Source organism: Peromyscus californicus, unplaced genomic scaffold, assembly GCF_007827085.1.
Source record: "Peromyscus californicus insignis strain IS unplaced genomic scaffold, ASM782708v3 Scaffold_9__1_contigs__length_137607984, whole genome shotgun sequence".
Classification (NCBI taxonomy): Eukaryota; Metazoa; Chordata; class Mammalia; order Rodentia; family Cricetidae; genus Peromyscus; species Peromyscus californicus.
This window is the reverse complement of record NW_026294617.1, coordinates 105,024,331-105,096,419: the sequence shown is the minus strand read 5'-3', so window position 1 is coordinate 105,096,419 and position 72,089 is coordinate 105,024,331. Positions and strand designations below refer to the sequence as shown.

At 41.4% G+C, this 72,089-nt stretch overlaps 1 protein-coding gene across 1 annotated transcript; it reads left to right on the top strand.

Annotated features, from left to right (window-relative positions):
• Positions 1-38,216: 38,216 nt before the first annotated feature.
• Fam241a (family with sequence similarity 241 member A) lies at positions 38,217-69,457 on the top strand. The gene is made up of 2 exons (XM_052731679.1): positions 38,217-38,372; positions 63,578-69,457. Exons 1-2 carry the CDS (start codon positions 38,217-38,219, stop codon positions 63,821-63,823), a joined length of 402 nt encoding a protein of 133 aa, XP_052587639.1. The 3' UTR covers positions 63,824-69,457.
• The last annotated feature ends 2,632 nt before the right edge of the window (positions 69,458-72,089 follow it).

The window sequence follows — 72,089 nt, the reverse complement described above, 5'->3', positions numbered from 1 at the left end:
CCCACTACGAGGAAAATGGCGCTTCTAGTCCATCTGTCTTGACCTAATGGTAGTAAAGCATTCAAGTCAGACTCCTTCTCCTCCAGAGTTTCCTCTGAGGCTCCAAAGTCTAAGAGCAATTGAAGTTGAAATGCCAGACCCTGAAGCAACACTCTTGTGAGCATACTGACTGTGAAAGTGATTCCACTAGGGTAGCCCACCTTTCCACACCCGAATCGGTCAAATGTTCAGCCTGAGAAAACCTACACAGAGAATCGCTTTGGGAGGATTTCAGGGTCTGGTAGAGAGAACAGGACAGGGGGAGGGAGGAGAAAGCACTTCCCAAACCAGGCCTGCGAGCTCTGAGGCTGAGAGACTCAGAGAGGGACTCAGCCTCCACAGCAAGAAAACTATATTCGCGATGTTGGGAGGGAAGTGGTCTGTCCATGAAAAGCAGTGAGATGGCTCAACTGGGCAGGGTCTGTGGTCTCAATGAAAGTGGGAAAGGGGGTATCTGTCTCTCAGGAGTCAGAGGTGGATCCTGCTATAGAGGGCAGCCTGGAATAGTAAATAAAGGTCAACACAGAAAGATCCAGAGCATTGTGCTGCTGGCAGGTTAGGGCTAGTGTGCTACGATGAAGAAACTCCAGCCCAGGCTCTTCTCCAGAGAGGAGCTCCCAGAACAGCGCAGTTCAGGAGAAAAAGAGGCAACACTGTGGATGAATCATCTCTGACATGCTCTGACCTCTGTTTCCTGTTCTTGACTCTGGGGGTTCCTGTAACTCCTTTATGCTATTTTGTCTGTTTTTTTTTTTCAGTACTGTGAATTATTATTATTGCTGCTCTTCCTGATGATGATGATGATGATGATGATGATGATGATGATGTTTTTATACGGGGTCTAAGTAGTCCGTGCTGGCCTCAAATTTGTGATGCCCCTCCTTCCTCTTCCCAAGCAGCTGTGATTATAATCGTGCAACACCATACATGAATGTGACTCACTTTTAGTCATTTACCAGACTAGATAAGAAAAGGCAACCCAACCGAGCATTCAGTTTGTATGTTGAGATAGTAACATTTGGATTGTTGACTCTACTAAGATTGCTGGCTTTGAAAAAGCCCAGGCAGTGAAGAGAGAAGCCAGATGAAACCCATCAGTTTGTGCTCTTGCTAACAGCATCTGCTACCAGACAAGTGAATGAAGATGGCTTCAGAAGATTCCACCTCAACTTCTTGAATCACCCCTAGCTACAGAGTCTTCTCAAATGAACCCCAGAAAATGAGCCCAGACAAACCACTGAAGCTACACTTAATACATATTCCTACTTAACAGAATCTTTCATCACGACAAAATGCTTATTTTTAAGCTGTTAATTTGGGGGTGATTTCTTACATAGCAAGTATAAATATAAAGCCAGAAGTCTGGCAAACATTGGCTAGTGTGGCTAATTTCTAGAACTCACAAGCTCCGCTCATCTCTTATCTTACAGGTCCAATTTTCCCTTATTTGTCTATTGTAGCTTGAAGTTAGTCCCCCACCAAACTCATATGAGAGTCTAAGCCTCAAGTCCTCAGAATGACATTCTTCGGTAATAAATTCTTTGTGGAGGTGGTCAAGTGAAAACTCAGAGGAAGATTTTTTCACGTGGCTAACCCAGTGACATTTTCATCCAAGCCTGCGTTTAGGTCAGTCTCTAAAACACAGTTGATTTAGTACAGTAAACCAGAATAAAGTGTTTATTCTTAAATAAATAATAGAAAGGTTATGGAAGTTCTCTGTGCCTGGCCCCAAGTTCAACTAGATTATAGTTATTTCAAAGTCATCCAGCTTCCTGATGATTACTTTAACAATGCAGTTTAAGAATTCCTAAGAATCTACATTTGGACATTCTGACCATGCAACAATGATAATAAGGAGAAGAGGTCTTGAATTTGAAGGAGCGGGGAGATGGAAGGAGTTGACGGGGGAGAAGGAGGGAGTGGAAATTACGTAAATGCAGGACTTAAGTATTAAATTATCAAAAATGAAATGAAAATAAAGTACAAAAACATTTCCCAAGATCCTATGTGCCACATGAAAGCTTTTTTTCTGCTCCTGGTAAGTTTCAACTGTGACACTTGCCACCAATCTCGGTGTTAACATGCTGCCCTAGAGTGTGCAGCCCTGGGCTAGGTCCTGGCGTTGCAAAACAAAGAAAGAAAGCCAGCAAGTACAGAGCGGCATATGCTCAGGGACCAGTCTGCCCTCACCGTCCTTCCTTTGCTCAGGAATTAGGAACACTTTCCAATTCATTGCTCCTGATTCTCAGAAAACCCACCAGAGAAGCGTGGGCTACAGTAAGCGTTAGGGAAAGGCTTGCTGGAGATCAGTGAGGGTCTTTTGACTGAGTGGTTTCACGTCTTATCCCAGCATAAACTTAGGGTTAAAACTGGAACTTTACGTAAAATAAAAAAGTGGAAGAGCCTGGACCCAAACCACAGAACCCAGTACACTGGGAATTTGACATTATCAAGTTTATACCCTCTAATGACCGTACACAAAGAACTAAGAGAGCAAAGCCATTAGCAAGAGGGCATGAACAGGTCATTCACTAAATGGATATAAACTACAAACAAAAACATGCATGCTTGCATTTTAATGGTAAAAATGGAAGTCAAAAGGGACCAAAAGCCCATACTCAACTCATTAATTAGCATTTCTTTTAAAATTTTGATAGAACCCCAGGTTGATAGGAGCTGAGGAAAATGGGCCTTTTTGTTCACAGTTAATGAAACGTTGCTTCACTTTTTTAGAAAAATTATATTGGGACTACTATTTCATACCAAAATCAAAACAAATTCTAGAGGTTTTTCTGTTTAATGTGAAAGGGGATTAAAAAAAATGGGAGGATATCTTTGTAAATTAAAATAGCACAAAAAAACCTTTAAGACTCAAAAAATAAAAAACCCACCACAGCAACTTTTTAGAGTGTGAGCTGTGTTAAAGTTCAAAATCATTCTTCATCAAAAGACTGCAGGAGGAGAGCAGATAGGCTGCGATGGAGTGAGGGAAGATAACCAAACCACCGCGCGTAAGCCTGTTTCCTGGTAGTCATCCACCACCTCACAGTCATGCGCACACAAACTCACAGCAGGTGTAACAGCGCTTACAAAACTGCGCATGCCCAAGACAAACCAAACCCCAGCCGGGAAGGGGACCTGGGCACGCAATCCCACCCAAACCATGGAGCTGTTGGAAGCTCTGAGAGGCTGAAGAAGTGATACTTTTCTCTAAGAGTGTAGCCCCCCCCCCCCCCCCCCCCCCCCCCCCCCCCCGGTAAGCCGACCACTCTCCAGAAGAACACTTGGGTAGCACAAACCGGGACTAATATGTACAGTCCAGTTGGGCATCGTCAGTTCCTTTATTTGCTTGTATCGTAAAAATTGTGTATATACTCAAATGGTATAGGAATCATGAGTAATTTATATTTTAAAAATTACAATCCTTAAATGACAACATTCAGTTAAAGATAAATGCAGTGTTTTCTCCTAGCAGTCTTAAGGTGTCAGATTGGTGCGTACACTTCCATCTCACTACTATAAACCATAGAACACCAACTCGATCATCAGTCATCCGTGCTCAGGCTGGTTTATTCGCAGACTCTTAGACTGCTCTGCAGATCCTGGAGAGGAGTGGAGAAGTGAGTCATAAGCTTACCTGTGGAAACTCAGCAACACTTTCGTGTCTCCTAATGTCCTTTTCAATTACAGCCACTGATATCTATGAGCGATCTCTGTCTGCTTCAGTTACGGGTTTGTATACTCCTCTCCTGTATGCCGTCTGCCTGGTTGGACTTGCTCCGTCTCCTAAAGGCAATTCCTGGTGTTGGCCCGGGCTCTCTGATTTCTTCCACCATGCCTTCTAGATACAAGATCTGATTGCAGACTCGATTTCCCTGTAACATTTCTGGGAGAGTCGCCCACTCAGTATCTTTCCCAGCCCTTTTCCAAGTCCTGCCCTTTCACCAGCGGAGTCCCAAAACAGAATTTTCAGAAACCGAACACATTTGTGAAATGAGAGCCCAGATCACCTGAAGAACAGCGCCAGGGCACCTCATGGGGAAGTTTACTTGAAATCTGGATTAGATCCTGTTGGAATCTTCTCTTCATAATTTTCAGTATATTTCCGAGGCCACAGTAGTTGTCAGTCTTATAGGAGGGGAGCCGCAGTGGACATCCATGAGTCAAGCCTGCACCCTGTGAAGGCAAAACAGACCCCATCCAAGGGTAGGGCCATCATCTCAAACCACCTGCTGTACTCAGTTCCAGGAAGGAACTCAGGAATGTGCAATGACAACTTGAACGGATACAGAGCAGTATCCTTCTGCAGACATTCTGTCTGCAGTTTATGGCTCTTGAAGATATCTAGATAATCCTGCTGAGCACTCCAGATAATCCTGTTCAGCCAGTTGTGGTTCTTCACCAGTGGTTTCTAATGTGGTTTTGTGCCCAAAGTCCAGACCAATGGTTTCAAAAAATCACCTTGCCCCATATCCCTTCTACCCAATCCCAAGCATGTAATTCCTGACTTGTGGTTTTTCCCTATAAAAACTCTCTACACCTGGGCTCGTGGACCTTGCCACATTTCCTTCCATCTGTTGTTCGGTGGCCCAGGTTGAACCTGAATAAAAGGACCCTTGTGTGCTTTCATCGGAAACCGGCTCCTTGGTGGTCTCTGGGGGGTTCTTGAAACAGGTACAACAACCCCTGATCTGCCCCTTACTATTTGATCTTGAATACTTTATTTATTTATTAGGCTGGCCTAGAACTAGCTCTCCAGCTCAGGCTACTTCACAATCCTCTTGTCTCTGCCTTCTGAGTGTTAGGATTATAGGCATGAGCCTCCAAGCCTGGCCATGAATACATTACTTCATCCTTCTGAGCCTCATTTACTTTACATGTGAAAGCACATTAAAACATTTCTAAACTTTCTGGAATTTTCCAGGAAAAATCAGCTAAGCCTTATTGAGAAAATACAAGCTGAGAGGGGAAGGATGTAGACTTGCATCAGGCGTCACATTTGACAAGCTTCCACTTCTGTCTTCTCAAATCCCCCAGCAATAGAGGGGGATGGGAAATGGAAGAATTAAAAGGAAATGATATATAAGAAGAGCAGATAAAATTTGATCATGCAAATGTATATATGTTTAAGTATATACAATGAGATTTTCTTCAGCAGTAAAAAACAAACAAACATGAAAACATGATGTTTGCAGGAAAGTCGATGGATCTGGAAATCATCATGTTAAGCAAAATAAGTCAGAAAGACAACTATCACATGCTTTTTTTTCTCTCATATAGGGAGCCAAGATTTAAAATTGAGTGTGTGTTATGTGTGAGGGGTGGACCACAAATGGGAAAGGGGGTCAGGAGAGGGAGAGAAGAGATGGAAGGGAAGGAGAGAACAAAGAGAAGGCAACAGAGTGTGTGGGCGTGAAGCAGAAGTGGGGATGTCTGGAGGAAGGGGAGGAGTCTGCTAGAGGGAGAAAGGGTGTGGGTGTGACTGGAGGGGGGAGGATAAATTAGAACAAAATATAATGATGCATATGTATAAACATGCCATAACTGAAGCCTTATGGGCTTACTTAGAAATTTAATTTTTAAGAATAGAAAAGAATGACAAGAGCCGATGAGATATGCCTATACGAGTTTAGAGGGACAGAAGGTGAACTAGGAATGATTAAGTGGCATGGTGGCATAGCATCAATGTCCATTGAGAAGTACTGGAAAGAAGAATGGCGTCTAGAGGGCCCAGGCCCGGTTATACCCACAGGAGTTCCCATAGTAAGGGGAGGTGAAGCGCAAGTTGAAATCAGGACTAGGACCGTGTCATGAAGCAGCCGGAAGCCCAGGTCCCTTCTCCTCTTCCCTCACCCATCCAAGACCAGAAGTGGACTCAGAGAATCACCAGACTTCTGCAGTCACAGCAGAGGGGAGGGGGAGGGGATAGGATAAAAGTTAGGACGGGGATAGAAGGAAGGCTGGGTGTGCTGAAAGCCCAAACTCCGAAACTCTCTCTTCTACTCAGCCCTCAGAACAGCAACCCGACAGAGCTGTTTTTAACAACTAGAAACATCAGCACAAAGATCTCAGCAAAGCTGGCACGTGACATGATGGACTTATCAAGTACAAAAGAAATACTACTCATGAGAGGTTGTGTGGGGCATGGTGCACACCCACAGAGCCAAAGGTCTCTGCGTAGTCACAGTAATGCAAACCCGGACTGTTGACTTAGCCAGAAATGACCCTGGCTGTGTTCCGAAGTAAGGAAAAGGGAAGTGTTAGAATGTACAATCAATCACCGGCCTTTGTAAGTCTCACCTCTTTAATGTCCATAGGAAACCATCCTAAATGCATTTCCCCGAAATCCCTTGCTTCTACAGCTCTGGAGGGAATTTAAGTTCTGTCCCAACATGCACTTAGGATTTGGAAAACAGAAGTGAGGAAACCGCTTGTGGCTGTGTCTGCTGGCAATCAAGGTGTTGAGTTGGTAAGAATGTTTGTAGGGAGTGGCCTTGCACGTTCCAATGTCTATCACTTCTGCGCTAGGCCTGGGGCTTTGCAGAGCTGAGAGCTTGACCTCTGCACCACACTGCTGAGGTGCCACTGAACCCAACCGTTCCAAAGTGCCTTTGTGCTTGTTCAATTCCTGCCCTCCTGCCCTGCCCCAACCATTCACTAATCTCCTGCTTCCCTGTGTTGAGTCCCTAGAATGGATACAATCCCACGCATCGAACACAGACTGATACCAAAGGAAAACTAACTCTCAGCTGACTTTGAAAAATAGCAGAATGAGCCATTATTTCTAAATCCAGAACAACCAGGGAGCTGAGCCAGCGGAGTGCAGTCAGTCTTACAGGGCAGGCTTAGGATTAGGTGCCAGTGAGTGTGGCTACCAAACCTTTCCTCCGGCAGCCTCAAAGCATAATATGGATCTGACCTCATTCATTTAGTACTGTTTTAAGATTAGTGACAATATACCATGGGGTTGCTTTCAACATAGGCATATACATTGATTCTTCTGTTGGCCATGGCCAACAGAAACAGTATATCGAAGGTGTCACCGGGTGTATGGCCATACATTTTTTCATTGACCTCTAAAAACAGTATAAATACCAGCATGTGTTCACACAGGCAGAATGTTTTCCCGCTTTCCCACGCTGGTCCATGCGCTTCCAGACGTTTTCAGGACACTCTATCTCTGTGATCACTTCGGATTCTGCATCTACTGCATGAGCCTCCATCTGCTGCCGCTGGTCTGAGAAATTCACACCAGGAGCTCAGCGTCTTGTTCTCCCTTTCCTGTCCCCATTTATTCCAAGTCTCACACCCAAAATACTAACGCACATACTTTCCACATAAGCTTTTCAGAGAGACCGCTAGTGCTGAAGTTTTGGGGAAGTAGAGGGTTGACTTTGGAGTAATCGAAACAGCTAAAAGGTGTCGTTTTAAATTCTTGCTCTTAGCGAGCCCTGAGGTCTTTCTCACAACTTGGCCTCTTGTCACACTACTGAGACCTCTAGGTCATCCCTCTCCTGGGCTCTGATCCTCATAGGGGACAGAAGGGACAGATAGGAGCACTTTCACGGTCCTTTACAAAGAAAAGAATCCACACAGACGTGTTGTAATATCCTCGAATGTGCACACTGCTAATGGTCTGTCCGTCCTGAGTGAACTCCCCCTTCTCCAGCCCAGAAGTTAGAGTTCAAGATTCATACTAGCAGACTCTAACTTGACTCAGAACTGAGGAATATAAGAAATGATAATGAGTAGGGCACAGGCAGGGCTGGGCAGATGGTTCCATGGGTAACGTGCTTATCGTGCAAGTTTAAGGACCTGAGTTCAAATCCCCACAACCCTTGTCAAACTGGACACAGTACTGTGCATTTGCAATCCCAGCTTTCTACTGCAAAATAGGGAACAGGAAGGACCCCAGCTTGTGAGCCAGCTAGCCTGGTGTATACAGCAGAGAACAACAAAGAGGCACTGTCTCCAGTGAGGTGGAAGGCAAGGCCTGACAGTGCCGTTGTTCTCTGGCCTACACGTCTACTGTGACATATATACACCCTCACTCACACACGTGAACACATATACACACATGGGGAGGGTACAAAAAAAGCACAGACATCACAAGTCTTGAAGACATGGCTGACCACCTGACCAGAAGAGCAAGGCTGAGCTCCGACTGCCTTCCCCTACCCCGCCCCCTTCTACCTGTGTGATCTGCTGGCTGGGGATGATGTGTATAATGCATTTTAGGGGGTTAATCCACTGCCTTCTCAGATTTCTGGCTCTCTGAATAAAGCAGTTTGAACATTCATTTCCCACCTCTGTTTATCACCTTCCAAAGGAACAGGTATGTATCATGGACCAGATTCCAGTTACACTATGTTTGGGAAGGAAGAAAGATACAATCATATTTTCTTATAGAGAAGCATTGAGGTCACTCCAGACTTCTTATTCAAATCTCTCTGTGGCCCTCCAGCATACAGAGAGCCAGTGGAGACTTCGATGTGAGCACTAGTCGGGGACAGCACATTTTTCAGAACAGAATCGCCATTTGAATATGGACAGACCACCATGGATTTATGTGTTCGAACTCTCGGGCTCCAGCTGGTGGCATTGGGGGTGGGTGCCTCCATGGAGGGAGTGGTAGTGGGTCCATGGGGGTGGACTTTGTGGATTTTACAGCCCAACTCTCCTCTTCTGTCTGCTTTCTGCTTCCTGTTATGCCAGGGCTTGAGCAGACGAGCAGCCTAGCCACTCAGCCTGGAGCGCAGCCTGGAGCAGATTCAGTCAGCCTCCTTCTTGCCCCACACTTCTATAAGGAGGAGCTCCAGAGCCCTCCAGAGGAACAGCTCCTACCCCATGTGCCCCTCAGTGCTCCACCCCAGGAGATGAGACCCAGGTCAGGACCACAGCCTTCTCACGTATCTCCTGGAGGCCAAGTCGGGCACCTCACAGTGTCTTTGAACAAATCAGTCTTCTTGGTGACTTTCCAAGGATAAGGCAAACTCAGAGGTTGGAAAAAACACTGTATCAGGCCAGTGCCAGTCCAGAGTGGCTTTCCAGTTTCCCATAATCCCTAACACTGCCTGAGACTTTAATAACTGCCCGGTATATATTTGTCCTCAGCCTTTTCTTTAAATTCTCAGTTACAAATAATACCAGTTTCTAAGAAATACAGACAAAATTCCAAAGGTAGGAGTGAAGTTTGTTCTCTGGAGAATGAACCATATTATAGGAAAAGGCTTTCGTAATAACTTTTTTTAAGATTTTATTTTAAATTATGTGTATGGGGAAGAGGTATGCACACATAGGCACAGTTGTCTATGGATGTCAGAAGAGGGTGTTGTATCCTGGAGTTACAGGGTAATTGTAAGCTGCCCAACATAAGTGCTGGGAATCAAACTTGGTTGTACACAACATTAGGGCTCACTCTTAACCTATGAGTCATCTCTACAACCCCAGAAACATACCTTAATATAAGAGTAGTGATTTAAAGATCGAAAATATCCTTTAACTTCAATAAGCCTGGGAAAACAGATCTTAATGGGTGACTTTCTAGGGACAGTCTCTCTAATCCTTAGCTTCAAGCTTTCAGTCCGTGAAAGACAATGTGCTATGTAACTTCCCCTCTTCAGTCCTCCCTCCGGTCCTACCGATAGAGAACTGACAGTCTGTACAGTTGTATGGCAAGCTGGGGCATCCTGCTCTATACACACAGATACATTTTGGTCTTATCCCTTTCGTACAGACTTTAGTTTTCATAGTGGCCTTGCTGACTGTGGTGGATAACCTCAGTTGTCAGGTTGATTAGATATGGAACCAGGTGAGAGACACATTGCTGGGTAGGTCTGTGAGAATGTTTCCTGGGAGGATTGCAGGAGGGGGTGAGACTCCCCCAGAGTGGGAACCACCTTCTGGCAGTGGCCCAGACGTAAACAGGTCTGAGGGAAAGCACTGTTGCTCTTTGCCTGCTTGCCTTTCTACCTTGCTGGTGAGTGCATCAGCTCTGTTGTTGGTGCCGCAACTACCATCCTTCACGGGCAGAGGAATCTAGTTTTTCAGCACCAACTAGAGACCAGCGTCACTCCAGGAATCCTCCAGGCCTTCGGCACCATATTGGGACTGCTAAGGCATGGTACCTGTGTGGACTGAGCAGATACCAGGGTCTCAGACAGCCACTGCTGGACTACCCAGCCCATATTGTGCCAGCTAATCAGTAAATTTCCTTTGCAATATATATTCGTTTGTTCAGTTCTGTTCTGTAGAGAGCCCTGATTAACACATGCCTAAAGATCAATGCAACCTGACTTAACACATCTTCTAAAAGCCCCTGCCCCTGTCTATGTGTGTTTAGGTTACTATAACAAAATACCAAACACAGGGTAACTCTTAGACAGCAGAAGGTTGTCTCACGGTCCTGGGGAAGTCTGTGATCAAAACGCTGACAGATGTAGTAACCTGCAAGGGACTGCTTCCTGTTTCACCCACTACTGTTGTCTCACTGTATCCTCAAACGGAGATCAGGTGACGGAGGTCTCGGGGATCTTTGGAAAGATATTAATCCCATTCATGAAGCCACTACCATCAAGATTGATTGTGGTTACCTCCTAAAGGCCCTGCTTCTGAATACACATCTTTATGGGACCTTCTTGAACTTTCATATTTTTAGCAGTTATGTTTAGATCTTTTATCTATTTTGAGTTCATTTTGTCCCACTTCATTCTTTTGAGAAGAAATAAAATGCATGCTAGTGGTTTATAGGTAACTTGAAGGCAGCTAGGAAATACTGGTTCGCTCTCACTGTTTCTAATCCCAGTGTGTAAATATTCACCCCTGGACAAATTTAAGAGGCTGATGACTTCACAACCAGCTGAATATTTGCCCACAAACTTTAGAATGCCTAAAGAGCCAGCTTGATCACACTGTTATGAATGTCCTGAATGCCCATGAATGAATTGATAGTAAGTCTTCAACAGAAGTATATTATAAAATTAAAAAACTTAGAAACTACATTGGAGGGATTAATTTGCAGATTAACAATAAGGAAGTTGCTGATGCTTCCCATAAAAGTAAAAGAGAGATATAGTTTTAAAAATCTAACTCAGTGGACTATAAAACTACATAAATAGAAAGCCCTTCAAAAGATGAAGGTTAAAAGAATATCAATCATTATCAGAGCAGAAAATAAGACACTATTATAACAGCAGAAAGCCTTACCCAGAACCCAGCAAGCCAGGCAAAGGAGCTGTGTTGATGCTGGGGAAGTTCCTCCCATGTGGACCGATGCCCTGGCTCTTCCCATTCCCTTCCAGAAGCAACACACCTGTGGTCTCCTCAGCCTGTGAACTGTACACTGTACTTCTGTATTCCTCTCAATTTGGAAAGAGTAAATGAAACTGTCTCTTTCCAGAAACTTCTCTGGGTCGTGTGCTGGCAGGAGCAAGACAGAAGCATCTCTCGGACAAGACGATGAAGTGGAGGTGGAAATCAGTTGTCCCAAGTGACAAATCACTTTTCTCATACTGCTTAGCAGCTATGGCATTTGAGAAGGGTTGAAAATATCAACTGTCAGCGGGCAGTGGTGGTGCATGCCTTTAATCCCAGCACTAGAGAGGCAGAGGCAGGTAAATCCCTGAGTTTGAGGCCCGCCTGGTCTACAGAGTTAGTTTTCAGGACAGCCAGGGCTACACAGAGAAACCCTGTGTCAAAACAAACAAGCAAACAAAAAGAGTCAAATTTCCTAAGTGTCCTGTCTGCTAGTCCAAGGTAAGATGCTCTGCCTAGCTACGGTGACTAACCCGAAGCACTCCAGTCAATGCAAGGCTCCAGGCTTTCATCAGGCAGCTAACTCGAGAAGCTGAACACTCACTTCCCAGTGAGGTGACCGACTAATTCCTTGTGGCCATGAAAAAAGTCAATCTGAGGCTCAATCTAACATGAGGAGTATGGCAAAGCCTGGGTAGCCAGAGAAAGAGCCCAAACTCTGAAGAAGCCAGTCTTGAAGAAGGCCCTACTTCTTCACTTTTTAAAAATGTAAGCAAACCCCTTTCCTTGAGCCAATTTAAATTTAGCGTTTTGCTGTATTGAAATCATTTTATTGAGTTTAATTTACAATTGTACTTTTGGTGGGTATGCCTTTGCTTTAACTTTTCTCTTTAAAAAATTTATTTGTTTGTTTGTTTGTTTGTTTGTAGCACATGTATGTGTGCCTGAGTGAGTTTAAGTGCGCTACAAGTACAAGAACCCAGAGAAGCTGGAAGAGGCATGGGTTCCCCTGGAGCTGGAGTTACAGGCAGTTGTGAGAAGCCAGATTTGGGTGCTGGGAACCAAACCCAAGTCCTCTGCACAGCAGTACATGCTCTCAACTGCTGAGCTGTCTGTCTCTCCAGCCCCCTGTTTTCATTTTTCTTGATTATTTGACACTTTCCAAATTTTGTGTTCCTGAGCCTTACCCGTTCATTTTTCTTCTGATCTGTAAAGCCACCCAGTGTGTCTGTGAAACGGTATCTCATCGCTGTGAATCCTGGCTCCTCTCTCGATTTTCACCAGCAAGTTATCCTCGCAGAGAGAGCTGTGTGACCCAGATTTAGACTGCTTGTCCTCACTCTAACCCTGCACACTGACAGATCACCACACCTGATCACTGCACACTGACTCCCCGGGGAAGCTTTGACACCTGGGGTAAGAGACACCTGCCTTGGAGTCCTGCCCAGGTGACCGTGAGCTATTCTGCTCAGGGACTCGCCTGTCAAGAAAGGGAGTCAGGGAACACTGGAAGTGCTTTCTACTGCTTCTTCTGTTTTCTTCAAAATTCCATCCCCTCCCTGCTTTTTTCAAAAGTGCCACTGGCTGTGCTTACTCCCTACACACAAGCATTTCCTAGGACTGAAGAGCCGAACAAGAACCCCACTGTTAAGTGCAGAGAAAGTGAGTGTTCTACCCAAATCCAGAGTGACAAAACCATGCTTGGAATAAAATTTCATAAAGTCTAAGCATGTCTGGTGATTTTGAGGACCAAATTGAGCAGTCCCATGACAGTACCCATGGGACTACCCATGGAGTGCTCCACTGGTAATTGTGGAGGTCACATTTTAAACAGAGCATGGATGAAAAAAAAAACACATCCTAAGAGTGGGAGATCCAAAAGGCATTTCCAGATGGAGAAGTCAAAGGACTTTCTCAGGAAGAGAATTCTCAGAGCCGACACCGGCTTTAAATATCTCACTGTCTGGACTATCGGAATCAGCTTTGTTTTATGCTCCTCCTGGGGAGGATTGGGAATGATGGGTAAAAAGAGCAATGAAGCCAGTTTGGGTTAAAGGCACAGGAAAACATGTTTCCAAAAATTAGAATTGTTCCAAATAAGACAGGCTGACTTGTGAAACCATGAGCTCCCACCACTAAACAAATGCTATCAACAGTTAGATGCTGGGGTATTAAAGGCACAGACTCTTAATCAGAATTGATCAAACAGTTTTCACAAGCTCATGTCTTTTTTAAATTCTAGAGTGTACCTCAAGTGACATGCAATCAGTAAGCAATAGGTTTTCTGTCCCCCGATAATAGGTTTCTCCACCAATGCAGTAAGCCAGATCAAGCCAAACTGAAAAAGTAGAACAGGTTTATAGGAGCAAAGCAACTCCCAGGCGGGTTCTCCAGCCCCAGAGATGGAGGCTGGAGAAGCCCCACACTGAACTAAAGCAGGGAGATTATATAGACAAGGGGTGATGATGTGTCCATCACAAGCTGGGTTTGTGCACAACTATGGTCAAAAGCTGGAATGCTTAGGCAGGGACTTGGGCTGCTGGGGGCAAGAAGGGAGGAAGTTACAATGGTCAACAGGAAAGCAGAACTGGGCTTTGTGGTGCCTTTTCTTTGTCAGATTCTCAGAGAGGGCAGGGTTTGAACAGAGAGAGAGAGAGAGAGATAGGAACGGGGCTTTCCAGACAACGTAGGGTGGAGTTGGAAGTTCCAACTGAACAGTAAGATCTTAACTGATGCTCCCCAAATTTTGGCTTGCATAGGAATCTCCTAGAGAAAAGATCTACTGCATATGACCAGGATGGCACACACTAGGGATTTGGAAGCAGACAGTCCAAGGCAAAAGGCCAAGAATTCGCTTCTCTAATAAGGTCCCAAGTGATGCCAACTCTTCTGGTCCAAAGGCCATGCTTTGAATAGCTCCATAAATCAGAATTATTTATTAGATATCTGTGAAGAGATGATGGAAAATTAACAGGCTTTGACAAGCAAAAAGGAAAAGAAAAAGTAACGTGCACTTGGCAAACATCTAGGAAATGAAATAAAATAGTGTAATGACTACTTCAAAGGGAAGGAATCCTTCTGAAGCAGGCAACTTCTCCACAACCGTATGAAAACATTTGGAGGGGAAACTGGTGGTGCAGATGGAATATCTCTCCTGCTATCTCCAGCGCCTTCGTCATCAACTCCTACCAACCTAGTAACAAAACTCAAGTCGAGATTTTTCAATTATGAGTAAAGGACATCTATTTGGGACAAACAGAACAATTTGGTTTGTAAATATCTTTCCCCTTAAAGAGAAGCAAAGGGGGTCATCTTAAAAATATAAGCAAGTTCGAAGACAATCCTTTTCAAACCTCCAAGGTTCATGTCATATTGTTCATTAAGTCATTTTGTACCCCTTCATTAAACTGAGAGCCCCAAATCTTCCTCTTCCTCTTGGCTTTCTTAACGTACTCTCTACTGTACTGTAACTTATAAATAATATTTCTTGGATTATAGTAATTCTGATTGCAAAGTAGGTGAAGCAAGAGAAATTTGATAAAGAAACTCTCGTAGAAAGTAAACATAAACAGATAAAAGAAAGCTAGACCTGAGAAGTGGCCAAGGATGAACAATGGCCAAGGAAGGGCGGTGGCAGTCCGTCAGACCTCAGTGGAGAAGGTATAGTTTAGTTTCATTGTGGAAACAGAAATGTTCACATGTTTGTCCTGGCCAGGACTGATCTGGGGTCATTGGGAAAGCAGGGAGCTTCCCCACACAGAGGGCAGGTGGTGCTGTTGTGGAGCACTCACCAGACAAGACTACTCAGGGATGGGTTGAAGCCAATAGAAAATATTTATTAGCCAGCCAGCAACTACACTGGGTATTCAGGATCCCAGTGTAGCACCAAACCTTTCTCAGGATGAGCTTTTAAGCACACAAAAAATTTTCCTGGGTTTACATACTTCATTTAAGAAGGACAGTTAGCCAGAAGTGGAACCACAGAGGCCAAAAAGCAAAGTCAGTATATTTTAGAGACTTTTCCAGAGCTCTAGACTTTGATGGATTAGGTCTTTGTTTTCACCATGGCATATGGTGCTGTCTACATGCTGAATTTTATGGTGTGAGTGGTACTTCCATCATGGAGTCAGTTGTCCAAAAGTCTGGGAGCCCTGTTACAGTGCCAGCTGATCCAACTACCAGCAGTGCACTGGGTGTGGAGCCTGGGGAACAGGCAAGCCATAGAGCCTGGAGAGAGATTTAATGTTTCAGTAGAGCCCTGTACTGGCAAGCCTCATGCAAACATGAATGTATGTGGGCAAGAAGCCTTTGGGGCTCCAATTTCTATGACAGGGAGTCTATATAAAGCTTTTTGCTAGGTTGGCTTTGTATTAGAAGACCACCCAGTGCCTACACATTCCGGGTATGTCTCCGAATTAGTGTTTCCCAAGATGTCCTCCAACCCACATTTTCAACTCACCATGCAGCCAGTGGCTATCAGGAATAGCAGTAGACATCATTCTACCAGATGCTGCTGGAAAAGCTTGGCGTTGAGGGCATGGCCAAAGGAGATGGTTAAAACCCTGTCAGTCACCCAAGAGCATACTAAACAGAGGATCTGAAGTTGAGAGAAAATAAACTGAAAACTGACATATTTGTAGATTTGTCCTTTTAAGATTAAGAATGGTGGGGCTTGGTGTAATTTCATACACCTTTAACCCCAATGCTTAGGAGGCAGAGGCTGGGGGTGCTACCTCACTAGCGATGGTGCTTCAGGGCATGGCTCAAATAGCCACCCACTACGCTAGCTCAGTTGGTAGAGCATGAGACTCTTAATCTCAGGGTCGTGTGTTTGTGCCCCACATTGGGCACCAGTTACTGGGATTAAATCGCTAGCAATTCATGGAGTCAGCGTAATGATCAAAGGAATTTATTTGGGGGCTAACTCACAACCACAGAAGATCTACTGTAGGGTCTGGGAAAGCTGAGCTATGTGCCACGCTGATCTGCTTAGTCCAAGATCTCAGCATCCAAACCACGAGGTAGCCAAGAGAGCGAGAATATGTGCATCCCAGGTCTTAAGGGTCTCCCAGTGGCCATGCTCCAGGTGCACGTACCTCAAGGTCATAGGCAGGTGTGACAGCTACAGCTAACTCACTAGGGGTGGTGCTTCAGGGCATGGCACAAACAGCCACCCACTACAAGGGGGATCTCTGTGAGTTAGAAGCCTGCATGGTCTACATAGAAAGTACCTGGACAGCCAGGGCTACCTAGGAAAACCCAGTCTCAAAAAAACAAACAAACAAAAACAAAGAGGATGGAGTTTCTTTTCGAGTCTCTGTGAGTTATTGTAATAAACTATTCCTCAGTGACTACTGAGAACTCTAGAGCTATTGTATTATTATTATTATTATTATTATTATTATTATTTTGTTTTTTTGAGACAAGGTTTCTATTTGTAGCCTTAGCTGTCCTATAACTTGCTCTATAGACCAGGTTGACCTTGAACTCACAGAAATCCACCTGCCTTTGCCTCCTGAGTGCTGGGATTAAAGGGGTGCCCCACCACTACTGGGTTTCTTTTACATATAATTGAAGAAACTAACAAGCTGTCCTAAACTCATATGGAAATGGGGAGGGTTCAGAATAGCCAGCCAATTTTTAAAATGACAATGTAAAGGCTCACCCATCCTGATTTCAAAACTTACTATAGAGCTACAGTGACCAGATAGGATGGTATAGTTAAGCATGTGAGTGTATTAGTTACTTTTCTGTTTCTGAGATAAAACATCATCACTAGAAGTGATTTATGGAAGAAAGCTTTATTCTGGCTTAGGATTCCAGAGGGAGAGAGTCCATCACAGTAGGAAGGTATGGCAGTAGGCAGAGGCAGGGAGCTGCAAACTCACATCCTCAACCACAAACACAAGCTGAGGGAGCTAACTGGAAGTGGGAAAAGGCTCTAAACTCTTAAAACCTACTCCTAAAACACACCTCCTCCAGCAAGGCCACACCTCCTAAACCTCCTGAAATGGCGCCACTAACTAGGAACCAAGTGCCTGACTATGAGGGATATTTCTCATTTATTTGTTTGTTTGTTTGTTTGTTTTTTAAGACAGAGTTTCTCTATGTAGCCTTGGCTGTTCTGGAACTTGCTCTGTAGACCATTCTGACCTTGAACTCACAGAGATCTGCTTGTCTCTGCCTCTCTAGTGCTGGCATTAAAGGTGTGCACCACCACCACCCAGCAATACTTCTTATTTAAGACACCATAGTGGGCCAGTGGTACAACACTTGCTTAAGATAATGTGGTACTGGCATTAAGAACAAAATACAGATAACCAGAATAGTACAAAAATTATTTATTAAGTTTATAGTGAACTGATTTTTAACATATGTGCCAATATTATTTGGTGGAAGATGATCTTTTCTCAATAAGTAATGCTGAGGCAATGCAATGCTCACATGCAAAAGAATGAATCTAGACTCATACCTCACACCACACACAAAGAACTCTCTAATAGGTTTGCACAAAAAGTACAAAATTCTTAGAAGAAAAGAAGAGAGAGCTGTAAATCTTTGTGACTTTGCATTAGAACGTGCTTTTATATATTGTAAAGATTTGTCACTTGATATGGTTTAATAAAAAGCTGACCAGCTAGTGCCAGGCAGAAAGCATATAGGCAGGACAACCAAACTGGGGATGCTGGGATGAAGAAGGGCAGAGTCAGAGGGGTCACCATCAGATGCAGAGAGAAGCAAATGGGCATGCTGTACTGAGAAACAGTACCACGGCACATGGAAAAGCATAGATAAGAAATATGAGTTAATTTAAATGTAAGAGTTAGGTAGTAACAAGCCTGAGCTATTGGCCAAGCATTTATGGTTAATATAAGAGTGTTTATTTGGGAGCAGGACAGAAACTTCCACAAACAAGGAAGTGTTTTCTTAGATATTACATAAAAGTTACAAATGACAAAATAAAAAATAGATAAACTGAACATCAACATTCAAAATGTCTGTTTTAAATGCTCTTTTAACTGGTTTTAAAGAACTCTTATAATGGTGTATTATATGGGCTAAATAAATATTTTTAATGTTAATTTAAATGTGAATTAAGCAAAAAAGATTGTAAAAAGACAGTCCACAAATAAGAGAAAATACTTATATGTCTGATAAAGGATGTGCATCCAGGAAATACAAGGAACTTTCACAAAGGAACAATCAAAACTCTAGTCTTAAGAACAGGCAGAAGCCGGGCGGTGGTGGCGCACGCCTTTAATCCCAGCACTCGGGAGGCAGAGGCAGGTGGATCTCTGTGAGTTCGAGGCCAGCCTGGGCTACCAAGTGAGTTCCAGGAAAGGCACAAAGCTACACAGAGAAACCCTGTCTCGAAAAACCAAAAAAAAAAAAAAAGAATAGGCAGAGCTTGGGATGTGTCTCAGAGTTAGAACACTTTTGAAGTATTTTGAACCCTTCAGGGAGGCTGGGGGAAACATAAAATGGTAAGTTACTTTGGAGAAGAGCCTGCTAACTTTTCCAAGCTTTAACATACAACCCATCAATTCCATTCCTAAGTTTACACAGCAAGATAATTAAAAATACACATACAAAGAAAGTACTTAAATGTAATTTTGTTAGCAACATTATTTATCACAGACAAAAAAGTAGAAATGACTCAAATATCCATCAATCTATGAAACTAGACAAAACATTGTATATTCATATGGCTCTGCATCCATGGCCTCAAGCAACAGTAGATCAAAAACATTTAAAAAAAAATGCATCTGCACTGAACATGACAGCTTTTTTTCTTGTCACTATTCCCTAAATAGTGTAGTTATTAACATATTATTTACATTGCATTAAATATTTCAAAAAATAGATCTTTTAAGGAGGAGGGGCCTCGGTTATACGTAGGAAAATGCTAAGTCATTTCTATTTATTTATTCATTTGGTTAGATTTTTGTTCATTATTTTGTTTTTTTGAGACAGTCTTACCACATAGCCCAGGGTAGTCCCAAACTTGCCACCTTCGCGCCTTAACCTCCTGAGTATTAGGGTTACAGGTGTTCACCACCACACCCAGTTCTCACCATGCATTTTAGACACAGAACCTAGGGGGCCCCTGAAACCAATCGCTCACAGACAAAAACGAGCAACTGACCACATATGACTATTCAAAGAATAAAGTACTGTTGCTAAAATCCCTTCCCTGTGCTAACAGAAACATCTACCCGTCCTCCGAAGGTTCCAACAACAAACTGAAGTATGATTCCACAAAAGGTCACCCAGGAGAATCAGTGAGTTGAATTAAGCTTACATATAGAGCAGCAGGGAAGAGTTACGGGCAGAAGCAGCCACGCTGGAAGGTCTGCACCTGGCAGGGATGGCGGCCACGTAGATGAAGCCCCTCCCCTCAGTCTTCCCCGTCTATACCATCCCGTCCCATAAGACGGTAAGGCCATATGCCACTAAGGAAAAATTCTATACAACTGGAAGGGCTGGCTGGCTGGCTGCTCAGGTGAGGGCCCTATGACCTTCCTCATCGGCTCCTTCTACAAGGGAAGGAAGATAGTCAAGCCCAGACATGGTGATCTTTACAAGCAAGCCTAGCAGAGCTCTTGGAGATGGCCACAGCTTGACTCGAAGGAAAGTCCTGGACCCTAAGTCCCGATACAGGCTAGAACGTGAATAAACATTTCTGTACGCGAAATAAGCCATACAACGAAGTCTGCATACTGTATGATTCCGTTGACATAAATTCCCCAAACATGCAAATCCATAAAGACAGAGAAGATGAGCAGCTGCAGGGGCTTTGGGGAACGGGAGAACAGAAATGATGAGTATGGGTTTGGGGAGAGGAGAAACAAAGCTACTGAAGGATGGTAAGTAATAGTGTGTGCGCAGCATACTCAACGTCATCGGGCTGTGTGCTTTCAAGCCGTCCTTGGGGCATCTAAGGTACAGCTGTATAAAGCTGTTAGTGGAAAAGTTGATCTCATATTTTGAAATTTACTGCCCTCCCCCCCCCCCCCCGGGCTTTCCTAATAGTTACACACAGAAAACTTGTGCTAAAAAAAAAAAAAGAAAGAAAGAAAAAAACAGAAAAAAAAATGGAGTGTAACAATCTCTGACCTCAAGTCTGACATATTCTTTTTTTTTTTTTTTTTTTGGTTTTTCGAGACAGGGTTTCTCTGTGTAGTTTTGCGCCTCTCCTGGAACTCACTTGGTAGCCCAGGCTGGCCTCGAACTCACAGAGATCCACCTGGTTCTGCCTCCCGAGTGCTGGGATTAAAGGCGTGCGCCACCACCGCCCGGCCAAGTCTGACATATTCTTATCAGGATTCCTAACGACAGTGATTTGTTGTCATGAACTTGACAGATCATGAAAACAGTGGGGTCGTGGGGAAGCCAGAGGGTGGAACACGAGTGGGGCACGGGATGCTTAAACAAACACTCCTGGGGTTTCCCGTGTGCATTGCAGAGATACTGAGAAATTAGAGAAGTATCTTCATGTTTCCATCACTGTCCTCGCCAAAAATCAGTTTGCAAACAAAATTCTCAGAGACCTATCATGATGAAATAAATAAATAATTCAAGTGACGCCTGGAAAAATGTCTCAATAAACACGAGTGAAACTGTACTGTACACTTTTCTCTCCGTTCTGAGGAAGCATGGACCTCCTTTTCACTGGGTTCAAGTACAGGATTCTAGCTATGTGTGCATACATTATCCTTACATCTGAGTGTTTGACATCGTTCGAATGAATTCTTTTCCTATTTAACCGCTTCGAACTTCTAATGGTGTGCATGCTTGTACTTTAATTACATAGATTTCATTTTTCTCTGTATATAGTTAAAATACTGGCAGCTAAAAAAAGCATCAGCTATTTCTGTCAGCCCTCTCCTGGGACTCTCTGCTCCCTAGTTAGGCAATTACTTCAAACTGAGCAATTGCAAGTGTCTTTTCTGCTGGTGGTTATCATTTCAAAAAAAAAAAAAAACTCACGCCATTTCTCTTTAAAGAAACAGCACAGAATAACGCAAAAGCTTCCCTCGGCTGGTCAGAATGCCGCCTTTAAACACAGTCGGAACTCTGCGGTCTGTATTTAGATTGTGATCTATATTTAGACTATCCTAGGGAGTCCGAGGGTTGTAGGCAGAGCATGTGTTCTTCTGTTAGTCATTTTAAGAAATCTTTTTCCCGCTTGCCATTTAGTGGGGGGGGGGGGGGGAGGTGAAGGGGAAGCCATGAGGAATCACAGAGAAGAAATAAGTTGTTGATTAAAAGCAGGAAGGAAAGATCATGAGTAAGAAAAACTCAAATTAAATCAATTGTGTGTTTTCCCCCCGGGGCTCTCCACAAGGGCAGTGCCTGTTGCTGCCGCTTGCTCCAAGCAAACCTTGCCTTTGCTCTGAGCGTCCAAGCTCCCAATGAACTCTGCAGCCTGCTGCGTATTGATTGGCTACTTAAATGTCTGTCTCCTTCTCTCTAAATTCTAAAACGGAAGCAACGCTTATTCTTCCAACAGTCCTCCGGACAGTGATTCCGTAACTGATTAAAGAGGTCGTTTCCTCGGGTAAAACGCTGGCAAGATTTCTTTTCTTCTTTTCTTTCTTTCTTTTTTTTTCTTTTTCTTTTTTTAATCATCTTTTCAAGACAGGTTTTCTCTATGTAGCCCTGGCCACCACCGCCTGGCACCATTTCTAATCACCCCCCCCCACCCCAGGTTCTCCTATCAACCGCCTTGACTCTAAGGGATTTTGTAATTATTTCTTATCGTTCTATGAAGTCATTTACTCTGCATCACAGGGCAACAGGGGCTTGGAACGGGCAATTGCTCATTGTCTTTTAGGAAGTCAAGGGGAGATTTGGAGCTGGTGTGTAGCTCGGTGGGAGATTGCTTGCCTAGCATGTACAAGGCCCTGAGTTCAATGCCTGGTACCAGAAAAAGAAAAGGACTCTGTCTCATAACAGCAAACAAATCACCCAGAAAAACAAAAAGGAAGGAAAATATGTGTATTTCCTAGAAAACACGCCACACGTCTAGCACAAGTCTTACTATCCACAATTGTACTACCAGTGGCTATTCTTTGTATGACGCGATTAAACAAGAGAAGCACATCATATATTATCTCAACCAAGACGCTTTTAAAAGGGAAAGGAGCAGTCACAACTACATCAAGCCAACAAACAGGTTTATAGTCCGCAGAAGGAAAATATCATGAACTATTTTGACAGCTCATTAAATTTTTTACCTCTATTTTGTGCGCATGTGCTTACATGCATTTGCCATGCCCCCACCCCTGGTGCGTGCGTGCGTGCGTGCGTGTGTGTGTGTGTGTGTGTGTGTGTGTGTGTGTGTGTAGGCGAAAGGCCAACTCGAAGGAGCCAGTTCTGTCCTCTGCCAAGTGGGTTCCAGGGCTCAAACTCAGTTTGTCAGCCTTGGCAGCAAGCATCTTTATCCTCTGAGCTGTCTCGCCAGCCCTAGTCAGTTCACTTTTAAAAGTCGAGAGACCTTTATAGTCCAAAAAGCTGTCCTATTTCCCTGCTTTCCAGGCAGGGCTAATGTATGCCACCATAGATGTGATCACATTTCAATATTTTTTCTTCTGCATAGACTTCACTTTCTAGTAAGATAAATTCTGCAGGGCTCAACATTCTACCAGGATATAGATGCTTTTTTAAGGTTTATTTCAAACTCTAGACTCATATAAAGCTAATCTGAAAAACAAAGATTTTTTTTTTTTTTTTTAGCTCAAATGTCTAAGTGAAACAGTTTCTAGGCCTCCCGTATGGGGAATCAGGAAGACTTATAATTACAATGTTTTTGTAAAAGTAAATAAATTTAATTGATCAAAATTTCTTATAGCTTATAATCAAACTTATGATCTGTGATATAAACCATCGGTCTGTGATTTTTAGAGTATGCGTTTAGCTGTGATAAGTTCATCATATATTCCTCTCATTTAATTACCATCATAAATGGTACCTGAGTCCCATTCTCCAGATGAGGAAGCAGAATTTGGCAGAGTTTGCAGTACTAGTGAATTATAGGCCTGGAGTTCAAATCTACTCTGACTACAGATACTGGGCTCCTCCATGTTCAAGTTCATGCATTTACCAAGTACTTTTTCTACTTTGAACTTACCTGTAACTCTGGCATAGCCCCAAACACCTATTCCCTAGACAGCATATCAAATACCTCTTGCAAATCACTTAGATGCTTATTAACACACTGACTGATAATAACCATGATGGTTTAGACAAGCAAACAGTATTTTCAGAGCTCATTAGTAAAATTAAAAACTTCAAGTCTTCTGAGACCGATTTTTTAAGAAACAGTTCATAAAGGACGGTGTCTTTGAATATGAAATAGCTGTAAATAGGCAGAAAGGCAGCTAAAAGAGTTCTTTAAATAATCTAAAAACCACCCTGTGCATTTCCAAACCCCACCTGCTATCAAGGTTTTTAAAATAAAGCCCTAAACAATAATTTGTGTGGGCATGTATGTATTGTTATGTGTGCATGTGTGTATAGGTTATGTGTGCATGTGTGATCAGATGCACATAGGGCCAGAGGTTGATGTCAAAGGTCTTCCTCAATAGCTCTCTACCCTACTTTTTGAGACATGGTCTCTCACTGATCTTGGAACTTGACAGTTTGGCTAGGCCAGCCAGGGAGCCCCAGGGATCTCCCCACCTCTATCTCCTCAGCACTGGGACTACTGGAGCATGCTTCCTTGCCTGACTTTAGGATGGATGCTGGGTATTAAACTTAGGTTCTCACGTTTCTATGACATGCACATTACCAGCTGAGCCATCTCCCTAACCCCCTTAAAATTCAATTTAAGTATTATATAAAAATATAATGTAAAATTTTCAACTGTTTTTAACATTAAGAAATGGTTGCCAGGCGGTGTTGGTGCACGCCCTTAATCTCAGCACTCAGGAGGCAGAGGCAGGTGGATCTCTGAGTTTGAGGCCAGCCTGGTTTATAAAGTGAGTTCCAGGACAGCCAGGAATACACAGAGAAACCCTGTCTCAAAAAACCAAACCAAACAAACAAAACAAAAAGACAAGAAATGGTTACTGATACCAACACTTTAAAAGACACCACATTGGCCCTGCAGCACAATCGTAACACCCTGGATTTCTAAGAGACATCACCTTTTATCAATGAAAAATACTTATTTTTGGTGCTACGGCTTGAACCCAGGGACTTGTTAGGTGGTTCTCTAACTATGCTATATACTCCCAGCCCTAAATTCTACCTTGGAGAAAGATATAGGCCTTTATGGATTTTTAAACCTAAATAATAAAAGGTTTTTATGTTTCAACTTTGAAACCTAACATTCTAAGCCAGCATCCAAGATTATTATAATGTAGATTTTCCTAGAGATGCATATTTGGAAAAGTCAAACAAAATATGCTAAAAGATATTTCATTAAATAGCCGACGTGACCCATTTCATCACCCTCTGCAACATCAGTTGGAGCCTATGCCAACTACATGCTCAGGTCATTAGAGTAATCAGTTAACAAATACAAATAATTATAGGTCATCCATTTGGATTGTCCTCTATTCTTATATGAATCAGCAAATATAAGCCTGCATCAAGACGGAGTGAAAATTCTCTTTCAGAGTAGAGATCTTTGAAAACCCCAGATATGTTTCCTTACTCATCTTGACATTTTCTTAACTCCACAACGTGTGTTCTGAGTTGGGAAAGCGCCTTTTATTTCTTTCTAGATTTTAAGCAGTTAGGGACAAGGACTTAATCTGATATCAATATGCATTACTAGCTAACAAAATAATAATAACAATAATAATAAATAGAATACATAAGCACTAAATAGTCTGTGGTAGCTAATTAGTCTATTCTTGGTGACTTGAAAACAACAAACTCCAGGAAAGAACTTAGAAAAAACTTGTCTTTTTTGTTTATCTAGAATATAACAAGTCATAACACTAATATGAATTACATGTTCATTTTTTTCTCTCCAAGTAGGATGAAAATAGCATAAACATCCACTAGGACGTCATTAGAGTTGAATCAAATGACAAGCTCAGAACTAACAATCAGCAGTCATGTAATGTGTCTAATTCAAACCAAAGCTGTACATGAATTGTCTCGTGAACACACGAAGCATGATCCTGCTCCATCAGGGGCAAAGCTCAGAGGCTGTCTCAGCACCAAGACCTGGAAACCTACAGCCAGCTGGGAACAGGAAAGCCAGAAGGAGGTTTCTTCAAAACCACCTACACAGGGGCTGTCTTCCTGCTCCAGGATGGCCTGTGGAAACAGGCTTCCTGCCCAAGCCCAAGGAGCATGTGACGTCCATGGAAAACTGTGAAGCCAGCCAAATTCCCACCCACGGCAGCATCTGTCCCCAGAGCCTTGACAATCCACAGAAACCAACGTGATGGCAGAAGAAGCCCCTTGTGAACGGAAACCCTTCCACTACTTTGCAGAGATGCAGCCAGGCAGTCTAAGAGAACCATGAATATCACAATGCAAGAGCTGAAAACAGGCATTGCATCAGAAAAGGAAACTAGGGGTAGAAAAAAATGGGAGTTCCTTAAGAATAAATGGGGAAATGAGCATAAGACGTTAAGAAACAATTGCAGAGAAAAAAAATGAATGTGACAAATGAAACCTATTTCGGAAGAGGTAGGAAAGTAAAAACTAAATAATTGAGCATTAGGAAGCGAAATTGAGCCTTATCTGCCCATAATCATTAGTGAATGTTATTATGATGTGCTGTTTTCTAGAGAGGGCTTATCCTTTAATACACATTTAAACAAATTGAATCATCTTGAATGCAAACCTTTCTAAAGCCTATTGCACATTGCTTTGATTTCATCAAGATGGTTATTCTTAAAAACATGTGAAAGAAAACACTAGCTGGGAAGTGGTGGTGCACATTTTTTTAATGCCAGCACTCAGGAGGTAGGGACAGGAGGATCTCTGAGTGTAAGGCCAGTCTGGGCTACAGAATGAGTTCCAGGTAAGCCAGAGATACACAGAGAAACCCTGCCTTGGAAAATCAACCAACAACAACAAGAAAAAAGGAAAGGAAGGAAGGAAAGGAGGAAAGGAGGGAGGGAGGGAGGAAGGAAGGAAGGAAGGAAGGAAGGAAGGAAGGAAGGAAGGAAGGAAGGAAGGAAGGAAAGAAGGAAAGGAAGGAAAAAACACTGGGCAGTGATTTGTCACAAATGCCAACCTGAAGACACATGCTCAGTTCACTCATTAGAATTCAGTGAGAAAATAAAAATATAGAGAAAAAATCTGATATTTGTGAGAAAGGGTGAGTGCAAGAATTTTGTGCTTAAAAAAAACAAACAAAAAACCTTCTCAGACAATTTGGATCCATAGCTCATTGCACGAAGCGAGAGTAGAGTAAAATATTTGCCTGGTCGTCTGTGCTCAGGCTCTGTTATTTCAGGTACCTGTTCATGCGTTCCACATTTACTCATTGAGAATATAATATGTCCTAATATTGAGTATGGTTTTATTTCATTTAGGCTGTCTTAATCAAATGCCACACACTAAGTGGCAAATAAATAATAGGAATTTGGGCCTGGAGAGATACAGTGGTTAGGAGCGCTGGCTGTTCTTCCAGAGAACCTGGGTTCAGTTCCCAGCACTCATATGGTGGCTCACAACCATCTGTGTCTCCAATTACAGTTGCAGTTCTGGGTTCTGTGGGCTCCACACGCACAGACAGACATGCAAGCAAAACCCATACATACAAACTAAAAATAGAAAGAAAAGCATCTTCAAATTCAATGCCTGATGAGATCCCGTTTTGATCCATGGACAGCCATCTTTCTGTCTCTTCATATGTCAGAAAGGGAAAAGGAATTCTCTGCTGTCTCCCTTATAAGGATAAGTTTTGATATCTCTGCTCCTAAAGACCATCATATTATAGATTACATTTCAACACGGGAATTTGGGAGGGTGTGCACATAAACATTCAGTCTGAAGTAAACTCCTAATATTCACTCTGACAAAGATGAAGAAAACATAATTATCAAAGAATTCCCATTCGGCAAGAGAGGAGACGTAAGTACACAATTAGAATACAATGAGGTCAGTCTAACAAGAGGAATAGGGAAAGGGCTTCTAACTCAGCCTGGGCTTCTTGAGGTGATGATATCCAGGGGACACTCCTAAATACTGAAGTGTCAGTCAAGTGAATTTGGAGAAGGAATGATGGAACTAGGAGTTGGATGGTAGAAGGTGAGAAAAAAGATAGCCATACTTCCAGATTTATCTCACAGTCAGTGAAAAATTATAGGCATACCAAGTTACCACTGTCAGATTTGCAAGATGACTTTCTGGTAAGTGGAATGTGTTTGGGTGCTGGTGGTAGTCATGGTGGTGGTGGTGGTGGTCATGGTGGTGGTGGTGGTGGTAGTCATAGTGATCATGGTGGTAGTGGTGATGGTCATGGTGGTCATGGTGGTAGTCATGGTTGTGGTGGTGGTGGTGGTGGTGGTGGTTGTCATGGTTGTGCTGGTGGTAGTCATGGTTGTGGTGGTGGTGGTTGTGGTGGTCATGGTGTTGGTGGTGGTCATGGTGGTAGTGGTGGTGGTGGTGGTGGTCATGGTGGTCATGATGGTGGTGGTTTTGTTTGTCTGCTTTTAAGATAGGATCTCAAGATTACCTGAATTTGAATTCCATACCATACTCTCCCAAGTGCTGGGATTACAGGTGTGCATGACCATACTCATCTTGGAATAGAGATTTAAGAAATGGAAGGGAACATATGAATCATGGAAGGACTTGAAGCAAGCAGATCTGATATAAAGGCAGGACAGGAAGAATGACTGACTAGAAGAGAATGTGAGGCAAGAAGGGTGGGAAAGAGCTCGGCTTCCTGACCCAACAACACACAAGCCTCATGACATCCCCAGCCCTGCTTTCCTTTGTCTCAAAAAAGTCAGATAAATAAATAAACATATATAGAATGATAGATAGGACGATAGAACGATAGATAGAATGATAGAACAATAGATAGATAGATAGATAGATAGATAGATAGATAGATAGATAGATAGATAGATAGATGAAAGAGAGAGAGACAGAGATAAGAAAAACAAAAGAAGAGTGGAAAAGGTAAGGAAAAAGGTGTGTCTCAGGTATGGCACAGCCCTTTTTATCTGGTAGTCACTTATCCTTCCTAAGTGTCCTTCACCAATTTGGAGCCCAACTGGCCTCCAAGGGAACTTCTGATTGCAAAAGCTATGAAGCATTAGAGTACTGGTTATTGTGTTATCCAGTGATGGCCTCAAAGTCTTTCACGTTTGTCCCCATAGTAAGTGGCTCCTGGACTTCAGTTCAGGTACTATCATAAAGTACCTTTACATTTCCACTTTGTGCTAACTTGAGAAACATAACTGCCGCTGCTGACAAGACAATATCCTGCCGAAAGCAATCCCCCCACTTGTCTTCTAGCACTGCCATTTCAGCTGTGTGCTGTAGGTGTGAGCAATCGCCCTGCTTTTGAATTATGTGGCACTCCATTTGCAAGTCCCCATGAAACTCACTTTGGGCTGTACTCTCTGATACCCAAATGCTTCATAAGCTCCATCAGAGTTTAAAAACTGAGAACAAGAAAGATTCCTTAATCGTCTTTGTGCCTCTTCACATAAATTACCCCCTATGGTGCCTTGCATATACAGTACAATTATCACCTGGCATCTTTGTGCACTCTATTACAGTTGTGGTTTATGAGTAAGTAGACTCCCTCTGAGGACCTGAGAAGAACATACTTCTAAGTGCATGAACTAATTAATACTCAGGAGGTTCTAGAGTCATTTAGAAGGCCTTTGCGCACTTCCTTGTTCTTAACTGTGCTCTAGGTTATTAAGATTTGGAGATATGGAAGAGCAAGATAAGAAGGAAACACTGAAGATATCTCATCTAATTTGATAAAAAGAGGCAGCTATACAAGAAAATAAACATAACTTCCTTCTCTTGTTTTTTTTCTTACAAAATAAAGCATTTAATTCAAGTGGCTTACAGTTCCAGAGGTTTAGTCTATTATTATCATAGTAGGGAGAATAGAGGCATGCAAGCAGGTACTGAAACAATAGTTGAGAGCTACATCCTGGTCTGTAGGCACACACATACACACACACACACACAGAGAGAGAGAGAGAGAGAGAGAGAGAGAGAGAGAGAGAGAGAGACAGAGACAGAAACAGAGACAGAGAGACAGACAGAGAGACAGAGAGACAGAGAGACAGGGACAGAAAGAGAGAGACTGGGCTGGGGGTGGGCTTCTGAAAACATTAAAGCCCACCCCCAGTGTCACACTTCTTCCCACAAGGACACATCTCCCAATCCTTCTAATCCTATCAAAGAGTTCTACTCCCTGGTGTAAGCATTCAAATTTATGAGCCTATGGGGGCTATTTTTACTCAACCCATTATACTGTCCAATAAGCCAAGAGTTGTTGACTCATTGTAAGTAGAGCGCCTGAGATTTGGTTTTAGCTGAGTAACTGACCAAAAGCTGTGATACGAAGGCATGGTTGTGGCTACAAGTGGTTGATACAGAGATCCACCTGAGAGGTGATGTCATGTTTTATGATTGACCTCAGTACACGGAGGCAAAAGAGCAAGGGGGTGTCAATAATATGGTCCTGCCTTCTCTGCTTTTCTTTCATGTATTTGCATATCTTTATTTATGCCTCAGTCAAATGTGCCTCTTCTCAGAGGACTAAAAACCCGTAAAACTCTGTAAATAATCCTATAGAAGTAATGTGTGTATTGTTTTTTAGATTTATTTTTGCTTGATTTTATGTGTATGAGTGTCTGGCCTGCATGTATGTATGTGCACCATGTGTGTGCTGTGCTTTGTGCCCATGGAGGTCAGAAAGTGGTGCCAGATCCTCTGGAACTGGAGTTACAGATGTTTGGGAGCCACTTTGTAGATGCTGAGATTGTAACCCAGGTCCTCTTCAAGAGCAAGAAGTGCTCTTAATCATGGAGCCATCTCTCCAGCCCCTTACAGGAATAACGTTGAGCTATATGTCTACTCTTCCGATTACACTGTCTTCTCTGATAATTAAATCACACAAAGAAGCAAGTTAAAGTCACATCCTGAATGATTTTGACCTTGCTTAGCTGTGAGTTTTTCAGGGCTATATCTTGTCCACACATTTCAATCCCATCCATAAAGGTGCTGCTCTTATCTCTTATAGGCCTCATCTTGTGACAGTATTAAATTGCTCATCAAGTTTCAACATGTCAGTTGTAGGGAACATCTGAGACCATAGCAACACTGGACCACCACTCATATTTCTCATGCCATCCAGTCTTTCTTCCCCAGGAAGTTCTCACAGCCTTCTTATGCAGCATGCCAGGTAGCCTCTACCAATAATCAATACACTGTATGAAACCCATTTGCCTCCCTGGACCTAGGCTCACATCCAGTGGAACCACACCAGCACATGCTGTTTACAGTCTGCTTTCTTGCCCAGTTAAAATACTAATTCCATAAATCCCTTTGCAGTGTTTCAAATTCCTTTACAATCCAACCACAAATGTATTACCTATGTAAGGAAACTCAAGTCCAGCCCCATTTGCAGAGCAGATATAACTTAAGATTTCCCTTTCACAGTTAAAAAAAAAAAACAAGTCTCACCTCATGTTATCAGTTCCACTGTTATAATATTAATGCTGACTAATATGGTTTGAATATAAACTTAGATATCAGTTTGAATATAAACTTAGATGTCAGTAATGTTCAATGCTTTGTAAATATGAAAATAAAAGCTCAGAGAGCCAGAAATTCAGACACAGTCAAGACTTAAATTTTCTAACCCCTTACACTATACCACCTCTACTCTTCCAGGTACTTCTAAATGCTCCCTGGAAAGGGTAGCACTCTTAGAGATCTATAGTTGTCTTCATGTGTACACTGAGAGCAGAAGATTCGCTCAGGAAACTCATACCCAGAAAAGCAAACAGAAAAACATCAACTAAGGCCATGTGAGTTTAGCTCTATGACTACTCATTCTGTGACTCCTGCAACTTTCCTGGAGCTGTAATTTTTTTTTAATACCGGGGTAAAAGAGCATGAGACCTACTATTGGCTGAACAAAAATTACAGTCTTAAAATTATAGGTGTCCTACAATAGGGTGAGATATATATATACACATCAAGATATTTTAAAAGACAATTTTTGCAGTGAGGAAGGGTGGGAAAAGCAGCTTTCGGTGGTTTAATTACTGGTGACAAAGGAAGATGTACTGTGAGAAAATTACTTCTGTTCTTTGACTTTTATGAATTAACCAATCCAATAAGAGCAATTTAATACTAATTACAATAAATTTGGTGAACAGTAGCCAAGACACTCAGGTGGCTGATCTAGAAGCAAAGCCATACAGAAGTCAAGAAAGTAGAAAAGCAGGAATATGCTTTTTGAAATATCTACTTCAACCTGCTCACTTTTTTCTGATGATGAAAGCCAGGAGCAGACATTCTAAATGGATTGCCCAAACTTCCGCAGCCTGATCATAAAAGAACTATTCTTTCTCCCGTATCCAGAGCCTGTCATTCTGACTCTTCTAGTACTTGATGAAAAATCAACAGCTGACGTACCAAATTCACCAGTCAGCTCTAAGTTCTGTGGAGTTGGCTCCAGTCTTGGATGTTCGGAGATGCTTTTCCTGTAGTCTTCTGCATATCACCGCACATCAGTCCCTCTGGACAATATGTTGTTTTTCCTGTGTACAAACCAAAGTCCTGGAGTGGAATTTCATGGGTCCTGACTGGCCTGAGCTGGGTGGTGTGCCAATCTTCAAACCAATCACAGTGGCCATTGGAGGTGGGGAAGGGCGAAAGACATTTGAATTTTTAGCCGATATCATAGTCTCCCATACTGAGCCACGAGTAGATTCACTGACACTGAAGTCACAGACCGAGCACCGGCAAAAGGGAGAACTTTTTGTTTTGTTTGTTTGTTTCCAGACAGGGTTTCTCTGTGTAGTCCTGGCAGTCCTGGAACTTACTTTGTAGACCAGGCTGGCCTTGAACTCTGTCTGCCTCCCTAGTGCTGGGATTAAGGGTATGTGTCAGCACTGCCTGCTAGACAGAATAATTTTTTTTTAACAATTGGAGTATTCTTAATAAAAGAAGTAGGTGCTCCCTGGTAGTGACAAATATGCATTGCCTTAAAAGAAAACAACTTCAGATAGCACAGCAAACCCAATATCTATCTATGAATAACATCTGAAAGAATAAAGATTAGGAGGAAAAAAAAAACCAAAAAGGGGCAGCAAGATGGCTCAGCAAGCCTATAACCTGAGTTCAGCCCTCGGAACCTATATGAAGAAAAGGACCAACCGCACAAATTGTCCTTAGACCTACACACGCAGGCTATGGAATGCATGTTCACACACACACACACACACACACACACACACACACACACACACAAACACACACAAACACACGCACGCGCGTGGAAAAAAATTAATAACTAAGTATTTTTAAGTTTTCAAACTCTTGTCTTGAGGGGAGAAAAGATTGATTTGTTCTCTTGTGCTTGAGGAATTAAATTGGGTCAACAGGCGGAGGAAACAAGGATACAAATTAAAGTTAGTAGATGAACGATGCCAGCAAGATGTCTCAGCAGGTAAAGGAACTTGTTGTCAAACCTGAAGACTGAATTTAATCCCAAGGACCCACACGGTGTAAGGAGACTAGCAACTCTTGCAAGTTGTCCTCTGACCTCTGTGACTGCATTTAGGAACCTCCCCCCATAAACAAGCAAACAAATAAATGTAAGTCTAAAAATAAATTCAAGTCAATTGGTGGAAACGACTTGCTAGCAGTTAGAGTTCTCCAGTGATTGACAGATGGGATCGGGAAGCAGTGCGTTTGCCACCACTGGCAGCAGTTCCACTCTGCTTTCTGTTGCTGTGATAAAACACTGACCAAAGGAAAGGATTTATTACATCTTGCAGTTCCTGGGTCACAATCCGACACCAAGGGAATTCAGGGCAGGAGTTCAAGGCAGGAACCTGGAGGCAGGAACTGAAGCAGAGGTCATGAAGGAATACTGCTGCCTGGCTTACTCTCCATGGTTTGCTCATCTTGCTTTCTTATACAGGTCAGGACGACCAGCCCAGTCGTGGAATTGCCCGTAATGGCTTGGCCTGCCTACATCCATTACTATGTTAAAAAATGCCCACGGGCCAATCTGACAGTGGCAGTATTTTCAATTGCGGTTCCCTCTTTGTGGGTGATTCTAGTTTATGTCAAGCTGACAAAAAAACTATCACAGAAGCCTTCAAGTAGGGTGAGGTTGACCAGCTGTCAGGAGTGTCAAAGAAGGACTTCAACACTGGGTGGAGATGTGCTTAAAGCTGCCTCTTAAATTCCTTTCCAGCTCTGATTCTAAATTATTGAGACTAGCATGAATAAAAGATCCAAGCTCATTCATGAACTAAATTATTCAACAAACAGTAATAGAACTTTCAGCTATGAAGTTGAGTCAACTAGGCTTTGGGTGATACCAATCCTGCTTTACAAGGAAAATAGAGATAGGTCTTAGACAATAAAGTATTTTTTAAATCAAAACGTCACAATTAATTTTATCAGAAAGCATCATCCATAGTCACATTCTCTGAAGAAGAAAAAAAACATTCTATTTCAATCTTGATCTACTTGCCCACAGAATTTCACATTGGAAGAATTTTAATACACCACCTGAGCAAAGCTGAGTCCTTTACTGCTGTTTTCTGCCTTCCTGCTGGGATGCAAGATAACAGAGTCTCTCCTCCACTCTCAGTCTGAAGTGACTTCTCTTGTTCATTTGTTTTGGTTTCTCTTCGTTGTTGTTGAGAAATGTTCTCAATATGTACGGTAGCCAAGACTGGTCTCAGACTCACTGGATAGGCCAAGCTGGCCTGGAACCCTCCATCTTCCTGCTTCCATCACCCATCTAAGTGCTGGGATTACAGGCACATTCCCCCAAACCCAACAGTCTTCTTCTCCTTACCTTATGTTTTTAAATTGTTCACCAAAAAAATTCATCTTAGACTATAGTTCTACTTGAACATCTTTATACAAACAACTTTAAAGCATTTAAATTTTTTGATAAATAATAATTATATGTAGTCCCAAGGCAATGTGACATTTTGACATATGGTATCATAGAATTATTATATCAATCTAATCAATGTATCCAGAGCCTCAAATGCTTAACATTTTTTATAACTAGAACCTTTTAAATGTCTGTGTTCATACTTTGAAGTATGTAATTGAGTGAAATTAACTACTGTCACCACACTGAACAAGCAAAAAATTTACTCCTCCTATCTAATGACAACTTTGTTCCCTTTGAATGACCTCCCTTTTGTCCAGGACACACCCTTTTGAATTAGTTCCTACCTGGGCTTAATGAGCAACAGGGTACAGATATCTTTAGAGATGCGTGTGTACTGTCCTAAGAATGTCATTGGTTTGCAGAACTATCTCCTTAAAGCACTATCTGTATTTTAAAGACAGCAGACAGATGTGAATGGTAGCTTGTAATTGGAAGCACTATCTGTATTTTAAAGACAGCAGACAGATGTGAATGGTAGCTTGTAATTGGAAGCACTATCTGTATTTTAAAGACAGCAGACAGATGTGAATGGTATCTTGTAATTGGTTCCTTTTCCTTTTTCTTTTTCTCCTCTCTCTGTCTCTCTCTCTGAGTGAGTTTGATAGCTTTCTCATGTCTCCCCACTCCGCCCCCAGCCCCCCATGATGACAACATTCTTACTGCATGGAAAGAAATCAACAGGGTACAGAGACAGAGGCAACACACCAGAGAAGAGAAAGAGAAGAGAGGATGTGAATTCCAAGAGGAAGGGCAAATTTTCTCCCCAAACAACTGACTCTCTCTTTGGATAGCTAATCTGCATCCCTGTCCTACTGTTCTCCTTTGTTTTCTGATGGCGTGATGAAGAGCATGACCAAGAGCAACTTGTGGAGGAAAGGGTTTATTTGACCTTAGAGGACTGAGTCCATCATGGAGGGAGATCAGGCAGGAATTCAAGGCAGGAGCTAAAGCAGAGACCTGAGGAATTCTCAAATCTCACCTCTCCCTTCTCAGGAATGTGTAGATTGTGTCAAGTTGACAAGAGCTAACTCTGACACCCACTTGCCTTTATCCACAGGAACCCAAAACAATGTGAGAATTTACCCATAGGTCCCTTTCCCTTTAGATTCACATATATCGATGAAAAACTAGGGGTTCTTGAATGTTTCCTTACAATTTCAAACATTTCAAAAATGAACCCTCATTCTGAAGGGTCTGACAAAGGAGAAGCAAGCAGATGCCCACCATGTGAAGAGCAAAGAGAAGATACTGAAAAGTGTAAGAAGATAACACCAGAGTGTGCCAGCAATCAAAGAGAAGAACTGAAGTCTGGACTAATTGCATTTCTTCCCAAAGTCAAGTAAATATGGACCATGACAACTGTTCCTTCTTCCCCCCTGGAAAGATGAGCAAACGGAATGAATGAAGGAGTATTCAAAATAAAGCACAAAAGGGGTGGCAGTGTGATATTAAAGCCATTCTTAGAGGAACTGCAGGGGCCACACAGTGCCACACAGGACACTCCTTACACAAGCACACAGTGCCACTTAATTCCTGGGGAAACAGGTAAATAGACTAATAAAATTGCAATCTGACATGCTGTAGTTGCCTAGGTAATACCATTCTTATATTTCCCATGGGCAAGTGGCTGATAGCTTTCTTTAGATGTTACTCATATGCGCAGAGTAAAAATAGCTCACTCTTCCCATAAAATGCACTTGAAAATGTATGGTCTACATTTGAATGCTGTCTTGTGTAGATACTAATATTACATTTGTAGGAAGATGTAATTCCCTGGGTCTCTAGGAAAAACAGGCTCTTGGGAACAAAAGCGTATCATTTCAAAAAACCCCAAGTGCATACGGTCGTAAAGGACTACTGACATAGGATTCATGCCCATGCCTTGGTAAAAAGTTTTTTATTTTATTTTTTTACTTTGGCCAAGAGAAGCATACTAGAATGAGGTGTTTAAAATAGTAGTTTCCTGAGAGTAGGGCTGCTAGTAGGCTCTGTGCCTCCTAGCCTTCCATAACAACCTATGGAAACACTAAATGACAGCCCTTCTCAAAGAACCAAGGAGCCCAAGTCTGGCATGGTAGCCAATAACTGCAGTTGCAGCCTTCGGGAGGTAGAGGCAGGGCAGACTGGAGTTCAAGGCCATCTCCTTGCAGTTTCACAAGCAAGACCTTGTCTCGAAAAATGAGGAGGAAGAGGAGAAATCAGCGCTAATAGAAAACCAGACTGTGTTCTAAAGGACTCACTGAACAAGCTACGCTCTGCCATGTTTTCACTAACCCGTCTGTAAGCATTCTGTGCCGGTTGAGTCCTCACACCTACAAGCAGTTTCTGCTCATTCTGTACCTATCTGACCAGTGCATAGCTGCTGGACTTGCTGCATGAACTGATGCAGGCCAATTAACCGATGCATGCCAAGGAGAGACACAATGTCTCACATTCACAGACCGGGTTGGCAGTAAAGGCTAAAGTTCTCTGTGCTACTACATATAATGCTAGAGTTGCTGGGTTTTTTTTTTTTAATAAGATTTAATTGCTAAATAAAATAGCGTTTCTTTATAAGAAACAATAGCCAAAACAAAATTTCAAAAATAAACTGAAATGTTGCCATCAGACAGAACGACACTCACCATAGAGTTCTTGTGGTGACATTTTTTTTCTCCATTTTTGTTAATTATGCAAGATAATGGGATTCATCATGGCATTTTTATACGTGCATATAAAGTTTTTTTTACTATCTTGTCACAATAGAGTTTGGTATACACAGTCTTCTGCAGTCTGTTGTGTAGAGATAAGTCTCTTACAGGCACACAATTATACACAGGCTTTCATAATATTCTGTCAGACACAATCTCACGCATCTAATGGCCTCTTTCATATAATCTCCTCCACGCAGACTGTTACAGTCTGTTACAATGTTTCTCATACACACTTTCTCACAACACATGTCCTCTTTTCTGACTCTCCCTCTCCCTCTCTACACACACACACACACACACACACACACACACACACACACACACACAGAAAAAGAGAGAGAGAGAGAGCGAGAGATTAAACATCTCAGTCTGCTGTGTACAGTTACTCGCAGACACACAATTACACAGGGGCTTTCCTATACATTAATAGCCAGTCAGATACAACCTCCTACATGCACCTATGACCTCTTTCATATATAAAATCTCCCTCAGGCAGTCGGTTACCGTCTGTTACAGTGTTTCTTACAAACAGCTTCCTCACCTGACTCTCTCATCGCTTTCTGTGTGTCTGTCTCTCTTTCACACACATGCACACACACACCACCACCACCACCACCACCACCACCACCACCACCACCACCCAGAATATCTGTCTGTTGTGTACAGATAGTTACAGACACAATTACACAGAAGCTCTCACATACATTAATAGGCTGTCAGACACACCTAGGTGCTTATCTCCCATAAGCACCTATGGCTTCTTTCACAGTCTCTCTCATGCAGTTTCTTACAGCGATAACGCTACACCACCCCTTGGTTCCGCCCCTCCCTGGCTCCGCCCCTCCCAGAGTCCGGCCCACCCTACCAAGTCCCTCCTCCATTGGGCAGCGTCCAGCCTCGGCCCCACCCCTCCCTCGGTGGCCCCGCCCTCGTAGGGCTCCGCCCCCGGGTTGGGGGCGGGGCGAGCGGCTGACAGGAGGGGCGGGCGGCTCCGGCACTTCTGGCGCCCAGGCCGGTGGGGCGCGCTGCTGGGGTTCACGTCTGTGCCGGGCTCTCGAGCAGCGTCCCGGTGTGGCAAGCGGCGACCGTGCGGGCGGGCGGGCGGTGTCGGCGGCGGGATGTGCTCGGCCGGGGAGCTGCTGCGGGGCGGCGGCGCCGGCGGCGGCGGCGGCGGGGAGCGCGACGAGGACGGGGCGGCGCCGGCAGAGCGGGCGGAGGAGCGGGAGCCCCGGGCGAGCCCGCGGCGCAGGCGGCGGCCGGACGAGGGCGAGCAGGTGAGCGCGGGCCGCGGGCGGGCAGGCAGCTGGGCAGGCGGCGAGCGGTTGACGGGCGGGGCCGGCCTCCGTGGAAATGCCCTCCGGTGCCTCACCTGAAAACACCCGGCAACTTGGGCTACGTGGGCCCTCGGCTCGGATTCGGAGCGCTGCCACGCGCCCTGGACGGTGTAGGCGGCCGGCCCGCCGGCCGGCGCAGCGGGTGGGGAAGCGTGTGTCGGCGCCCCGGTGACACTGGGACTCTCCCAGAGCAAGTTTCACAGCACCGCCGCCGCCGAGCAGAGCTCCACTTCATTTTAGAAGTGAAAAAAGAACATTGCTTTCTGTGAGCACCAAAGCGAAGGAAGCTTTACTAAGAGGCCAGACATAATAGAGAGAGAAGCCGGGTACTTTTTAAGTTCTCCGAATTGGATCTCAGTTTGAGTGTAAACATTGAATTCTACGTGGGACAATTTTTTTTACAGGCAGTTACAGTAATTGGCTACTCAGAAATCCTCCGGAGATGCAGACCTTTAGAAATCACATAAGTAAGCCAATACTCCTGGAATAATCAGTTAATACCCGTCTCTTGTCATCACTCCCCACTTGTCCCTTTTTCTAACATTTCAAAAACTCTAATATCACTAACTAAATTAATAACTAAATACATTACTAACTTAAAAACATTTCAACATGTTACTTAAGAAACAAATATGCTATGTGGCCTTGGACTTGTTCACCATGTGAAGAGTTATTGTTCATCTACGTGACCATATGTGACAGAATTGGTAGCTAGGAGATCTTGCTGGCTCCCTTTCTGGTGGCATTCCTATTTAACTGTACCATGCTTGACTCAGTAGGTAAGGTCTTGATTTCCTCTTACCTTAATTGCTTGACCGGACAAGACAGCCATCAAAACCCTTTTCCAAAAGTAAATGTACGAATGGTTGTCGTGGCATATGGGAAATACTTCCCTTGAATGTCTCTGGACTTTACCAATATGATGACATGGACAGCACCAGGAACTCTAAGTCTTACTGAAACTGTTAATAGAACTAAGAAAAAGGATGAAACACAAAATTAAGTATACATTCTAGAAAAGAGATACCCTATCACATACCTGCTTCCTCCATGGTGTCATGAAATTTCATTTTCCTGCACTCCTTAGACGTGTTACTTGTATTGTTTTATTTTGACTACATTGTTTACCTGTATACTCTAAACTCTGACAATCATGAAGAAAACACACGTGGAATCTTACCATATCAGTACCTGGGAACCTCTTATCAGGAAGTCAGAATTGGTACAGACCAACCCACTGATGCGGAAAGCAAACTTCTGTGATCCATCATATTTTGACAACAGTACCACAAAGCCTGTTTTCTAGGGTTTTTTTTACAACCTGCAAATGAAAATTTAAAATCTATGCAATGCCACATAGATAGAGATGTTTTTACATATACAGTTTCTGAAGGAGAATTACAGAATTGTAATTAATAACTAAATACATTACTAACATAAAAACATTTCAACATGTTACTTAAGAAACAAATATGCTATGTGGCCCTGTAAACAGAATTACAGAATTGACAACTATAAAACCTTCCAAGGAGTCATTTTAATTTTTTATTATGGAGATATTCTCTTGTTCATTATTTTGGTTGGTTTTAAGGATACCAGGACTCCAAATTATAAATGGGATAATTCTGGAAAACTGCTTCCTATGTTAAAGTTTACACTGAAATTTTCTATAAAAATCAAAGATAGAAACCAAAATGGAAACCAGACTAGCTTGAAATGAGGCAGGGGCCATTTTCCTGCTGTCTTTCTGCTTCGTGTGCTCAGCTAGTCTGAAGTTCGGAGTCTCAGCCTCTAGATGTTGAGAGGGAACTGAAGGCCACAGCCCTCGGAAATGCCTTCTTAATCTTAGGTGGGGCCAATGTGGTACGTTCCAGAATCACCTCATGTGAGCTTCGCAGCTTTTACAGTTCCTAACTTTGTGTGTTATATCTTGCTCTGTTTCTGTTTCCTTTTCTGATAAGAAGCAGATCCCTCCCCGGGTTCCTTCCCAACCTGTAGTCTCCACAGACATCTCTCCCATCATTTACAGTTTGTCCTTAACTCATACTCAGTTTGAAGAAAAGCTAAGTAGTATTCTGGCCTGAATCTTTGCAGGCAGGATGATTGACAAAATAGGTCCAGTTAAAAATCAAGTACTCGGCCGGGCGGTGGTGGCGCACGCCTTTAATCCCAGCACTCGGGAGGCAGAGCCAGGTGGATCTCTGTGAGTTCGAGGCCAGCCTGGGCTACCAAGTGAGTTCCAGGACAGGCGCAAAGCTACACAGAGAAACCCTGTCTCGAAAAACCAAAAAAAAAAAAAAAAAAAAAAAAAAAAAAAAAAAAAAAAAAATCAAGTACTCTTAAGAAGGAAGCCTTGAGAAAAAGGTAACTGTCTAATTAGAAGTACAAGTCAAGCCTCTCAGAGATAAGCAAGGGGAAAGAGTAATTATGCTGCTCTCCAGGCAACTGAAGAGCCTGGGCATAGCTATTCCACAATGTTGATAATTGTGTTCATGAGAGAGGATCCACGTATCCTGATAACAGTGACTATGTGGTGGTTTTATGGAAGACAAATGCCCTGCTTGATAGCTGGAAAGCTAAAGGTCTCTGGGTTTTATTCTGTGTCTGTAATGTCAGTGGTATTTGCTTTACTACAACATAGATTGCTATTCACAATAACCTGAGACAGCTGTATTTACAGGAAGCTGTTAATTTTAAGGTCTTTATTATTGTAAAAGTAATGTGTACTTAAGAAATTGTAAAAATGCGTGTGAAGAAAATAGAACTTGTAAGGAATTAGTCCAATACCTTGAAATCAAGCACTTGCTGTTACTGTGTCTCTGTGTTTTGGCTTACCGATCAGGTGCTTTAATGAAGTTTTCTATCTGATTGAATATATTTAGAAGTTAGCATCATTCCCCATGTCAGAAAGCCCTGTGAAAGAAGCTTTAGAGCTCCCTAATACTCTGTTCTCCTAATAGCGTACACGTAAGTGGCTTCAAACTTTCTTTCATAAATAATGGTATATAAACAATCCCCCACTACTAATCGTAACACTTCTTTGTTGAAAGAGATTCCTAGAAGTGGAAAAACTAGGTCAGAGAGTCAAACTTCTGGAAGTGGCCTGGGGCAGCCCAAAGAATGCATTAAACAAGTGCCCCACCTTTTTGTTATTGTTGTTTTGCTTTTTGTTTTTTTGAGACAAGGTTTCGCTGTGCAGTTCTGGCTGGCCTGGAACTCACTATGCAAAACATGCTGGCCTGGAACTTAGAGAGATCCCCCTGCTTCCTTTAAAATAATGATGCTTCACTTCTGTTTTTTGCCTTTTGCAATGCCTAGAATTTTACAAAGAATGATACTGGCTTAGAAATTTAAGTAAATAACAGGGACTTTCATGACAGTGTTTATCAAAGTTTTCCACAGATGATCTGGAAAAATAGTGGAGTAGCCTGTATGTCCTTTTTGATCTTATCATTAGAGGTAGGATTGATTCACTATGGATTCTGGATCCAGAGTGCATAGGTTTGTACTTACAACTGAAGCTCTGGGGGAGTAAATTAACCCTCCTCTGTGGACTTCAGTTTCTTCTTTTGTATAATGAGAATAATGTCAGTCTCATAGGAGGGTGGGGAGGGTCACACGAGTTAGTAATGTATGAAAAGTACTCTTAGAGCAGTCCCTACCTAGTACGTTAGCTACACACAGTGTTAGCTCTGAGACCTAATGGTCAAATAAACCAGAACCGGGAAGAAATCTGACCAGTAATTTGTAAGATTTTCCATATCTACGGCTAACAGGGAGCCTGGGCTGAGGGTGCCCTGGAGCAGTACCCTCGAATGTGCGCATTAAGTATCATCCTTTGCTAAGAAAGACTTCAGTGCAGCTAATCTGAAGTAAGGTCTCACACTTGGCCTCTCTTAACAGATTCTCAGGTGGTGCCGGTGCCATGACCACAGACCACACTTTGGCAAGGAAATGGGGGAAATATAAGCACACCAATCCACAGTATTCACTGTAATTGCCCTTCAGCAATAGTATCAGTAATGATGCATGTAAGGAAGTTATTTAACAGATTTTCCCTGAAGTGTATATTTGAACTCTTGACCAGGCAGAGTTCAAAGGCAAGGTAGGCCAACAAGGCAAGGAATTTGCTCTTGATCCTAGTAGTCTGTACCAGAGCAGAGAACCGGGGTCTCTAAGCTCCAAAGCCAGTTCTCTTATCCTACATACAGAGTCACCCACCGTTCATGGAGAACCATCTCTGATAGCTCTGTTGCTTTCCCTTAGATTATGTAGCTCAAAACTGGGTGTTTGTTTATATCCACATCGTTTCACGTCTTTTAAAATCAGCTTGCAAACAAAACTGTGCTGATACTGAGTTTAGATGATCAGTAGTTCTCAACTGAAGACAGTTTTACCTTAGGATCCATGTGACAATGTGTTGACATTTTTGGTTGTCGATACATGGAGCAGTAGGTGCTACCAGGTATCCAATAAAAGTGGCCAGGAATACGGCTAACAAGCCTGTGATGTAGAAAACAGTCCTTTGGGAGACTAGTTATGAAAGAGTAAACCAGGTGCTGTAGTGCACACTTGTAACCCCAGCCGGGGCTACCCAGTGAGTTCAAGGTCAGCTTAGACTGTAGTGAGCAAGACTGTCTAGGGAAGGGGGAATGCCTAGAAGATTAGTCAAACACACCTCTGGGTAGTCTGCAAGGTCACAAAAGGTTAAAGACAGTTAGATCATAAAGCTCTCATCTAGTGAATGGGTTACTCCTACAGTGGATTCATCTGATGAAACCCTTCCTGTATGCCTCTTTTTCCACTTCTGGCTGCCTGATGTGAAGTGTTCTTTGCCATGTACTCTACACCCTAACTCTGAATCCATGCGCCAAAATGAATCCTTACTACCTAGGTCAAGCACTTTGGTCAGAGTGATGGAAAGGAACCAATACCACCGCAAAAGTATTATCTGGCTTAGAATGTCATGCATGCCAAACCCTACTCAAAAATTCGAGGGGGGTACAAGGCTGTGAGTTGTAGAAATTACCCTGCTAGTCTCTATCCCCAAAAGAGAAGTAAAAATAGCTTCTGTCTTGGCTTGAAGTCTGTATTTCCAACAGATAGTCCCAGTTGACCACTTATTTCCGTGTGTCTTCCAGCACCTCTAACTACCTTGCTTTTTCTCTCCTCCACATTCTTTTCTGCATATTTCCTATTGTTCATTCTCTCTTTTTCCATATCTTCCTCCTCTTCCTTGTGGACATTATTCTGAAACAGCGAAGCTTTTATAGTGTGATAGTTCTAAGTTTGAACCCTGGCTTTACTGCTTTATTAACCTGAACCTGATGACCAGTTTCCTCATTTGTAATAGGTATAGTGCCGTCTTAAGTGAGATATTCTTTACACAAATGCCCAGCACGCAGTAGGCCTTCAGTAAATATTAGCTCCTTATTTCCACTTCTTGTTTCCTCTTTTTCACCTATCCCTCTGGTTCTGTTATTATTCGTCTCAGCTAATCACATCATAGAACTGCATTTTACCAAATGTTGCTCTCTACTTTATGGAACTAATGTTATCTATTGAATAAGTATTATAATTTTCTAATCTAAAAATTAGATAAATTGTTTTATAATTCTCTAAGAAAAAAAACTAACCAACTTAAATTTGTTTTGTTTTGTTTTTTTATAAAGATCTCAAGTTGATTTTTTTCCTTTGTATATCACTAATCTTTGACAGAAGAAAGAATAACCCCATGGAACACTTTCTCCCTTTCCTACATGAGAGAAACGATAAAGCAAGATTAAAGGGACAACTAAAGACACCATGACTGTCAGGTTGCCTCAGGGAGCATAAGTAGAAACCTTACCTTTGTCTGTACCTTTACACCTTAGTCTACTACCTGCAGTTTTTGTCCTCTCTGGGTTCACAGTCTTATCTTCAATAGCAGCCATGTATCTGCAAAAACATATTACTTATGGTGTGTGCGTACCTGCCTGTGTAAGGGAGTTGATAAGACATTTGAAAATGAGCTTAATTGGATTCTCAATGAACTTGATACAAAATACATTTTCCACTCTGCGATCTAACTTTTTCTTGTAACTACAGGGCTTTTCTTCTCTCACTTAACATCATTGGCATCTGTGTCTAGTCTTGGCCTAGGAAGGGGAAACGGCCTCCTTGTTTGTGCCTGTTTTCCTACGGCAGCAACTGCAGCTTATCAGAGTTCTGATCCAAAGGAAAGCACAGTGCAAGTGCTTTGAGCTTTGGGAAAATGAAGAACAAATCTTTAATATCTACTATTGTAACATAATTGTAATTAAAGTTTTGTTACATTTCCTTTGGTCTATTTCTCTGTAATACCAGTTCTAGGGAATATTTTTCATTCTTCCAATTATTAAAAATTATTTTAACCTCTTTGTTCTTATTTTTACCTACATTTATGCAGATTGTCTACAGAGGTAGAGAACTGAAATCAAAGATCTTGTGTATTACAGATTTCCTAACTCAGAATTTCTCATTCCATAGTTTTCAGAGGTAGTTTTTCATATATCAGAAAATAATCTTATACTGCTCCAAATGAGAATTGAGAGGGAAAGTTACATTATAGGAAAAGTGTTTGTCTTTGGCTAGTTCCTTTGTGGTGACTTCTAGCTTACTGTATACACTGCTGTCTATCATTAGTTCGTACGAAGTCTTGTCTTATTTACGTAATTTGTTTTTATCATACAACCATCCCCTTCTACTACAGCTGTTTTACTACTTCAGTAGCTGTCAGTGAAACTGAGCATAGTTTTGAATATCATGTTATTTCATGTTTACAGCCATGAATTATGATTTTAAAGTCATTGACTACAATTAGCTAAAATTAAAAATAAATAAAAATGCTGGTTTTTTCAGTTTATAGTAATTTCAAAGACTGCTTAAGATCTAGCTAATAGTCCCAGTGATTTTTATCTATTCCTCAAAAAGTACATTTACCTTTATTGGCTCCATCTAGTTTAGAGGGAGATACGTATAAAAGAATACTATAACTTTCCATGTGGTGATAAATGACAAGCAAACTATAAATCTGCTGGTAAGCTATATAACATGAAATGCTATGATTAGGTAAAGCTTTATAAAGTTAGTAGTTATAAATATATGTCATTTTTACATTTGTAGGATATGATGTGATGTCCAGTAAGCATGAAACATATCCAGTCCTATTATAAATAAAAGAACTTGGAAGTTGGGTGGATAGGGAGGTGGGAGAGGATCTCAGAGGAGTTGGGGGAAGGAAAAGAATATGATCAAAATATATTATTGAAATTCCCTAAGAATAAATAAAAACATAAAAAGAAATAAAAAATTAAAACACTTAAAAGTGACTTTTCCCCTAAAGTTATTAAAGAAAAAAAAATGAGTGGTGTGAGTTTATAAAGTCCGAAAAGGAATATTCTCAAATAGGCACAAGTGAGTTCAGTCTTTTGGTGGGAAATCTGTTTCACTGTTACTATCCAAACTATAAGATGCCTTAGCACATCACAGGAAAGTTACAGGAAATCATGATGTACAAAATAGGCCGAGTGCTTCTCAACTGAAACCTGAAGTCCTCCAAAATCCAAATCCGATGAGATGCCACAGTGGTAAATTCCACACCTGACCTGAAGGAACACAATACAGTCACAACTCAAGTATACAGAAAATAAAGTATGTTCATTTATCCTTAGCCAAGGATTATAACGTATATTATAAATCATAGATACATTTTATATTTAGTGATGTGTCCTCTTCCCACACACACACTTTTTATTTATTCATTTATGTATTTATTTTGATTTTTTGAGACAGAGTTTCTGTGTGTAGCCCTGGCTGTCCTGGAACTCACTCTGTAGACCAGGCTGGCCTCAAACTCACAGAGATCGACCTGCCTCTGCCTCTCTAGTGCTGGGATTAAAGGCATGCACCACTGCCCGGCTGGCTGGCCCCATCCCCTTTTTTATTTTATTGATTAGTTATGTTCTAGTGCATTTAACAATGTAATGAAAATGGTATAACAACTGTGACAATTCTGGATGTTTCTGCAATCTCATAGAATCTAAGTCTTTAGGCACTCTACATTTGATTACTGCTCTAACAACCTGGCCATATACTAAAAGTGGGCTTTTCCTATCCACTTAGATCATATCGAACGTTAATTACTTTAGAAGATGATTATAATGGTTGTACTACAGAAAGTTTTCTGCATTCTGTTCGTTGTTCGTTTTTGGTTTTGCTTGGATATGTTCCCTTGATGACTTTTCATCTGTTCAATCAAAAATTCAGAGTAGAGTCACCTACTATTTTCCGGGTCCTGCTGTATGCTGGTATACAAATAAAAATATGTTCAGAATTCTCCTCTAACTAATCTGGCACTATTCATGGGATGACGGGAGACCATGCATAAAGGAACTAGTCAGTCAGTGGATTATGGGTACTGTGAAGAGATAAAAGTGGAGGAGACGGCTAGGGATGACAGGTGTGGGTGATCACAGAAGGGTCCACTGAGGTGATATTGGACCTGCTCAGAGGCCTGCTCAGCTGTACTTTTCTTCGACTCCCTAGTAGGGTGGAGCCAATCCGAGGCTCCCTTTTAGCAATTGTGCTAACATACCTTCCCAATCTAGGTTCTCAGTTTTAATTTTTTTCCACCCATCCTTTTGATTCTCTATATTTTATTACTGTTTTACTCATTTCTACTGTAGCAAGTTCAAATCCTTCTTGAAAGACCAAAGGATAAGTCAATTATGGACCTGTTTTTATTATTAGTCTGATCATCGTTATATGCAGGGGTATGAGTGTGCCACAGTGAAGGTCAGGGAACTACTCTGGAGTCAGTTCTGTCCTTCCAGCTTTGTGTGGGTTCTGGATTAAGCTCATACTGTCTGGCTTGTGTGGCAAGCACTTTTACCTTTTGAATTATCTCCCTGGCCCCTGGACTTGTCTTCCTCCCTCCCTCCCTCCCTGTATGTATGTATTTCTTGAGGGGCTGGGAAGATGGCTTAGTGTTAAGAGACTGCTGCTGATGCCGGGCGGTGGTGGCTCACGCCTTTAATCCCAGCACTCGGGAGGCAGAGCCAGGTGGATCTCTGTGAGTTCAAGGCCAGCCTGGTCTACTGAGCGAGATCCAGGAAAGGTGCAAAGCTACACAGAGAAACCCTGTCTCGGAAAAACTAAAAAAAATTTAAAAAAAATATAACCCCCCACACAATATTTTTCAAAACACTGTGGCACTGTTTGTTGGACTGATTCAGAACTTGCTGTCAGAATGCTCCTGTGTGCGTCAGTCCTAGCTGGCTGGTACTTGGGAAGTCCTGCAGTGTGTGTTAGACCTCAAGAGTCTAATAGCACACAGCTTGGTATAGCATCTTTGTGATGACAGGTGTCTGAGATATAAGTACTGAAGAAGTGTATCGAACAAATAGCTAACAAGGAAAGAAAGGCAGTGAAAACTAAGTGACATGGATCAGATTTAAATGACAAGAACTTTTTTTCTGAAGAGATGATAATTTAACCAATAATTTTCTCTTGACCGTGATATGACTTAGATAACGAATCATTTTAACTGTGAGGTGGCGTATGCCTGTAATCCCAACACTTGGAGGGGGTGGAGGCCGAAGGATTCGGAGGAGTTCCAGGTCATCCTCGGCCACATAGCAAATTTGACACCACCCTGGGCTAAATAAGTCCTGGTCTCAAAGAAAGCATCTTCATCCTATAAACTATATAAGCATTAATAATATCATTAAAGTAGATGAAACCTCTACCTAGAGAGAGTATAAAGAAACTAAGATCACCGACAAGTAAATGATAGGAGCTCTAGCTTATCTATCAGGAGGAAATGACTTGGCGAAAGTAGAGCAAAGGATGAAAGAGGAAGACGTGGAGAAAGAGCAGCAGACTTCAGACAATGTCGTTCACTGAAGCAGGCTGTCCTGGGAAAAAATAACTTGAGACTGAATGATTCAGTTTGGTACTGAATATGTCGACTTTGGGGTTTCAGGATCTCTGCTAGGAAATGTTGAATGATTGAGTATGTCAGTCTAGAAATCTGAAGAGCTGCATGGGCTCAGAAACAGTACTCTGAACTGTCTCTTGTGATTAGGAAGGCAGGGGAAGCTGTGTTTAAATGTGAGGATCTGTATGCCTACCTTTCACACTAAGCAGCTTGGTGACAGAGAGTTACTTTGCAGACCACACAGCACCTGCCTTGCTTGTGATGTGTAGTCGATCATTTGTTAACCTGGAGCAAACTGACTGAAGGGTCTGTTTGTTGTCAACCTTACATGTTACATGAATCAAGGATTGTGACTCATCAGAGTTAAAGCTTAGCAATCAAAGTTAGGTGGTACTCAGGCACACCAAGACCCAGAGTGTGGTTTCCTGAAAGAAAGCAGCTGTCAGTCAGTCTGGCAAATTCATCAAGTCTGTGCAGGCTTGTTTGCCACAAGCGGGGCTTAAAATACCGGTGCGAAACTTGCCACGAGGAAATGTTTTCAGGTTTGGAATGTAACTGTAGACTGTGGGTCTAAACAGAAAACTTGTTGTGAACAACATCATCATTCACCTAACACGACAGATAGACTCTGATGAAGCCAGTTGACTTTATTTATATGTGCTATTTTTCAAAGATCTTTTTATAAGACAGGCAATAAACCCATATTGTTTTCTTAAATATTCTAGTAATTATTTACATGAACATATGAAGTAATGAGTTTCCCCATGGCCTGCTCACACATGTATATACTTGGTTCCAATTGTCCCTCACTCTCACTGCCCTCTACCCCTGCAGCTGCTCTCTTCCCTCCTCCCAGCTAGTCTCCACTTCTGCCTTTTTCATTGTCCTCTTTCCTACGTCTCTTCAGAGTTCTTCCTCCCCCTCAGGATTCACTTTCTGTTTTTGAGACTGACACATGCACACACATAAGCATGTACACAGTTTTAAATCTACATTCCACATATAAAGTCTGACTTACTTCCCTTCACGTAATGGTTTCCAGTTCCAGCTATTTCCTATAAATGTCAGATTTCATTTACATTTTCCTAATGGCTAAGAATATTGAATACTTCAAGTATTTTTTTTTGTTATATGCATTTTTTTCCTTTTTAAAAAACTGTCCAGTTCATTTTCCCATTTGTTGACTGATACTTGGGTTGGGCATTTAATTTTTACAGTTCTTCTTATGCCCTTGTATTAATCCTGTCTGATGAGTAACCGGCCAAGATTTTTTTCCTCCTTATCAAATTTTATTTAGCATCATGGTAGCTGAAACAGCCTGGTACTGGCTATAAACTTCCTCTTAGAATTTTCTTTACTTCATTCTAAAAGTTCTGGTAAGTGTGCTTTTATTCCCAGTTGATTCTATGAGTTTTTAAATTGCCTCCCTTATTTCTTCAATGACCCTTTGGTCATTCAAGAGTGTTTCGTTTGTATCTAAGATCTGTACAGTTTCTGTGGTCCCGTGTGTGTGTGTGTGTGTGTGTGTGTGTACACATGTGTAGGGGTATGCATTCACATGTGTGGAGGCTAGAGGTCCACATTGGTTGTTCCCCTCAGGACAGTGATCCACCTTGTGTGTGAGACAAGGTCTCTCACTTGGACTTGGAGCTCACCAATCAGGCGAGGCTGGCCAGCCAGAAAGTCCCCAGGGAACCACCTATCTCTACTTCTCCAATGCTGGAGTTAGAGGTAAGCCAGCTACACCTGGCTTTTTATGTGGGTGCAGGGGGCCAAACTTGAGTCCTCATGCACAGCAAGCTCTTTACCAAATGGGCCAGCTTCCCAGCCTTTCTGTGGTTGCTCTTCCTAAAGGTTTCTACTTTTGTTCCACTGTGATCTGATAAGAAATTATCTGAATTATCTTAGATGTGTTAAAGCTTGCTTTTTGACCTAGACTGTGTTCTGTTTTGAAGAAGAATCAGTCCAAGGTTACTGAGAAAAATGTGTATACTATATCTGTTGGGTGGTTTATTCTGAAAATATCTGTTCCATTTGATTTGTTGTAATCCAACTGATATTTCCTTGTTGTTTTTCAGTTTTAGTGACCTCACTAGAGGTATGAGTGGCATATTGGAGTCACCCACTGCTTTTGTTGGAGTCACCCACTGCTTTTGTTACCTAGATCCATTTGACCTTTGTGTCCATTATGTCCCTTAGTTCTTTGTTTTATGGAATTGGAAATCCAGCATTGGATGTGTATATTTACAATTGTTATATATTCTCAAGGGATTGTTCTCCTTACTAATATGCAGTAACCTCCCTTAGCTTCTCTTAGAAATTTTGATATCTACTTACCAGGTATCAGAATAACTATGTCAGCATGTTTGGGGTTTCCATTCACTTCACAGCTTGTTTTTTATCCTTTAATTCTGTCTGTGGGTGTTCCTTGGAGACAACAGATAGCTGAATTTTTTTTTTTTAAGTTCAATCAGCTAGTCTGCATCTGTTGGTGAATTGAGGCATGCCATTAACATTTAATTTTTTTCTTGGGAGACATTTACTAATTCCTGTAATTTTCTGGGTATTTTTCTTGTTAGAGTGTTCTTTCCTCTCTCCTCTGTTAGCATTAGGAGTTAGCTGCTTTACCGTGTTGGACATGATGGATTCCTTCCTAGCTCTCATGAATTCCTCCGTTCCCCTTGTGAAGCGTGCTCTTCCGAGTATCTTTCTTCCTTCTCTGTGTGCTGTTCCTTTAAGTATCTTCTCAGTGATGGCTATAGAATTGCCTTCCCTCCGCTTGCCTTGATATGGTATTAGTCTGTCCATTTGAAGGGATAGCCTTGCTGGAAACAGCAATTTGGTTGGCAGTTATTTGCTTTCTGGGCTTGAAATATTATAATTACAGGCTTTTCTGGCTTTTAGAATTGCTGGCAAGACATCTGATATTATTCTGATGTTTCTGCCTCTGTATGTGACTTTTTTTTTCTTACAATTTTCAAAATATGTCTTGGATTGTTTTTTAGATTCAGTGTGTGTGTGTGTGTGTGTGTGTGTGTGTGTGTGTGTGTGTGTGTGTGTGTGTATTTGTGAATGTATGTGTGTCTGGGGTATTTCCTGTGCAGGCCAGAAAAGGGCATCAGATACCCTGGAGCTGGGTAGCAAACAGCTGGGCACCACCTTGATGTGAGTGCTGGGAACTGAACTGGAGTCCCCTGGAAAACAGTAAGCCCTTTTAACCACTGAGCCATCTCTCAGCCCCAGATTCTTCTCTCTGATGTCCTGACTATTAACATGGTATGGAGAAATTTTAACTTGGTCATATGTCTTTGGGGTTCTGCATGTTTCATGTGTTTGAATGTTGTATCTTCCTCTAACTTTGGGAGGTTTCCTGCTCTAACATTCTTAAATAGATTCACTATGTCTATAGTGTCTCTCTCACCTCCTTCCTGTGTGTGCTTAGGTCTGATCATGTCCCAGAGTATTTCATTACTTCAGTCACGAATGTTTTTCCCTGTTGATATTTGAATGTGCTGTTCAACCTTGTCCTCCATCCAGACTTTTTCCTCGTGTATTCTTTCATTCACTGGGCCAAGTGTGTTGGTGATGCTTTTCACTGTGTTTTTATTTGATTCATTTGTTTCTTTCCCAACATTTCTATTTGGTGGTTTTGGTTTGGTTGGTTTCTGGGAGAATAGGTTTGTTGTTGTTTTCTTTCTAAAGTCTCAATATCCTTGCTGAATTTTTCTTTCATGTAGGTAACTTTTCATCTGTTTTGTTGACTTTTCCTCTCTGTTGCTGGCTTTCCTCTCCAGGGGTTGAGTTAAATATGTTTGCTTTTTGTATCCTCTTTGAGATCATTGATCAATTTTTTTTATCAGAAAATGATTGAAATTTTCATCAAGCAGTTTACATATTTCAGTATTTGAGTTGGGAGTTGTGATCTAGGAGAGTCTTTTCTTGTATTTCTTGAATTCTGCATTGAACATTTCCTTGTTCATCTATCCTTCTGGCATTTTGGCATGGGATCGTGCTGGGCAGTCTCAATCCCCAGTGCTGGCCACAAGGAGATAATGAGCTGCTGTATCAGCAACATCTGCCAATGCAAGAGGTAGAAACACACTTAACGCCCGTCACAGTCACCAGTACATCACCAGTGACTGTAAGACATCTGGAAGTAAATGAATGAGAGAAAGAAAGATGACGTGGAGAAGCAAGAAGCAGGGAAGCAAAGTTAAATAACTGAGGAAGAAGAGTAGAGTGTTATGGACAGGAAGGGAAAAACAGCAAGAGATTAGGGGAGAAAGAGAGAAAAGCAAAAACAAGACATCTCAATAATGAAAGTGTCCAGAAACAAAAATAGATATATGTAAAAAAGAGCAAAAGTTAAAGCATATGAGTATTTTCTTTACAAAAATAAAAGGTAAAGTCAAAACACTACTGCTTGTTGAGGAAGACAGAGGAGGGATCATGGAGCATAAAGGTTGAAAAAAGTGAGGGGCTAAGGAAAAGACCGTGCCTCATAAATGCGTAAATAATGTTCGATAAATGCATGAAGGGAGATGCAAAATTTTTAAATGTAGTATATTAATGTTAAAATCCTCTTACACACTGAGTAAAAAGTGGGGACAGCAATCTAAGAGTCAAAAAAAGATATCCAGGAGATATGGAAGAAGTCAGTTTAAAGCTTGGAGGGGGAAGGGCAGTAGAACATGTAGATTCTTTCCTGTGATTATACTAGACAAGTGTTCGATAGCCACCAGGCTGTCTCGCAGTAGCTTGCTTTCTTTCTTTCTTTGCATACCAGGAGCCTCTGTACAGACGCCCTGGTGTGGCTAATGTTTTAGCTGGAGGATGTCTTCCAAGTGCATGAGGGATGGGGGAAGCAATCCCAGCAGTGAGGCTGTACAGGCATAGGACCTATCTTCATACCTTGAAGTGTTCAGCACTCCACTGGAGTGCTACAGCCTTCGGTGTCGAGTATACTCCAGGAATTTCTGAGTGCTCAAGTTCCACAGCAGTGAACGACAGATAAGGTGGCTCCAGAGTGTGATGTGCCCATGGGCCTCAGACACCAGGGTTACTCTCAGATGATGGGATCTGTTGCCAGCCTCTTTCTAGGTCCTTCCTTGCCTGAGCCAGTGCCCTCCCAGCTACACCCTTCAACTGTCAGTGCCTGACTCTTGCTCTTCTAGCTCTCTCCGGGCCTCCTCTTACCCAGGAGTTGTGCCAGGCCAAATTAATATCTCCCTGACTTGGTCTGAGGCCTATGGGGTCAGTTTCTAACAGTAGTTCCTCTCTCAGGATGGCTCCAGGCCCTATGAATCATAGAACATGACAAAATCAGATTTCTCTCCATTACTGACCCATATGTCAGAGAAATTACTGTCTCACCAAAACCCGCAGGGGGATCTGAGGCTCATGAAAGCGATGGACTTGTCCTGGGGGTGGGGCTGCCCAGCTTTTATCTGGCTTCCCTTTTAGAGGCTTTTGCTTCCCTCCCATGGCCAAGGAAGAGCATGGAAGAGGCGGAGTTCAGTTTCACTGCATTGCCCATCGTGTTGTTCTGATCTATTCTGGTACCTTTTCATTCCCTTTGTGGGTTTCCCAAGCTCTTCCTTTATTTCTCTCCTTGGGATACAGTCTGTTTTCTCATACTCTGACTCTGCTTCATCAGCCCACAGAGAGGCAGCTCTAGCCTGCTGTCTCACACACAAACCCTTCCTTCCTTCCTTCCTTCATCATATACTTTTCTTTATCTACAAGGGTAGAGTCCCTGCAGGTTCGCTAGTGCCATAAATAATGAAAGCTATTAAAACCATTTTCCCCACTTAGTCCAATGATTGATAACTTAGACACCTCACTTAATAAGAGTTGCACAGTGGTTATTTCAGAACAGCAGAGAAAAGAATCAGCCACGTCACTAGACTTGACAGAAAGATCAGTACACAAAACAAGAAGCTGCTCTTGAGCAGGATGTAATGAGCAACTCCCAAGCCTCGCTGTATGAATAGTGTTTGTGTTTTTGAAGAATTGTCAGACTCATAAATACTACTTACTTTGATGAAACAAATCCTACTATAGGCCTTGGAAATTAATGAGAAATGAATTTTAAAGAAACTTGTTTCTAGCAACAACCTTTCATATATTTGAATATTTCTTATAACCATCCCAGCATATTCTAAAACAAGAACAACAGAGCTTATAAACATCTGTAAAGCTGCACTTCCTTGGCCAGGGTACAAACTGGAAAATGCTGTTCTAAACTTTAACAGAAGAGTGTTTACAAACCACAAATTTTTTAAAATCCTTTTCAATATCTTCTGTTCAGACAGCGCAAATAGCAGCATCAGTGCTCTGAGGGGCCAGCCCTCGTCTGGGCAATGTTCTGTCCAGAGCTTCTGATTCTGCAATATCCTTGCATGGTTTTTCTCTAAAGGGAGGTGTAACTTGCCTAAAATTACTCTGTTTTTGTTTAACTCAAGATCTTTTTTTCCTTCTTTACGGTAGGAATACAAAGTATATGTTATAGTACAAATCCATGAGTGGGCCTGGAGAAATGTCTCAGTGGGCAGAGCGTTCACTGTGCAAGCCTGATAACCTGTGGATCCTAGAACCCACATTCTAAAAAGCAGATACAGTAGCGTATACTACTGCTATCCTATCCTGCCCCACTGGGAGATGGGCAGCTGAGACAGGAGAATTGCCAGAAAACTGTGGGCCAGTTAGCATGATGTGTGCAGGAGAGAATAACAAGAGACACCCTGTCTCACACAAGCAAGGGTGGAGACTTGAAGTGACCCTCTGACCCCCATATTCATGACGTGCACTCATGCACTATTGACATACACATGCACAGACACACAGCAAAACATGAATATGTAAATCGGAAGACAGGATTATACATTTCATTTTAAACAGAAATAGCAGTATATTAAAGAAGGAGAACATAAGAGTGAAAAAGATTTGGGTCAATTCACATGAGAAACTGATGAACAGTTACTGAGAGGTGACTGAAAGGATTTGGGAATGTGGGAAAAGTACTAGGAACCATGAGACGTGATCCTCTTATAACAAGGCATCTGAACACAATGTTTACCAACAACACGTAGCAGCCTAGCAAAAGGAGAGGGGAGATTGGAGGCCCTTCAGGAGGAATGAAGAACAGTGTCTATAAACACATAATTGTCATGATAAACTAAGGTTCTAAGCTGCAAGGAGAAAATACGAGCCTAAAGAGCTAAATGTATAAGTAATTCAGAGGCTTTCAAAATTCTTAACTCCTTAGAAAGATAGTCATGCTCATCGTCCCCTTGTGTATAATGCTATGTCCTACTGCTGCTTTACATGCAAGTCTCTTCCCAAGAAGGTAACAAGGCAGTTTTCAAAGCAACCTTTCTTTTGAGAGGTTGAGTGGGATAATGGAGTAGATTTGGATTAAGTGGAAGAAGGAGAAGACTTCAATATAAAAGTCCTTAGTTACTCCCAATTTCTTTTTCTCATTTTTCTTACTTTTTAACTCTCTGTAAATATAATGGATTTTTTTAAAAAAAATTCTGATGTCTGTAGGCAGCCTCACCATAATCATTGGAGCTCACTCTGCAGTCCTTTGCTCTGAGATAGTCCTAAGTACACTGCTACAAAGTCAAGAAGAATTTTGTGGGGGAGGGATGATAGTTAGCTCTGGTTGACTGAAATACATTTCTCTCTTTACTGTATATAGTTAGAAGACTAGAAAAATTACGTCTATGAGGTTTCTTACGTTTCTAGTTTTTTCTGTTGATTTTTATTTTTTGTGGCAGTCAGGAGTGAATTTAGGGTACTTTGGTGAACTCTGTCACTGCTTAGAACTTGACCTTAGAACTTGAGATCCTCCTGACGCATCCTCAAGTAGCTGGGATTTCAGACCTGTGCCAACGCTCCTGGTTACGTGCTTGGTCTTTTTGCCACTGCTCTTGCCTTTGTTTTTAATCTGACAGACAAGGATAGGGCTAATGTTAGAGAATGATTTGGATTTCGCTTTTTTTTTTTTTAGAAAACTTTAAATCCTGACCAAATCATAAATATCATAGTTGAATGCAGGTGCAATATGATTGCCAGCCTCGTATTAGGCCATTTTAGATTATTTTTTTTTTACTAGATAAAATGGATATGTGTAGCTATTTAAACTGCTATCAAAACTGATATATTTAGACCATTAGAATATGAGTGATGACACAGCTGATTTTTATATTGATAAGAAGGTGTGTGCCGATTAGCACAGGGCCTTAGAAACATGGTCCTGGGAGCCTTGCTGCCAAACGCATCTCCTCCACCAGGGATAAGATGGTTGTAACGAAGATACAGATCCCTCCTCTTCAGTCTCTTTATACATTGAATAGCAATATAGTTCAAACTGTGACCCATGAGCCCTAGATAGTTAATAAATTAATGATTGTTATAAAATCAGTTGAAAACTTCATTTCAACATTGTCAGTTTGTCCATTTTCAAGGTTAACATCATATTTCATTTTCAAGATAAAGAGAAATAAAATGGAAGAAATTAATCCTTGCAAGTAATTAAATATTGAAGTAAAGGGTTTTCTTGTTTGTCTGGATGGCTTTTTATTTTCTTCTCCAAAGAAAACTAATGTTCTCAAACTAAGTGAAGGAGCTAGGCCACAGAGAATTTGATTATCTTAAACAAGATTACGTGGTGGAGACGATCAGGTTGTTTCTATGCTACAAATCAATTGACCAGCCCTGTAGAAGGGGTAGATAGGATGACAGTCTCTCTTTGATGGGACAACATTAGGTTTTTCAAAAGAAACCTGTGGTACAATTCCACACCATCTGGTAAACTGAAATAGCAAGTTGTTCTAAAGTCCTTTCAGTGAGGGTTTTTTATTTGTTTGTTTCTTGTTAGTTTCTTTTTTCAACCACAGAATAGGTTGTGCTATAATAGAAGGCAGTTAAACACCTCATTTTTTAAAACAGAAAACTAAATATTTGAATATTCAGATTTTTTGCCAGCTCTCTTCTAAATATTTTTATTCAAGTTAAGCCAAAATACAAAAGCGTTTTGTAATTTTTAAAATATCACATTTCCACAAAAAATATGCTTACTTAATACTGCCTTCTATACTAGATTGCTAGCCTTTTGAAGTTAAGATATAGTCATTTATTTAATGCATTATTGACACCAGGAGAAGTGTTTGTTGAATTGATTGTACTGGATAAACATATTTTTGAAAGCAATAAGATGGCAAATGTGTTGAATGTAAGTGAAAGCTTAAGGCAGCCTTGCTTTTACTTGTTTTAATGTGTATAATGTCCTGTAGGAATAAAAAGGAGATCATTTTGACACAGAACATTCTTTGTTTAATTCTGACATCTGAATTTCTTAGTTTTCTGGAGCTCTTACATATATATGTTATTGAAAGAAGATACTTTAGTTATACTAAATGTTTTAACAAACAAATTTGTGTATGAAATTTGATCTGTTAGACATAACTAAGGGAGAAAGGACCGTTTAGAGATTAGATTCCCATTAGCTTTCCTTGGGCTGAATGAAAACTGAATCAATTACTAGCTAAAGAACATGGTCAAATCTGCAGAGCACAAAAGGGAAGTTGCCTGTTTAATAGTCTGTGTGAGAGATAACGAAGAAGGAGAAAGAGGAGCCTTTAGGACTGAGAACTATCTGACTAGATTATCAAAAGCCAAACTTTTATACCCAGAATTTGACCATTATAGGATATTAAAAATAATAAACACTCAGATTGCTTAAAATTCCAGACTCATTTCAGAGCGCTAATGTTCACCATCTAAAAATCCTCTCATTCAGCCTTATAGAAATTGGCCTTCAATTTGCCATCAAAAAAACTAACAGCCAGGCGGTGGTGGCTCACGCCTTTAATCCCAGCACTCGGGAGGCAGAGCCAGACGGATCTCTGTGAGTTCGAGGCCAGCCTGGGCTACCAAGTGAGTTCCAGGAAAAGGCGCAAAGCTACACAGAGAAACCCTGTCTCGAAAAACCAAAAAAAAAAAAAAAAAAAACTAACATCCACAGATAACCAGTATCAGGCTTCTGAAACAATAAGGAATTCAGCAGACTCTTCCTGCAAAGGAATAGTTAACTGGTGAGATACAAATACAGCAATAGTTTAAAGTGTCTGGAGTCATTTTCAAGGGAGACAGCAAATGCAGAAACATTTATTCAGGCAAATCTACTGTGTCTTCCTAAGGACGGTGTTTGTGGCATTTGAGTGACACCCCACTGTAGCATGAATATTAAAGAGTCTTATTAATAAAATCAAACCTGAGGCCACTTATTGGGGTGAATACTGGAAGATCAGAGAGACAGAACAAGCCACAGCTAACCTCACCTGGCCAACTTCTCAGCTGATCTTGTTTCCTCAGACTGGAAGCCTCTGAGTCCTCATCCAGAATGGGTCTCAGCTGAACTGCTGCTAGAAGCCTGAAAGCTTAACCAGCCAAATGCTTAACCAGGCCAAATGCTTCTAGTTTCTGGTCTTCACGCCTTATATACCTTTCTGCTTTCTACCACCACTCCCTGGGATTAAAGGCTCACTTTCTGGGATTAAAGGTGTGTGTCACCATGCCTGGCCGTTTCCAATGTGGCCTTGAACTCACAGAGATCCAGAGGGATTTCTACCTTTGGAGTGCTAGGATTAAAGGTGTGAGTGCCACCATTTTCTAGCCTTTATATCTAGTGGCTGTTCTGTCTCTGACCCCAGGTAAGTTTATTAGGGTGCACAATGTTTTGGGGAATATAATACCACCACACCCCACTCCATCATCGTTGCCCCTCATGGTGCTGCATTGGAATTTCCATACCTATCTCTGATCTAGAGCTAGAACTTCACCTGAAAGGTAGTCTCCAGTGTCTCTCACCCCTTCCCTTCACTTCCAGCTCCCTGTGTGGAGCTCTTTTCCAGTGGGAAAGGCCTGTACCTCTTCAGCCAGCCTCCACTGATAAGGGAATATAATTCATAAAGGGGCAGACAAAAGAAACAGGCAACTGTGATCATTGTTTTAAAACTACACCAAGCTGGACATGCTGGAAAAACAATTTATCACATACAAGAGAACTTGGGGAAACCAACAACTGACTTATCAGAAATTGTCAAGAAAATAGATTGGTTGAGAGAGAGCAGAGGCCAGTAGACCAGAATGTCATTGAAGCTGAAAAACCGTCGACAGAAGCAGTTGGATAAACAAGTTGAGAAAATCCAGCAAGCTTTGAGCTGCCATTTATCTATCCCTCTATTAGTAAAGCGTAGTTCACAAACTAGGCACCAGTTCTGTCCAAAAAAACATTGTTATTTTGTTAACCAGGGTCATCCTGGCATGTGTACTGCAGTAAATTTACCTTCCTTATTTTGACTTTCATGGGTTTTTTTTTACCGAAGATAAATCCAATCTCAGTTTTTACTGTATTCATTTGTATCCTCTGAATATTTACAATAATGGTTTATCTATATATTTGTATGCACTATTTTAAAACTATGCCTGGTTTTTGTTACTAGGCTTATGGAACCTGACCTCTTTAGGTGTGGTTTCTAAAATATGAGACTGATGTAATTATTTTAAGGATTCTTCTCAAAAAAGTCTTACCTTTAATTTGTTACCATTAAAAAGGATTTTTTTTTTTTTTTTTTTTTTTGGTTTTTCGAGACAGGGTTTCTCTGTGTAGCTTTGCGCCTCTCCTGGAACTCACCCGGTAGCCCAGGCTGGCCTCGAACTCACAGAGATCCGCCTGGCTCTGCCTCCCGAGTGCTGGGATTAAAGGCGTGTGCCACCACCGCCCGGCTTCATTAAAAAGGATTTTGAGGGCCAGCAAGATGGCTCAGCTGGTAAAGCTGCTTGCTGCACAAGCCTGGCAACATGAGTTCAGGCCCCAGAATGTATGTAAATGTGGAAGGAGAGGACTACTACACAAAATCTTTCTCTGATGATGATGTGTATGCCGTGTATATCCATGCAAACATCAGACACTTGCATCCAACAATAGTAATAAAACCAGAACATTTTTAAAAGGATTTTGAATAAGTTGGACCACTCTTGTGTTTTTGTGTATGTCTTCAATCATGGACAAACAAGGGCTGTCAGTGCCTCACTGAGAACACTCTCTAGTCGTCCTGTGTAACCCTAAAAGGAGCCGTCCATTTGACAAATGGTCTTTACTGGAGCCTCACACACAAAGAAGAAAGTCTGGCAGGAACATGGATGATTAATGTCAGAGCAGGGATAGCTCCATCTGCATCTCTGCTTCGGTTTACTGTTCACGTGAAGTAGATTTTCTTACTGCAGTTATGCTAGGTGTATTTCTTTGCTGTCTTCTTTTTGACATTTTAATGTTAATTCTAGTCACTACTTTATAAGCTATGAAAATGTACTAGTCTACAAATAGCTTTACCTCATTTAAATTTTTATACAAGATGAAAATAGAAGTTGGAACAGTTTTCCTGTTTGATAAACTTACTTTAAAGCTGTTAGAAAGGATGTAAAGCAAGACTCATACTGACATTCAGTTTGCTCTCTTAATGGGTTAAACAAAACGTTACCATAGCCTTTTCCCCCCAGAGGTGAAATATATAAACTGTATCTAAAAACTGAGGTATTCACCACTTACTAGGTACTAGCAATGTATGGGGATGAGGGGTGGATCCTCACAGACCTGGCCACTGCCGAGTATAAGTCAACGCTGGCAACTTCCTTACCTGTATATATATACAAATAGAGACTGCTGGGGAAATCGATCAAGACAGTGCTGTGCCTGGTGCACAGTATGTGCTCAGTGTCAGCACTTCTGCTACCTCATCACTAGCACTACCGATATCATGGAAGTAACAAACCTCCTACAAAGCATACAAGGACCCCAAGACTTCTCTGTGGACACAGAAAGCACAGCACTGAGGTCCACTAGACCTTGCTGATTTACCAACACTGCCCATGTCCTCCCTTCTATTCTATATACAATAGAATAGAAGCAGGCTTCTATAACTACAGCTTGCCCAAATTTACCTTCTCCCTTGCCATATCAGTCCACCAACTCCTACAGGATCCTTGCTGTCATTACACCTGGACTGCAGAGTTAACTAAGTTCCTGCTGGAGTCAAGTATTGTAACACCTCCCTCTTCCCCTGAAAACCTGAGGCATATTCGCAGACTTAATTCATTTTACAAGGACATTAAAGTAAATACCTATTATGTTTGGTCTGGGTACTTAGTTCATACTAAAACTAGAAAAACACTAAAAAAAAAACCTTAGAAACCTTCAAGAACTGCTAAAAAACGGAAGTACAATGAGTTCATAGATAACAATTGATTATAAAGAGGGTTTTTTTAAGCCCTTTAAAAAGAAACAAAAAACACTATCAACATTACTAAACACTAGAGAAATCAGGATGTGGACCCAGAACAATTGCCAACTAAATCAAAGATTCTTCAAATGCTGCTATGGAGGGAAATGGCTTAATAGCCTTAAAAGACAAGGACAAATTTGCAGGTTTTAATGTAGTATGGTGTCATGTAACACATAAAAGTATTAGACACTAATAAACATAAGATTAATCCATGCAAAATTACTTTCTCTTTTCCTCAGTGTGGTGTCTTTCTGGTCCTTCTATGGGCAGAGCCTAATAAGAACCAGAAATGTTTGCAAAATTCCAAAGGACTGTTCTCTTGGCTCTATTTCATTACTGTCATGAAATACCAGAGACAGGCTAATTTATACAGAAAACATGTTTTATTTAGCAAATAGTTTTAGATTATAAAAAGCTATCTTGACTGCCTCACCTCAAGGTAGACTGCAGTCTTAGGAGCCATCACTATATGGTGGAACAGGAATCCAAACAAAAGCTTGGCTGGAACAAGGCCTAAGCCTTTCCTAACAATCCTCTTGAAAGAATTGATAATCGTTTTTTAGAACTCCCATTTGTCATAACCAACCACTAAGCCCACCTAATAAAGCTTTCACCTCCTATCATACCAAGAAGCCCTCAACACATAAACTTCTGAAGAAACAAATATCAAAACCACAGGAGTGGGTTAGAAACATTAAGAACCAGTGTGGTGTTCTGAATTGTAGTAAGATTGGGCAATAACAAAAATCAGTACTCTTAGAAGATACAGTGGGTATATGTGGAGGTTTACTGGGGCGCCAACTTCTCAGTGGGCTTTCTGCCTTGTGTAAAATGAATCCTATTTCAAAACCTTGTTCCCCCTGTTGAGATTAACAGGAAGCATTTACAGTCTCAGTAGTGTTTTGACAGGAAGCTATGCAAGGGCTCCAGGTAAGTCTGCATAGCTAGCTGAGGCTTCAAATGAAAGATCACAACAGCAATGGCTGAGGACTACCCCAGTAACTAGTCATCCTCCAGTCAGCTAAGCTGGAACTGTTCAAATCTTAGTTTGCTGGCATGTCTTCACCAAGACAGAGGGGCCGGGAGCCCTCTTTCAACTACCGGGAGATGGGCAGAAAGGTGGTTCTGCAACCAGGCTCTCAAGAGAAGTCAAAGCACCAGTGTTCATCTCCATAGGCACCTTGGTGCAATTCCAAGCATCTGGAGAGTGCATGAGGGTGAATGAACTGTACCCATGTCTTACAAATCAGTGGTCTAGTGGGGGATTTAGTGGTGCTAAGTCTACAAAAATCAGTAAGTGCTTTCTCTATTAACAGGATAGATAATATGTCAATCCAAAGGAATATTTCCATTGTCTGAACAAGTACTTTGTTCTACAACACAAATTTATTTTTTTATATTCTTGGAGATCAGGAGTCTAGATCAGCAAGGATGTGCTCCTTTCAGAGGTCTTCAAAGATCTGTCCTTTTTCTCCTCCAGCTTCACAGTCTGCCTATATTCACCACTCATGGCTCCTCCCTCCATCTTCCAACCAGGAACATAGCATCTTATTATGCTTTGTACGAACTCCCTACTATAAAGGTTCTTGTGGTTAGATCAGTCCATGAGGGAGTTCAGGATGGCTCCCTTCTCAGCACCAGGGCCCTACTTTCATCTGGAGACTACCTCTGCCATGTGAAGTTACGCACTCAGAAGTTGTGGACGTCTTCATAATAAGTATTTACTAAATTACTAAATGATTACCAGAAGTGTGTGCCTAGTTACTTGGAGAAGATGTATTTTATTAAAGGTTTTTACATGTTTCTTATGTTCATATCTTGGTTTGTCTGTTTTTAAGGATGTTGAAGAATCACAAAACCACACTGGCGAACCCATTGGAGATGACTACAAGAAGATGGGAACACTTTTTGGTGAACTGAACAAAAACCTCCTCAACATGGGCTTCACAAGGATGTATTTTGGAGAACGAATTGTGGAACCAGTAGTGGTCATTTTCTTTTGGCTTATGCTATGGTTCCTCGGCCTACAAGCCCTTGGACTGGTTGCTGTTCTTTGCCTTGTCATTATTTATGTACAGCAGTGAAACACTGGACATTTGGTAACCATGTATGTAACTGATAGAGCTATACACTTGGGCTTTTGAAAGCCCAAATGGTTTGACATATTTCATATTGTGTACTGACTGTTTTGTAATTAAAATTATAAATGAATTTCTTTAAAACGCAACTCTTTGTTATAACAAGGATGAATATATATATTTTTGACTATATATTAGCTTATTCAAACTCTTTTTCACTCCTGTGATCTGTACCTACCTTGAGACATCTTCTTCCCATGCCACATCTGAACATGACCCAACAGTGATGGGAAATAGCATTGCATGGAGCTGCAGTGAAGCGATGTAGATCTTGAAAAGTTCCAGTGAAACATTTTGGAAGAAGGGAAAAGTAGCTAAGAATAAGTTTTAATTAGGAAACTGTTCCACCTCCACCTCCACTGAAAAATCCCATTTGGGGAAGATAATTTGTCTCTTGGTCGTTTCTGCGTAGTCCAAAACAAAGTAAAGGATAACTGCCACATACCGCCGTAGTGCTGTGAAAATGAGTAACGCTAGCTGTTTCCAGAAGACTGAAAATAATATATTTATTATCGTTGGTGAAGTTTTGGGATGTAATGTTAGTTTTTTATGTGTTATCCTTGGGCCTTCATTACATTGTTTGTAAAGTTAGAGACGACTCTGGTGCTCATTTTTCTCCTTGTGAGTTTTAAGGCTGCACGCCTGGCAGTGCCTGTAATTTGTACCTAGCCAGTTGCATGTCTTTCTTAGAGATGTTTTCAGTGCATTTGTTTCCAAAAGTTTATAATTTTATAGTTCTTTTCTAACCATTATTCTAAGGTTTAACACAATGCCTTTCCTGTCATAGCATGGTGCCCACCCCCAAAGAATGATTTCTATCATATAATAGACAAAAACCAGATCATTTTTCTTTGATATCTGTATTGAAGAATACAAAAGTACAGAATAAAATCACATGCTTAAATTGAGAACTCGGTGGCCACTTGTAATATTCTAGGATTAAAGCCAATTGGCTAGCCATGTTTTTACTGTGTACTATGGGGTTTTATATTGAAACAATCATTTCTTTAAATATACTTTGAAAATGAAAAGTGACTTTGATACTTTTGGTTTTGTTAAAGTACCTGAAATCTTTACCATTTTGTCTAAGAGTCATCTATTTGAACAAAGAAATTTAAATACAAAAATGGGACAGCGAGGTATTTTTGTTTGGCAGGGCCTTAACTAAAGCAATAGGGTGTTTACTAGGCTGCTTTGTAAAGTTCTTACTCATGCAGTCTTAAACATTATTCTGTAAGAAATTCTGAAACAGAAAATTATGAAAACAGGAGTACTAACATGTATTGTGCATCTGTGTGTTGTGTATAAACATAGGCCTCTAAAATTTGGCTTTTGAAAAACAAAAGTTTGTACTATATTGTGTTTTTATTGTGTTTGTGATTATTTTTATAACCACCTTTCTGAGTTGAGTATCAGTGCAGGGTGTTTGGAAAAAGGTCCCCTTTGTGTACAGTAGGATTGCAAGGTTCTAAAAGAAGCCATGAGATTTTGCATGTGTGCACAAAATGCTAATGAGTACATTCTTTCCTAGTGCTACCAGGAAGGCTAATTTCCTTTTGGAATGCAAAATAAAAGATGCAGTGTACATAATAGCAGCTCTGGTTCTACCAGTGCTTCTTGTTGTAAATGCTTTAAAAGAAGACCTAGGGTTTATTACATAATACCCTGTCAACACTATGCATGTGCATGCTGGTGTTAATGGGTATATTTTATGAAGAAATAGGGTCATTTGCTATCACCTCCACATACATTATGGATTAATGTATATGCCATCAAAGTTTTTGCTTAGTATTGAAAAAAACTTCATATAAAATATGTTCTCTTATTCAACATGGTAGAATACCGATTGAACTGCTATCCTGCAGTGAAACAAAATTTCTTTGGTTCATGGTATTAAACAAATAGATTCAAAGTGATTCTCAATTATTTCAGTTTTAAATGTAAGTTATAGAAAGACTCCTTATAAACCAAGAAATAGCAGTTAAGTGCTAAGGTCCTCAAATTGCTGGTGTGAATGGCACCCATACTTTGAGCCTGTGTTCGAAGGAAAAGTCAGGAGCTAACACCAACCGACCGCTCATCTGTAGACCAACCTCTTTGAACTGAACAGTATTTTGTACAACTCATTTCTTGTGTTAGGCTGCCATTCTAATCAGAACAGAGTGCATTTGTACCCAGAGCTGCTCACAAAGAGCCTATACTGTATGTTTTCCTGCCTTTGGTGACATCAAGTTGGTAGATTAAATTGGTTCTGGTGAAAATATTTACATCATAAAATTTGGCAAGCACTACAAAGGAGGACTTTTTTTTTTCTTTTCTAGAGAGCCAGTTGTTAAAAAATCTCAGCATATTCTCAATCAGCCACCCTGGAGGCCACATTTCCATGGCTACCACAGTCTACAAAGAAAAGCAGACAACAAGGTTATGAGACAAGAGAAGCACATGCAGTGTGTCCCCACATACCCATCCAGAACCACCGTTCCGTCTTTTCCAAGGGAGGCTGGACCATGGTTATCTTTGAAGTATGTGTCTGATTGAACACTGTGAGGAGAGAAAATCTCTCTGGGCTGTCAATGAGCTGCAGACCGACAAGGACAAGCCAGGAGATCAGGAGAGGAGAGACAAGACTTAAGGCACCACGAGTTTTGGCTTAAGTTAAAGACCAATTTTAATTTAAAATCTTAAAAATAGTCAAATCAAGGCAGTGAGAAATCCAGAGATCTTTAGTTTATAGCTTCTATTTAAATTGTTTCACAAATGTTTCTTGATTACAGATTATTGAAATTGCGTTTGCCTTACAAAGTGAACAAAAGAAAAAAATCAAATTATACTTTCAGATCTGCTAAAACTCTAGTAAATACTTGGCCAGGATGAACATACAAATTAAAGAAGAATACACAAGCCAAGACTTTGGCATTATTGGCAGATTTAATCTTTTGTAACTCCTGTTTCTCTACCCCAGATGTTGATGTTCCTGGAGGTCAGACCAGCAGCCTGATATCTCATTACTCCACACACCTCCTGTTTGTTGCTATGTGTACTAGCTGCTCCTCCATCTGGATCTCCAGGTCAGAGCACTGGGCAGACTAGAAGATCCCTCGGTTTAAGGGCTGGCTGCTTGCTTACAAAATTCCTCAAACTCAGCACATTCAGAAGACCTCACCATCTTTCTCCAAAGTCTTGTCTTTGCGTTCCCCTCCCCTTCAGCATTGGCACAGCCAGCCTCTCTCTAGCTCCTGTCTCTCCCATACTGCCCACATATAACAATTCCTAAGTCCTGTCTGTTTTGTTTCTAATGTCATTTATCTTTCCACTTCTCTTCATTCCCAGCATCACTCACAGTCCATGCAGCCATCTTCTCACCTGGGAGAATTTTCACCTCGGAGAATCCCAATTGGTTTCCCTATCTTCATTGCCCACTCTGTAGTTAAGTAATATTTCTAAAATATGGCTTTGATCTATCTCCTTGATGTCAGTGTTTTTAATGGCTTCTTGTTGCTGTTATGGCAAAATCTATTCTCTATAATAGTTATGTCGCTTTTCATGAACTATTCTTCCACACCTCATCTTTCCATGTCACTATCCTTTCCAAGACTCAACTACACTACATGCTTTCATCAGCTTCTTGAAAGAGACACCCTTTCTTCCAGAACTTCATACGTGCTTTACTCTCGTTAGCCCCAACCCCCACCCCAACTGGCCAACAACTCCACGGAGTACTCAACTTAAACATTGTTTAACTTCCACTTTAAGTCCAGTTTGGGCACCTCGTGTGCTTGGTTCCCCTTTTCTGTAGAAATCAATCAACAGTACTCATGCTATACAGCCTATTTGTCAGTTTCTTCCATTAGATAGTAGGTTTCTCATGGGCAGAGAACATGTCTGTGTCTATAGGTACGTTGCCAGTGCCTACCAGGACACCTGGCATGTAATAGGTTCTCAAAGTAATTGTCACATGAGTAAATCAACCTCCTTTATTCACATTCTCTCTGTTGTCTATTAACAAGGCTGGGGATATGGCTTGTGGCTCTATGGCAGTGTGCTTGCCTTGCGTGCTTAAAGCCCTGGCTTCTTCCCCAGCACTGAGAAGAAAAAGAAGGAGGAAGGAAGAAGACCTAGAGTTGGTTGCACATCAGAATCCCAAAAATAGTAATTGTTGGGTGCTAGAGAAATGGCTCAGCAGTTAAGAGGTTATGGCTGCTCTTCCAGAAGTCCTGAGTTCAATTCCCAGTAACCATGGTGGCTCACAACCATCTATAATGCGATCTGGTGCCTTCTTCTGGCATGCAGAAGAACACTGTAATATATAATAATAAATACATAATACATATATAATAAGTAAATTATAATATACATATATAATAAATAAATACATAATACTGTATACATAATAGTCAATAAATCTTTTTTAAAAATAGTAATTGTTCATAAAGAGTGGTTGGGTATGTATATTCTAATAACATTTTTTACTTGAGTACTGTTGCTGTTTGTGTACATATACAGCATTGCTACCATACATTCACATTTTTAGGGAAAAATGCATTGTTGATGCCATGTTTGGTTGAGTAACTATTTCTCAAGAAAGAATGTTTTATAATAGATATGTTACTGATGGTACTAAAATTTCGTTCTGCCAATATTTTTCAATTAGGTTTTATCTGCTAAATTTAATTTTTTTTTTCAAAGAACCTTAAAGCAAGAATTTTCAGATACCTGATCTTGATATTTTAGGGCTCCAGAACAAGTTCACCATTCCACTTAGCCCAGCAGCCCAAATGTTCTATGTTAAATAGCAAGCGTATAAAGTACTTCGCTAATCTTTCTAATAAACAATGTTCTTTTCCAACCCCGCATTCCCAGCATCTCCTCTGTCTCCCTGCACCGTATGCTACTCTGTAGGTAATTGCTACCTCATCAAGTTCGAAATTGCCAGAGTAACAGCACACCTGAGGCAGAGTAAAATGCACCTACTCATCCCTGCAGCTGGAGCAGAAAGCCAGCGCCTGCCTTTTATGTATGTGACACATAAAAGACAGTAGAGAAGCAGGAAACTGAGGTCAAGATCCCCCTCTGCCTCCACGCGGTGTGTGTTCTTTTTGTTGATTTGGCTGCTGTATAAATTAGAATTCTTGAAGAAGCCTGGTGAGATCCAGAACAGGCATTCATATGCTTAGTCAATCTGAGCTATCTTTGCTTAATTTAACCTTTAATTGTTGTAAGTTTTCTTTCAAATTTCCCAGAACATTAGAGGTTAAAGTGACTTATTGTATGATTCTGTACCCCCATGTTATGATCATGGAATTTAAAATGACTTTTTTTGATGAAGAAATGAAAAGTCTATATACACGAATTATTAATACTATAAGTTGACTTAAGAAAAAGATGTAATTATTCTTCCTAGAGTAAAATGTAAAAACACCGCCCTTGCTTGAGAACATACATCATGTACTGAAAGCCCTTCTCTGGTTTGTTACAGTCACTTTGTTAATGAGGTTTCTTGGTTTTAGGTATGTAACATTAAAAATAGTCATGATGCATTCTATTAGCTAATATATTTTCTGTTCTAAGGCGCAAGCATATGTGTAATAAGTACAATATGAAAACAAGGACTCAGAAGGAAAAAGGAACAGTTCTCCCTTAGGGTTTCTATTGCTGTGAAGAGACACCATGACCACAGCCAACTCTTATAAAGAAAAACATTTAACTGGGGCTCACTTGGAGTTCAGAGGTTTAGTCCATTATCATCATGGCAGCATACAGGCAGACATGGAGAAGGAGCTCAGAGTTCTTACATATTGACTAACAGGCAACAGGAAGTGGTTTGTCTCACTGGGCGTGGCTTGAGCATATATGAGACTGCAAAGCCTGCCTCCATGGTGACACTTCCTCCAACAAGACCACACCTACTCCAACAGGGAGGCCACATCTCTTAATATTGCCACTCCCTTTGGGAGCCATTTTTTTTCAAACCACCACAAAGATCAACAATAAATTAGTCTTGCATATAAAACCATGGAGATAATTTTCCTTATTAGGTAAAAATATTTAAGTGTGAAACCAGTTTGATTTGCTTTCACTAAAATCCTACATGAGTATTCCATATACAGAGGCTTCAGAAACTGTGGTCATGTTCTGTTAATTCCAACATGAGTTGAAAATATCTTTCGTGGGTCAGAAATACATTTAACCTTAACCCACAAGAATATCATAGTTTAGCAAGTTGGTGCAAGAGAGTGTTAATTATTTACGCCCATGATCCTCTGAATGATTTGAGAGCTGTGGCTCATTGCCATATCTCACAAGACTGCCTTCCTGCACATCACTAGCCTGGGAACTGATCAAAACCAAATTTCGAAGTACAGTCTATACCAAATGGTTTTACTTTCACGCCATTATAAAGTTAAAAACGAGTCAATCAAACCATGTTCATCAGGGATATTCTGTGCAAATAAAGCATAAGAGTCAGACTGCTGTGGTATTTACTCTAGGTCAGGTTCCCTGGGATGTTGACTCAGACCAAAGGAGCACGCAGGGAACATCAGGAAGGCCCTGGGGTCAGCACGTGAGAGCAATAAAAGAAGCCAGCTCTGCAGAGAGCCAAGCCCATAGAACAGGCCGAGGTAGCACCACGCAGTGCCCCAAAACCATCGGGGCCCTTCAGCACTGGCACAAGGCAGTGCTCTTTGGCCAAAAACAATCTTCAAATGTGTCTGAGGGATAGAGGGGTCAGCTAGCAGGTATCAACGTAAAGCCTTCAGTCTTGAGGGGGATCAGAGCCACACAATAACAGCATCTACTCTAGACTCCATTCTTTCCTCCCTTCCCATGGTGCCTGAGTCCTTCCAAAGCCCTATTTCTAGTTGGGTGTAGCAGTGTACCTCTTTAAGCCCAGCTCTCAGGAGGCAAAGGCAGGCAGATCTCTGAGTCTGAGGCCACCTGTTCTTGGGAGCGCTATGCAAATGACTACATGGGGATTTAGTTGTGTTGCCTAGTTTCTCTAGCAAGTCAGATAATGAATTGCAATAAAGTTTTTATGGACTGTAAACAATATGTCCAACAAAGACCTCCTGACGGTATTAGGAATGGTGAAAAGGTACATAAAATGTCACCATGGAAAGTCATAGGACATCCATTTTGTGCACATAAACTGCTTGATTACTAGCTCACCCAAGGCCTCATGTGGCAAATCATCTTCAAAGCTTGGCTTTGAGCTGGAGGGTTCAAGAGTGGATAGAGCTGTTTCCAAAACTCTGGTTTGAGCTTTCTGGCTCTGTTCCAGTTCTCAAAGTAGTCTGAATTTAAAAAAAAAAAAAAAAAAGGAAGAAGACTTTCAGAGCATGTTTGAAAATAAGATATTCAATGTCAGAGAAGAACTCATTTATAAAGAAACCATGTCCTATGCCCCCACCACCACCCTAGCATAGAGTCCCAGCCTATTTATGACTTGGCTTTAATCTTGATTTTCCTACTTATTTTTAGCACAAAGGATCCTTGCATCCAGATTTGGTAGTTCAGCAGGCACACACACAGAAAGCTTTCTCCAGTCTCAGTCCAGAATATTGTGGAGCCCTTACAAGTACTTTTAGCTTCTTTTTTTATCCCTGAAATTGTAGTCATATAACAAGCTCAAGTAAGACAACGACCCAAAGCCAGTTATATACCAAAACTATAACAGTGTTTAGCCATAATTTTTCCCTTTGCTTATAGGAAAATATGAGTACTATGTTCAAACAAACTTTCAGATCAAAAGATTTCTTTATGTCAGATTTGAATTTAAGAGTTGGCTCTGCTGTTTGCTAACTGTAGGATTTGTAAAAATCTTATCTACATCTTTTTAAACTTCAAATACCTACCTGTGAAATGGTGAAATTAATATAACTAAATAAAGTGATTTACATATAGAAAACTTCCAATGTTACCATTATTAAATATAAATGTTGGTATCAAAGGCATGGCATTTTCTTTAAAGCTCATGCATTGAGAGCCATTAAAGCTTATTCTATTGTTGGTGGAAGAAAAGTAAATATAATTTTACAAAAGAAAATGTGTTTCCAAGTCTTCACAATTTAAATCTTTGTGAACTGATACTGCTTCATGAAGTAGACTAATGAAGCCCCCAGAGTTGATGAGCAGGATACAGTGACCTGTGTGACTTTAGCTTTGTTTGCTTGAAACACTTAACCACAGTCCCACACAGTGTCTGTTGCCCCCT

Bases quoted from the DNA above. Each gene is read 5' to 3' on its own strand.
- Fam241a (XM_052731679.1), top strand. From the start codon at position 38,217: ATGTGCTCGGCCGGGGAGCTGCTGCGGGGCGGCGGCGCCGGCGGCGGC. The intron at 38,373-63,577 runs GTGAGCGCGGGC...TCTGTTTTTAAG, and splicing joins GGCCGGACGAGGGCGAGCAG to GATGTTGAAGAATCACAAAA.